At 40.5% G+C, this 72,089-nt stretch overlaps 3 protein-coding genes across 11 annotated transcripts; 1 reads left to right on the top strand and 2 right to left on the bottom strand.

Moving 5' to 3' along the window:
- The first annotated feature begins 17,469 nt into the window (after positions 1–17,469).
- LOC127103195 (uncharacterized mitochondrial protein AtMg00810-like) lies at positions 17,470–18,069 on the top strand. Its single transcript, XM_051040469.1, has one exon. It carries the CDS (start codon positions 17,470–17,472, stop codon positions 18,067–18,069), a length of 600 nt encoding a protein of 199 aa, XP_050896426.1.
- Positions 18,070–19,900: 1,831 nt separating this feature from the next.
- On the bottom strand, positions 19,901–52,269 carry LOC127101969 (disease resistance protein Roq1). Of its 4 annotated transcripts, none has more exons than XR_007794703.1 (6): positions 51,628–52,269; positions 50,447–51,545; positions 50,058–50,342; positions 48,465–49,932; positions 47,755–48,354; positions 19,901–20,570 (listed from the first exon to the last, which is right to left on the bottom strand). XR_007794703.1 is itself a non-coding variant. In XM_051039390.1 (4 exons), the coding sequence occupies exons 1-4, from the start codon at positions 52,185–52,187 to the stop codon at positions 48,652–48,654; spliced, it is 3,225 nt and encodes a 1,074-aa protein (XP_050895347.1). In that variant the 5' UTR covers positions 52,188–52,269; the 3' UTR covers positions 48,376–48,651. The 4 variants fall into 4 exon arrangements, 1 of the variants encoding a protein (XP_050895347.1); XR_007794702.1 differs by lacking the exon at positions 19,901–20,570 and adding an exon at positions 46,669–47,338; XR_007794701.1 differs by lacking the exon at positions 19,901–20,570 and adding an exon at positions 46,669–47,338 and having other exon boundaries at positions 47,499–48,354.
- Positions 21,585–25,678, bottom strand: LOC127101970 (disease resistance protein RUN1). Of its 6 annotated transcripts, XM_051039397.1 has the most exons (6): positions 25,572–25,677; positions 25,250–25,353; positions 24,819–25,163; positions 23,595–24,693; positions 23,233–23,490; positions 21,585–23,106 (listed from the first exon to the last, which is right to left on the bottom strand). In XM_051039397.1, exons 2-6 carry the CDS (start codon positions 25,255–25,257, stop codon positions 21,760–21,762), a joined length of 3,057 nt encoding a protein of 1,018 aa, XP_050895354.1. In that variant the 5' UTR covers positions 25,258–25,353; positions 25,572–25,677; the 3' UTR covers positions 21,585–21,759. The 6 variants fall into 6 exon arrangements, with proteins under 6 accessions (XP_050895354.1, XP_050895351.1, XP_050895350.1 ...); XM_051039394.1 differs by having other exon boundaries at positions 24,819–25,353; positions 25,572–25,678; XM_051039393.1 differs by having other exon boundaries at positions 24,819–25,361; positions 25,572–25,671.
- Positions 52,270–72,089: the final 19,820 nt, after the last annotated feature.

The raw sequence follows: 72,089 nt of genomic DNA on the forward strand, positions 1-72,089 counted from the left end.
TTTGCAGACTTTGCAAACCACAAGGCTAGTGGTTTTGTGCCTGCCGACCTAACTTCGAACCAAAAAAGGAAGTTCCTTTCGGATGCGAAGTATTATGTTTGGGATGACCCATACTTGTTTAAGTTGGGTAGCGATAACCTGTTAAGGAGATGCGTAACTGGTGATGAAGCCCAGAGCATCCTTTGGCATTGTCACAACTCGCCTTATGGCGGACATTATAATGGGGTAAGAATGGCCACTAAAATTCTTCAATCGGGATTTTATTGGCCAACTATTTTCAAAGACGCACACACCCATGCGCAAAGTTGTGACAGTTGTCAAAGAAGTGGTGGGATAGGTAAGAGAGATGAGATGCCTCTCCAAAATATCCAAGAAGTGGAAGTGTTCGATTGTTGGGGCATAGATTTCGTAGGACCTTTCCCACCATCTTATGGGAATGAGTACATGCTTGTTGCTGTTGATTATGTCTCTAAGTGGGTTGAGGCGATTGCCTCACCTCGGGCGGATGCCAAAACGGTGATAAAATTTTTAAAGAAAAACATATTTTCCCGTTTTGGAACCCCCCGAGTGTTGATAAGTGACGGAGGGTCACACTTTTGCAATGCACCTTTGGAAACTATTTTAAAACATTATGGTGTGTCGCATAGGGTGACAACTCCGTACCACCCTCAGGCTAACGGGCAAGCGGAGGTCTCTAATCGTGAGATTAAGAGAATCCTAGAAAAAACCGTATCTAATTCTAAAAAAGAGTGGTCCCAAAAATTGGACGAAGCTTTATGGGCCTACCGTACGGCCTTTAAAGCTCCAATTGGCCTAACTCCGTTTCAATTGGTATTTGGAAAAACTTGCCATTTGCCGGTTGAATTGGAGCACAAGGCCTTGTGGGCCCTAAAGTTTTTAAATTTTGAACATGAGTTGGCCGGTAACAAAAGGAAAGTACAACTACTTGAGTTGGTGGAGATGCGCAATGCCGCATACCACTCAAGTTGGTTGTACAAGGAAAAAGCCAAGAAGTATCACGACAAGAAGATCCGTAACAAAGAATTTGTGCCCGGACAATTGGTCCTATTGTTCAACTCCCGGTTGAAGTTGTTTCCCGGGAAGTTGAAATCAAAATGGTCCGGGCCATTTCGGGTGAAGGAAGTGAAAGAGTACGGGGCCATTGTCATTGAAGACATGGACAAGAAAGATAGTTGGACCGTGAATGGCCAACGATTGAAAGTGTATCTCGGCGGTCATGTGGATCGCGAGAGTTGTGCTCAGCCGCTCGATGCTCCTCTGTGAGCATCGCACCGTCGAGCTTAGCCGACGTTAAACAAGTGCTAGTTGGGAGGCACCCCAACTTTGTAAGTATTTACTGTTTTATGTTTTATGTTGTATTGAGTACACTGTGCTAAACCCATGCTGGATGACTTGCAACTGCTGCATTTGCCATTGCACTTGCTGTCATGCTCGCTTGCCGCTCGCTAGGCGAGGCAGTAGCGAGCAAGCTCGCTACCTGCTCGCTAGGCGAGGCAGTAGCGAGCAAGCTCGCTACCTGCTCGCTAGGCGAGGCAGCAGCGAGCGCTGCAGTACTGTTTACTATTTAAATCTCAGCAGGGCCATTTTGCCCCCAAACCTTCAAAAAAAATTTCTGAACGGCTCTGCTGAGGATTTTGTGCTAGGCTTCTCAAACTCTCTCATTTGCATCTTTATCACCAACACTCGCTCGTTTCGGTCGATTGCGAACTCATCTCACTTCACATTTCCAAATCCGTGTAACTAAGGTTTGCCCTACTCCATTTGTCTTTTTGTTAGAACTCTTAAATTCCAAATGTGTATGACAAATAGGATGAGTGTGGAATGGGAACATTGAGGTTGCATGTGGTATTTTGGAGTTTGCAATTTTAGAGAGATTTAGGTTTTCAAATTGGGGATTTAGTGTTACTTTAGGTTTTGCATGCAATTAGGCAATCCCCAATCGCATAGAACGATTAATTTTCATGAGAAATCATTAGGTTCTGATGTGGGAACCAATAGAGTATGGGTATTGGGGGAAAAATCTTTGAAAATGCAGAAAACCCCAAAACCCGTAAGGTTCGCTAGCACTCGCTAGGCGAACCTGGGGCGAGCGTTCGCTGCCACTTCGCTAGGCGAAGCAGCAGCGAGCAAGGCAGTATTTTAAACTTTGCTTTGTTAGCTAATCTGTTGTTTGGTGTGTGTTGTTTCTTTGTATATTTTGCAGATGGAGTCTAGATCTGGAGCTGGTAAGAAAAGAAAGGGAGCATCTACTTCCAGGACCGTGCCGATTCAATTCGATACCGACAAGTTTGTCGGTCCAAAACAGGCTGCATGGTACATAGCTTTGGAGAAGCGAAAAATACTTCCAGAGAAGCGCTTTCTGATCAACCCACAGGGCACTTACAGAACTTTCGCCGGGTTGATAGACGCCAAGAAGTGGGATAGGTTGATAAGTCCCTTAGAGCATTACGACATTGCGACAGTGCGGGAGTTTTATGCTAACGCACTGCCCGACGACGACGAGCCCTTTACTTGGGTCTCTAGAGTTGCCGGGCGTGCAATTCCATTTGACCGGGATGCTATCAACCGAGTCCTAGGGGAACCGCTCCAGCTGGGAGCTGACCAGAGAGACCAATACCACACCGACCTCAGGCTTCACAGAGATGTCCCTGCCATTACCGCCGACCTCCTTTTACCTGGGAAATCGGTTGAGCCGAACCCATCTGGGGTTCCAGTGCGGTATCACCGGGAGGACATGACTCCCATGGCTCAGCTGATACTGCTCTTGGTTTTGACCAACATCCAGCCCAAATCACACACCTCTACTGTGCCGATCCCAGTGGCACATTTGGTCCATTCCATCCTCACAAATGTTGAGATTGATGTGGCGAGGATAATCGCCAATGAGCTGAAGACTGTGGTTGAGAGCGGGCTTAAGTCAGGGGCTCGTGTTAATTGTCCCTTGGCTTTCCCGTGTTTGATTATGAGCTTATGTGTTCAGGCTAGGGTGAGACTTCCGTCTCGTGGGCAGGTTAGGATCCCGGCACCTATCGATGATAGGTATGTGGCTAAATATTGTAGGCCAAAGACTACCGGTGGCAGTGCAGCCTCAGGAAGTACTAGGGCTACTGATGGTCCTAGTGCTTCTACTCCCGGGCTTGATCCCTACCTACGAGCGGTGTGTGACTACAGTTTTGAGTGGATGGCAGCATCCCAGCGAGCTATGATTGATATGCACAACAGTTTGCAGAGGTTGGAACTGCAAGGTAATGACCCCTCCGGTGCTCGAGCATTGTTAGCGCGTGAGCAGTTTATGCTTAACGCTAATTGGCCTGTGGACAGGCCAGTCTATGGTGAGGGGGTGGACGCTGATGCTGATGATGATGATGTTGATGATGAGGCTACCGGTTCTGAGGCCGGTAGCGAAGAGGAGTCCTGAGCCCTTTGTGGGTTAAGTTTTTGTGTGTTTTCAGTTTTTATGTTATTTCTATTTGTATCTTCGGATTTTGTATTTTGACCATGGTGTTGTACTATTGGGGTGTTTTGTCCCCCACGAACAAATTTATATTTTCAGTTAATGTTATTTATTTTTGTTTTTAATTTTGTGTGTTTAATAAATTTTTGGTTGATTGAGTGGCAAATCCTTCTAGATTGGTTGCTCCTCAAGAAGTACCCAATGAAGGTGCATCCGAGCTTGGATGGCAATGATAAGAATAAACAAGTGAATGAAGCTAAGGTACATGGTTACCGTCGGCTAGAATTTTAGAATGCATTAGGAACTTTACTCTTTTTGGTAAATTGAATATTGTCTTTTTGCAACATAATTGAATGAATGCTTCATCTAGAACTTAAAACCACAAATTGTGAGGAAACCTCCATTGTACACTTAAATGCTGGATTCTAATAAGTTTTGTTGATTCATGTGATTCATTCTTTGTCTTTTATTATTGTGAAATTGTGGAAGCAATTAGAAATGATCAAGGCACTTGTTTTCTTTTGAGCACAACTACATCCAAAAACAACTTACCTGTGAGCAGAGAGAGTATTTGTTAACCCCTTTGAGCCTAAACAGTTGAATCTCGGCTTGAAATAAAGCGAGATCTCAAAAATCTTTTTTTTACAACCCGGAAAATCTTGATTATTGTTCTTTTGCCGTAAAAAGTTAAGAGCATTCACTTAGGGTGTGGAAGAAATAAGTTGGGGAGAACGAAAAAGAATTGGTAAGTACCACAACTCTTGAAAAAGAATAGAAAAACCGAGCAAGCATAGAAAAATATATGTATAGAAAATATAGAAAAGAAACATCTGTTTGTATATATGATGTGAAAGAAAAGAACAAAAATAAAAGAATGAAAATGAATGCTTGCTTGGAAGAAAAAAAAAATGGAGTTGTGGAATATGTGTTGTGAAGGTTACAAATAAGAAACAAATGAAACAAAGTCGAGTAGTGTGAATAATACTGTGAATGTCTCTTTTGCATCGGCACTTTCGTTTCAATGGCCTTAGAAATGACCCTTGTTTGTTAACCTAACCAAGCTTCAACCGAAAAGCCCTTAGTGATCTTTATGCTTCCACAGTACCATTTTTAATTGTTAGACATTGTATGAATCTATTTGATATCTTCATTATTTGTTAGTGAGTGAGATTAGTCCCGCGGTTGCAAACGCGCAAAATCTTCATTCCTTATTCGAAGAGGAGAGATAGGATGATTCATTCAGAATAGTATTGTTGTAGATAGATAAATATTTTGCATTGCTATTTAAGTTTTAGTTCTTATGTATTATTTTATTCGAACCGTTGGGAACTTGTATTTGCTGATCTCGCTTGTGTTTGAGCTGTTTATCCAACTTCGGAGAAACCGTTTCTTAAAGCAAATCCTCTTGTCCTTCAAGAGGCATACTTTGCTTGAGGACAAGCAAGAATCTAGTTGGGGAGAGTTGTTAGATGCCCAAAAGTGCTTATTTGAGCTATCATATGTGGGCACTTTTCACTCTTTTTCCTTGCTAAAATTGTCAAAACCACATTTGTTTTACATGGAATGCATTACATTGATAAACAAGCTTGGTGCCTTTGATTTGTGTGTTATTGTGCCGGAAAGACATGAACTAATTGAAAATGAAGACACAAAGAAATTGGCAAAGGAACCAAAGAATACAAGCATTTCATCTGCCTGCTCACTAGGCGAGGCTGTGGCGAAGCTTTGGTTCGCTAGGCGAGTTCCAGGCGAAAAGCTCCAGTAAATTAGCAAATTAATTCGCTAGGCGAGCTCAAGGCGAATGTGGTAGCGAGTTCATTCTGTTTTGGTGAAAAAACGCAGCCAGCACTCACTCGCTAGGCGAAGCTCTAGCGAGTCCCCAGCGAGCATTACAGTAGCAAAACCTCTCAACCTCGCTGGGGCGAAGGTTGAAGCGTGTCCTTCGCTAGGCGAAGGTACGTTCGCTAGGCGAACATCACAGTTCACCAAGACCCTGATTTCTCTGGGCGCAGGGGCCTTATGTGCCCATTTTAGACCCTCGCTAGGCGAGCTATTCTGCTCGCCTAGCGAACATGACAGACCAGCTGAGGTCTATAAGTAGCAGGTGCCACTTTTGAGCACCATACCTCATTTTTACCAACTTTTCCATTTCTGTACTTTTTCTAGATATTTTTGCAGCATTGTTTTGGGAGCTTTTATGCCCTAATTTCCATTTCTCTTCATCTAGCAACCATCTTCCACAAAAAGAAGGTGGATTCCCATCCAACTTCGATTATCCGACTTGGATGTTGATCAACCTTTTTTCCTTACTTGTCGACCAAGCTACCATGAAAATGAGTAGCTAAGTCATCCATTTGTCAAGGTTAGATGTAGGTGATTACTAGCTTTGTGTGTAAATGTAAGGATCCTCATATGTAAACTCTTTAACGGTAAATATATGATGAAAACTTTGTTTCTATTTAAAACTCTTTGTGTTGGTTTATGATCGAGAGATGTTTACCGACTCTTGACCTAGGTTTTCATCCAAACTTGTTTGTTAGCTAGAGATAGTAACGAATGATTTTGTTCACCATAAGGTTGAACCAAAAAGTTGTCATTTTGATAGATTGTGTTCGAGAGAAACAATGGATCAAAATGGCAAAACTCACAATATGTGTTCGAGAGAAACATTTTGAGAGGACTTTGTGAAATGATTTATCATCTAAAGGAGTTTATAAGATTGTTGACCGAGCAAATACATGCAAAGTGATCATTGAAACCTAACTTTGACAATATTTCTCATATTAATCAAAACATAACTTTTACCGCAATTAATTACTTTTTATGCAAGATAACTCGATTAAAATCAAAACCCTATTGTTACATTAAGTTAAGATTAAAACAACCATCGAACGGCGGCGATATCTTACAATCTCTGTGGATACGATAACAAAAACCCGACACGAAATATACATTTCAACAGTAAGACATACATAAAATGGACACATATGACAAACCCTAGCACAATTTAAAATCCACACATGCAAAAAATCTGGAAAAATCATGATAAAAAACTAGAGATCAAGATGAACATTTTGCAAAAATTCCCATGAAATTTGGATCAAAAATGAGTGTGCTATGATTTTTGTAAGATTGGTGTCAAAATGAAATAAATATTTGAAAAAAGAAATGATTTAATGCCATAAAATGAATTGGGAATTAAACAATGGAATGAATAGTGTCGGGGCCAAAACGCCCCGTATCACTAATCCTAGGTGGCAATGGGACCGAGTCAACACGCCTCCAGCCAATCGAAACGCTTACGTGGCAATGCGCTGGCCCACTGCATGAGCGTTCTCTTACAAACACATGCAGGATGCGAAAGGGAGCGTTCCAACAGATCAAACAGCAGCATCTGGGTAAAAAATTCCAGCCTTCATCTCGTTTATCAACTACAAACCCAGGCCGAGAACTTTCTTCTCCAAATTCAAAAACCAACACATCAATGCGTGCGTCTTCCATCACACATTCACAAACCAACAACAATTCATCGAGAAAACCGAAAGTAAATGCAAATCGAAGGAGAAACACATGAACATCAAAACTTTAAAAGCTTGTAACTAGCTCATTTTAGCATGAAAATTAATGGTTCGAAGCTCATTTTCACCGGCATTACAAGACCTACAACTATCATATAACCAATTCATGAATCAAGAGGGTCGAAATCTGACCTTTATGAAGAACAAATGTTGCATTTGTGGTTATTTATCCTTGTATAGTGCAAACAGAAATTCTACCATGCTCCAGGAGGTGTATGAAAGGTAAATCGTGGCTCAAACTCTCTTGATTGTGGGCAAATCCAAAGCCGCCATGAAAGGAGCTCAATGGAACAGTGGTCAAAATCCGCTTTACAATTGTGATATCATGCCTTCAAATGCTCCCAAGATGATGGTATGTGATGAAACAATCAACCAAGATTCGAGCTCTTTGAAAGTTTTCATCAAAAAGTTCAAAATGAAGAAAAAGTGTTTTTGAGAGCAAGTGAGATTTTTTCTGTTTTGGCAAGGTGTGCTAGGGCTTTTTCTCACAGAAAATGGGGTATATATATTCTGTTTAACCTTTGTAAGCTTGGTTAATGGAAGTATTAATTGGAAATTAGTTTAATGAAATGTTTTTGCCATTTGCTAAAAATTACTCAAGTTGCATGGGGGTGCATGGAGGTGCACGAATTTGGGCCTTGGACAACTTCTAAACATGATTTCTGAACTATTCCAAGTGGTAAAAATCATTGGAAATGTTTAAATTGAAAGTCCATTTTTCCACCTCACTTAATTAATTCAAGTCACTTTGAAAATGGCCATTTTGATTGGTAAGTTCTTGGTGAATTGTGATGACAAATTTGGAAAGAGGGCATCAAGTATGACTTGTAGCAAAAAACCCCACCCAATTTGGCCAAATGGTTTGGAAGATATGCCACTTTGAAGTTCAAACTTTTTTGAGAATGATTTGATCATAACTTGCCAACCATACATGGGAATTGAGTGTTCTTGGACTTTTTGGAAATGGGAGAACAAGATATTCAACTTTCATGTTGGACAAAATTTCATTTGAAGCTTGTATCATGATGTAATTTTGAGGATCAAGACTTTCCATTTTTGGCAAATTCCAATTACAGGTCAACTTTCTATTTTTGGAAATTTCTTGTTTGACTTTAAATTCTTCAATGATGATGCTTGACATGATATATGAGGCTTATATGGACATGAATGAGACCTCTCAAACCAATCTCCCACCTTGAAAACCATAGAATCAGGCACAGTTGACCATAGTTGACTTTCTAGGGTTTCTGGTGGACTGTGCATTGACTGACGACTTCAGAGCAACCAAACCTTGACCAAAACACTTCAAAAGGATCCCTAGGTCATGTAAACATGTTGGACCAACCCTAGGGCCTTGTCTCAAAAGAAAATGCACTGGCTTGCTTGATTGACTGATCTCCTGACCAGTTTGACCTAGTTTGTCTGGTGATCTTGCACTTGGGCAAAGGGACAATGCAATGCTATGCAGTGGACCATGTTAATGCTATGACCTAATATGATAATGTATGTACAAAAGGTAGGTGCAAATTTGAGGTGCTACACTATGACACTGCCAAAGAGATGTGGGATGCCGTAAAGGAAACCTACTCTAATGTCGACAATACATCTGCAATTTTTGAAATCAAGAGCATACTCCATGATTTGCATCAAGATGACCGCTCAGTCACAGAGTATTTTAATACTCTCAATCGTCACTGGCAGCAATTAGATGTATATGATGAAGTTGAATGGAGTTGCACGGAGGACAAAAAGAAGTACAAAGAATTGGTGGAGAAAGATAGAGTCTACAAATTTCTATTAGGTTTGAACACAGAACTTAATGAAGTTCGTGGGAGAATCCTTGGAACCAAACCTCTTCCAAAAATTCGAGAAGCATGGAAATACGAAGAGAGTAGAGCAGGAGAAAAGTGATGCTTGGAAAATCCAGTGCAGTCCCATCTATAGAAGGATCTGCAATGGAAGTAAGTGGAGATCAGCGTTCTTTCCAAAAGAAAACTCGATCTTGGTGTGACCACTGCAAGAAACCGGGTCATACCAAGGAGACATGTTGGATCATTCATGGAAAGCCATCAGAGCTAAAATGGACTAAAAACCGGGACAGCAGGGGGAACACAACTGAGGTAAATTCTCACTCATCACCATTCAACAAGGAGCAAATGGAAGCCTTACAAAAAAATGCTTCAACAAACAATTGGTACAACTACTGTGGCACAAAAAGGTAATCTTTTTCATGCTCTAAACACTAGCATGGGAAAACAAAATTCATGGATTATTGACTCAGGATCATCTGATCACATGACTGGAGATTTGACTGTCTTTGATAGCTATTCTCCATGTCAAAATAATTCGACTGTTCGAATTGCTGATGGTACCCTTTCTAAGGTCATGGGTAAAGGTTCAGTCATTATTTCACAAAATATACTCTTAGTTCAGTACTGTATGCGCCTAAACTTGATTGTAACTTGCTGTCCATCAGTAAACTTACAAAGGATTTGAAGTGTATCACTAAATTCTTTCCTAACCTGTGTGAATTTTAGATTTTGGAGTCGGGGAGGACGATTGGCAATGCTAAAGAATGTGATGGACTCTATATCCTTCAGGCTGAAGCATCTAAACCAGAATCCGAGGCAACCTCTTGCGTTGTAGTTTCTGCATGTAGTGAAAATTCTGCAATGCTGTGGCACTATAGACTAGGCCACCCAAATATTATGTACTTGAAAAAAATGCTTCCTAAAGTATTCAATAAAAATCAGAAGTTGTTTCAATGTGAAATTTGTCAATTGTCCAAACATACACGTAGCCCCCACCCACCTCAACCCTATAAACCTTCCCAACCTTTTTATGTTATTCATAGTGATGTATGGGGACCATCGCGAGTCAGAAATGTAACTGGATCAAGATGGTTTGTCACCTTTATTGATGACCACACATGGATCACTTGGGTCTATCTTATGAAAGACATCGGAAGTTGGTAGAATATTTGAATGTTTCCATACCATGGTGCAAACACAATTTCAAAGCAAGATTAGAGTGCTTAGGAGTGATAATGGTCGTGAGTACTATAATTCTGCACTAAGCTCATACTTTACGCAACATGGAATAATACACCAAACCTCGTGTGTGGATACACCTCAGCAAAACGGGGTTGCCGAGAGAAAGAATAGACACCTCCTAGAAGTAACCCGATCTCTCATGCTAGCTACAAATGTCCCTAACCACTTTTGGGGAGAAGATGTCCTCTCTGCAACCTATCTAATAAACAGAATGCCTTCCCGAATCCTTAACTTTCATACGCCTTACTCCACTCTCCAAACCTTATACCCAACCAATCGCATCCTTACATCTATTCCTTTGAAAATATTTGGATGCACAACCTTTGTCCATAATCTTGATCCCCAACGCAGTAAACTTGACCCGAAATCCATTAAATGCATATTCCTCGGCTACTCTCCTCACCAAAAGGGATACAAATGTTATTCACCTCAAAACAAAAAATTCTACCACACCATGGATGTAACTTTTTTTAGAATCAACCATATTATCCCAAAGTTGGCATTCAGGGGGAGAACATCTATCCAATTGAAGTGGTAGAATCCAAACTTTTGGAACTTGAGCTAACTGAACCCAAACTCACTGCAGAGGCATCAAAACCTACACCTGAACCAAATGAAAATGCAACAGAAACTGCAGAACCTACACATGGACCAGAAGAAACTACGTTAGAAAATGTAGAGGAAATTGCAGTAGAAACTACAGCCCCTACAACAGAAACTGCACCAGAAAACAACGTGAAAGTGTACTCCGGGAAGAGCAAGAAGGGAATAGAGTCCTGCACAGCTCCAAGGCAGAACCAAGAAACCTCCAAGACTCTACAAAATGACGTTCCCTCATGTAATACTGCTCCTAACTCTGTGAATGTTGATGACATTAATATTCCTATTGCTTTGAGAAAAAATGTAAGATCGTGTACTAAACATCCCATTGAAAGATTTGTATCTTATGGAAAATTGTCCCAGAGTTACAAGACGTTTGTAACAGCCCTTGACAATACACATATTCCAAGCAACATCCATGAGGCACTCCAAAATTCTGAATGGGCAGCAGCCGTAACTGAAGAGGTTTAGGCCTTAATTAAGAATGGCACTTGGGAGATCACAAGCCTACCATCAGGGAAGAAGCCGGTATGATGCAAATGGATATTCTCCATGAAGTATAATGCAGATGGGAGTGTAAATCGGTACAAAGCTCGACTTGTAGCAAAGGGATTTACTCAATCATATGGAGTAGACTATGAAGAGACTTTTGCACCGGTGGCCAAACTAAACTCAGTTAGAGTTATTCTCTCTTTGGCTGAAAATTTAGATTGGCCACTCCATCAACTAGATATCAAGAATGCCTTCTTAAATGGTGACTGTAAGACCCCAATTTTGGGCCCTAAGATCCCTCATGGCCCATATCATATCATATCATGGCCTCAAGGATCATTGCATGCTTTAGTCCCCTCCTAGTGGGTAGTTTGCCTTGTGGGTTGATTCTTGATCACCAAGCATACCTTGCATTTGTATATCTTTGCTTTTCATATGTTTACTAACCAAAAAGTACAAAAATATTGTCAGTTTAACCTTGTTGCTTGCAGTTGAAGCAATCATCAGCAATTAGGTCAAAGACAGTCAACAGTCAGTCAAAGCAATGGATGGTGGCCATTCTTGCAGAATTTGGGCACCATGATCAATAATCAAGAGTTCATACAACTTGGGACATCATTTGGATTCAAGTTCTCAAGGAATTAGGGTTTGGAATTCATCAGAAGTGCTTCAGTCATGCAAAACCCTAGAAAAGTCAAACTTGGTCAACTATGGATTTAATCAATGATTTGATGGATAGAATTGATTTGAAGGAGCTCATTCATGCTTGTACAAGTCTCATGTATCATGTCAAACCTCATCATGGAAGAATTTGAAGCAAAATCAGAAATTTCCCAAAATAGAAAGTGGACCTGTAATTTCAACTGCCAAAAATGGAAACTTCTTGATCCTCAACTTACATCATGATACAAGCTTCAAATGAATTTTTGCCCAACATGAAAGTTGAAGATCTTGTTCTCCCATTTTCAAAAAGTCCAAGAACTCTCAAATCCCATGTATGGTTGTCAAGATATGATCAATTCAATTTCAAAAATTTGTGAACTTCAAATGGCCATATCTCATGATTCCTTTGGCCAAATTTGGTGGGGTTTTTTCCTACAAACCACATTTAACTCCCTCTTTCCAAAAATATAAATTTCATGAACCAAAACCTTGCCAATCAAAATGGCATTTTTTGACTTGTTCCATTTAAAATCAAGTTTGACCAAGAGTTGACTTTTGGAATTAAACATTTTTGACACAATTGGCCAATTGGGATGTGTTTAATAGGTCATTTGCAGCCTGTCCAAAGGCCCAATTCGGGTACAACACCACACCTCCACTTCCACATGTGCAAAGTTAGCAAATGCAAATTGGCTTCATTTAAGCTAATCAAACTTAGCACTTCTTAAACCAAGCTTAAACAGACATATATAAGTGATTTTCTGGCAGAATAAACCCTAGAGTAGCAGCCATACACGCACAGAAAATCCCATGCTCTCCTTCTTGCATTTTTGCTCGAGTTGCAATTCTGCTCAAAATCTTCAAAGACCACGAGGAACCCTTGATTCTTTCTTCACCTGGACAACCTTTGGAGGCTTTTTCAAGCAGCAAATACCAACTGTAGTGGCAGCTCGAGTTCTGTTTCTCCAAGGACCCTTCCATGGCAAATCAAGATCTGGACTCTTCCAAGCAAGTTTGAGCTAACATACCTCAAGAATCCATCATTGCAAAGCATAAGGACGATCTGTTTGAGCTTGAAACACACCAAGAACCACTGATTCACAAATTTCTTCATAATCAAGTAAAATCTCGACTCTCTTCTTTCTCTTATCCATGCCATGTGTTAGATAGAGCTTGCTTAGCTGAGTCCACTGCAACTTGTTTCACTTGAAATGATTATGATATGGCTGAGAAATCTAGGTTTACATTTTTATGTTCAAACTTGTTTTTGTGGATTTCTCTTTTATGAGCTCGAATTGATGATGATGATTGTTACATTATGCTTGTGCTTGGTTTGCTGAAGCTATTGATATACTTGATTCAGTTTTCTGGGCACTTTTTCTCATTTTCGATTTTTACTGATGATGAACATAATGTTGTTGCGTTGCTGTTGTGATGAACCCTATTATTGTTTCCAGAAACCCCAGCTTCATGTATGCGTGTGTGTTGGTTATTTTTGTTGCATGATACCACCATTTCCATTGCCATGCTGTGTGAATGATTCTATTTGAAATTGTTTGTTTGATGATGAACATTGATGATGAACACATGATGCTGTTGAACAAAACCCTAGCCTGCCCAGAAACATGAAATTCGATTGGCTGTTGTTGTTGGTTTTCTGTGCGTGTTACTGTTCCATTCAAAAGTGACCAATGATAACATTTCCCGTGTCCATTCAAAACGGGGCGTTTTGATTAATGAAACGCTTATTTACCACATTGCCATTGGTCAACCGAGTTTGACCATCCTTCCATGCTATTTTGCTCATGTTATCACAAATTGTTACTCAACTTCCAAAATTCATTTCTCATTCAATTTAACTCCAAAATTCATGAAATTTTTTCCATCATTTGCACATGAATGTCTACTTTTTTATCATGATTTTTAATTATTTTTTGTGTGTCTGGATTTTAAATGGCATTAGACTTTTTAATATGTATGCTCATTTGACACCTTTTGCCAATCCTTTTGTGAAATGATCATGTTGCATCCATTTGAGTTGAAATTTTTTGTGGTTAATCTACACTCATTCACCTTTGTTTCCATGTAGAGTTTGTGCATTTATCATATGTGGTGTGTGAGATATGATTTTCTGAAGTAGGGTGTGACAATTTGTGTCACACCAATGTTATGCAAGTTCATGATTTTTGTTCACATGCTTCCTGGCCTTCAAATAATGTGAAATTTTGCATAAGCCATCTCTTATGTGTCTAGTTGATGTGTGAATTTTCCTGGAATTAATCATGCCATTTCCCATTTGTTTGTGATTTTTCTTCCCTGCCTAGTCAATTGTTGACTTTGTGTGACATATCTTGCCATTTCATTTGGGAAATCCTCATGCCTTATTGTATGATCATGAAATTTCACATGTGCATACTAGACATCTTGAGCTTTGCATTGGTGTTGATCCCATCCATTTCTCATCTGTTTTCATTTTGTTATGATTTTTTGAAGATGACACATGTTTTGTTGACTTCTTGGTGCATACTTGATGTTGTGTTGACTTCCTGATTTTATTTGACAATCTTCCCATGATCCAATTGAGCTGAAATTTCATATGCATGCTATGTTATGGATTTTGATTGAGTATGAATTATTTCATAATTTTTGGAATTGATTATGTTTGGGTTTGAGCTTGGTCTTGCTGTTGACCTTTTGTGTGCTCCCTCTTGCCATGTTTTGACTTCTTTGGTCTATAAAATGATGGTGATGCATGATATGAACTTGAAACCAATTGTGCTTGCTTCTCAAATGTTTGAACTTGACTTTGGTTGACTTTAATTTGCTGTTTTGACTTTTATCATTTATTTTTGACCCTAGGCTTGCCCTAGTGGTCTTTTGGACTTATGTTGAGTTCATTGTTTCAGGTTAAGCATCAATGCTTCAAAGAAACCATACAAATTTGATTGAGCTTGATTATACCATGTACTAACCTTTGTTTTGTAGGTGTGACTCATGTGACTTGAGTCTTGTGCTTGGCACATTGGTCCCTCTGATTTAACTGTTTGATTCATTTCCTTTTGATCTAAACTGTTGAACTGTTTACTGATTAGTTTGACTTTTTCAGGTACCCTTTAGTTGCTTTATTTGCTTGCTTTGCTATTTAGCAATTTGCTTTGAGGTAATCCCTCTCTCTTCATGTAGTCTGGAGACCCGGTCTGTTATTTGGCCGGGCAAACTGTCTGAAGTCCTCCTTAAGAGGCAATGCTTGTGTGTGTTTAAATTTTGTCCCAAGCAGGAAAAGTCCTTCAAGTAAGGCAATTGGTAGATCAAAGGGATAAGCAACCTATCCCCTACTATTCAGTGAGTCTTCTCCTTGCTCCCATTACATGGTTGTAGCATTGAGATCAAAACCCAAGATCAATAGAGTCAATAATGTGGAGAGAGTTCCTACTTTCTGAACTCCCACACTTTCTGATATTTAAATGCTCTCCCTGATCAGGGATAAGAGCAATGAGGCACACCCCTCATCTCCTTTCATCTGCTTCACCTTAGCCTCTCAATGGCAAGGTTAAGAGCAACTCTTTGACCCTATTCCAGTTGGCCTCAGTGCCTAACCCTCTTGTGTGAGCCTCCTTGTTTGGCTATAGAGTGTGCTGTTTGATTCATATTGATTGATTGCTTGATTGCTTCATATGCACATGTCTGCTTGTATGCTCTATGCATTTATCATCATTAATTGCTCATTAATGCATAATCATCTCATTTGTCTTTGTGACTTGTCATTGTTGTTTACCCATTGAGGACAATTGTAAGTCCATTTCTTTGGCCATTGCTCCTATGATATGGAAGTGAGTTGTAAGACCATCACCTTAGCCACTCATCTCATCTTTGCTTGATGCATTTGATTGTATGTGAGGAAGCAACTGTAAGTCCCTGCAAGTTGGCATTTGCTTTCCTATGATCACATGTTGCTTTGTTTGTTTGTATGTGAGGATGCAACTGTAAGTCCCTGTAAGTTGGCATTTGCTTTCCTGTGATCATGTGTTGCTTCTGTTCCTGTATGTGAGGATCCATTGTAAGTCCCTGTAACGTGGCATTGGTTTTCCTATGAGCATATGTGGAGTTAACCTAAGTCCAGATAGATTGGCAGTTGACTTCCATATTTCATCTTTGTTTTCTTTTGAGGAGATTAGTGTAAGTCCATTGAGTGGCTTCTGATATCCCGTTCTGTTTTAGGAGACTGGTGTAAATCCATCTATTGGTATCTGGTATCCGCCTTTTATTTCTTTGTTTGAGGAGATTAGTGTAAGACCATTGAGTGGCATCTGATATCCAGTTTTTATTTTAGGAGATTGGTATAAGCCCAGTGATTGGCATCCGATATCCGCTTTTGTTGATTTTCTTGTTTGTTTGTTATTATCCATTGCTTATTCCAAAGGACGCACTTGAATCATCTCTCATATGATTTCAAGAAGTGAACCTTCTAAGAAGTTTTACAATCCATCTCCATCCATTCATCCTCATTATGTCCTAAACCTTTTCACACTTTGATTTCAAACTTGACATAAGTATTGTGCAAACATCTTCATGTTTTTCTAACTAAAAACCTGGACTCAAGTCCTTGACTTTTTTTTCAAACTCATTTCATAATACTTCTTTGAATCAATCTTAATCATACTTTGACTTCACTTTCATAATCACAATCAATTAACTTCACACATTCACTTGTTTTGGCTTTGTCCATTGTTAATCTTTTCATGCATTAGCCATAGGTTTCAATTATCTTTGTGGTTGATGTAAATCTTGCCTATCCTTAGTGAGTCGACAGTAAGACTTCCGTACTGAAAACAGGGCTAACCCCTCTAGTACGTCGAAGCTATCCTCGCATGGTGGATGTTGTTTTTGGTCGAGTTTTCTCCCATTGATAATGAAAAGCCTCAGTGCTTGTGTCTAAAATTGAATCCACCAACTTTTGGAAATCTTTTAGCCGAACTACGGCGTTTTGATCCTTACCTTTGATGGAAGGTACGTAGGCAGCGGGTTCATCCGTTCGAACACAAAAATAATTAACCCAATAACACAAAAATAACTAACTTGTACTTTCTTTTCTCATCATCCCAATCATGTTTGCACAATACTTATGTCATAACAAATAACAATTTAATACAACAAGTGTGAAAAGGGCTCCCTAGGAGTACCTAGGACGTAGTGGGTGCCTAATACCTTCCCATTGCGTAATTTACCCCTTACCCAGACTCTCTGATCTTTTTATTAGTTTTCTACGTGTAAAACTTCTTAGGCTTTTGTTCGCTTTTTAGCCAGTCCTTTGGATAAATAAAAGTGCGGTGGCGACTCGAAATTTCATTGTATGCTTTGCTTATGGTTTAATAGATAAATCATATAGCGACGAATACACCGCTACAGTGACCTAGAAGAGGAAGTTTATATGCAGATTCCTCCTGGACTTGAATCATCCAGCACCGCAAATCTGGTGTGCAGGCTCTGAAAATCCCTTTATGGCCTCAAGCAGTCTCCAAGGGCGTGGTTTGATAGATTGACTCGAGTTGTAAAGAAAGACGGGTTCAACCAATGCCAATCAGATCACACTATGTTTGTTAAACACTCCATGGAAGGAAAGGTAGCTTTGTTTATTGTTTATGTTGATGATATCGTTATTACAGGAAATGATTATGATCAAATTGATCATTTAAAGGGACTTTTGGCAAAGGAATTTGAAGTTAAGGACTTGGGACAACTGAAGTATTTTTTAGGGATGGAAGTTGCTCGAACAAAGGATGGTATCTATGTATCACAAAGGAAATACACCCTTGACTTACTTCAAGAAACTGGAATGCTTGGGTGCAAGGCAGCTAATACACCAATAGAACAAATAAAAGGAAGAGAAGATGAAAGTCCACCAGCCGACAAAGATAGATATCAAAGTTTAGTTGGGAAACTAATCTACCTATCTCACACTAGGCCCGACATTGGGTTCGCTGTAAGCTTGGCTAGTCGCTACATGTCAAATCCAACTGAGTCTAACATGAAAATGACGAATAGAATCCTCCAATATCTCAAAGGCACACCAGGCCGAGGCCTCCACTTCAAGAGGAATTCAAACAGGGACATTGAAGTTTATACAGATTCAGATTGGGCAGGATGCTCCACAGACAGAAAATCGACTACAGGCTATTGTTCATTTGTGTGGGGGAACCTAGTAACTTGAAGAAGCAAGAAACAATCTGTAGTGGCGAGGAGTAGTGCAGAAGCAGAATTTAGAGTTATGACCCTAGGTATTTGTGAAGGAATGTGGCTTAAGAGCATGCTAGATGAAATCAAAATTCATGTGAACCATTCTGTGAGGTTACTATGTGATAACAAAGCTACTATAAGCATTGCAAAGAACCCAGTTCAACATGATAGAACAAAACATGTGGAAATTGACCGACACTTCATTAAAGAAAAAATTGATCAGAAAATTATAAATATTGATCATGTCCCATCATGCAAGCAAACTGCAGATATCTTAACCAAGGCTCTTTCAAGGAATACTTATGAAAATATCAAATCCAATCTGGGTATGATAGACATCTACCACCCAGATTGAGGGGGAGTGTTGAAGATTAGCACATATCAAATCATAATCATTTGATTATGATTTGTTAAGTTGTTACAAAACAGTGGTGTAAATAGATTTATTCTCTATTATTATTATTTCCTTATTTAGGTAGCAACAATTATAGGGAGTTATTTCTCTGTTTATTAACAAGTTAGTACAGCTGGTTGTATCCTATTTATACCTTACAATGTAATAGTTCCTATCACGATGAAATATACAATATATTTCTATATTTGCCAAAGGACCTCCACTCTTAGAATCGTCAAGGTATATGAGATTAGTTGGACGTTTGGTTTACTTAACTATCACTAGGTCTGAATTAACCTACTCAGTTTATATTCTAAGTCAATTCATGCAAACTCTACTCTAAGACCATTGGGATGCTGCTATACGAGTCTTACGATATCTCAAATCTTCTCCTGGTCAAGGTATCCTTCTTCCACAACATAATCATCTACAGTTTGTTGGCTACTGTGACTCAGATTGGGCATCGTGTCCTATTATCAGAAAGTCCATCTCAGGTTATCTAATGAAACTTGACAATGCTTCAATATCATGGAAAACAAAGAAACAAGCCACAGTATCTCAATCCTCAAGTGAGGCTGAATATCGTACAATGGCACATGCCACAAGTGAAATACTAAGCTTACGTAATTTGTTAGAGACTCTACAAGTTCCATGCATCAAACCCACGCTTCTGCATTGTGATAATCAAGCAGCTCTTCATTTAACTGCAAACCCGGTCTTCCATGAAAGAACAAAGCACATTGAAATTGACTGTCATTTTATCAGGGAACACATACACAGTCAGGTGCCATAAGCACAACTTAACTGTCCACCAAACAACAAAATACTGACAATTTTACTAAGTCCTTAGGCGTGAAAGTTTTTCAAGACCTCATGTTCAAGTTGGATGTTCATAATCCTCACCCTCCAACTTGAGGGGGAGTATTAGAGATAAATTTAATAGTTTGTTGTTAGTTTATTAGGGTTGATCCTATTTTCAAGCTCTGAGAGATAGATCATCAGCATATATATAAAGGTATGTTATGTAGTTTTCAAGTTAACTTTCTATTACTTTGATTTTCAAGAAATGAATAGAAGATTGTACGGTATCCGGAAACTAATTTGTGAGTGGAGGGGAAGTTGCCTGATTTGAATCTGCAAATCCAGAAAGTTTAATGTCAGACTTGGAAGTATAAAACAAACATTTACCTTGAGAATTTTTGAGGTACTGAAGAATGCAAATTGTAGCTTGATAGTGAACTTGCCTGGACGAGAAAAAATCAAAGTAGGAACATGTAGACCTCATCTTGAGGCTCTCCATGCAAACAAGTATTATTTGCATCTAATTTTTCAAGAATCCAACCTTTAATAGAGGCTAAAGCTATTAAAGTTCTAACAGTGGTTAAATTGACAACCAAAGAGAGCGAGATAGTATCAAAGTAAGTAACTCATTAGTGTACCTTTTGACAACAAGTCTGGTTTTATAACTTTCATAGAGCCATCAATTTTGACCAACAGGTAAATCTAAAATGGATCAGATGTTGATGTTATGATCAGCTTCTAATTCAGCTTTCATAGCATTGTTCCCACATTCAAATCTGTAAGCTTGGCTAAAAGTTTAGTTAAAAAATGGAAGAGATGGATAAATATAATTTTTTATATAGGGAATTACAATGATCATAAGTTAAAACCGAAAATAAAGGAAAAATCTACACTGGACTGAACTGCCTAATGATTTCAACCTTCAAATGAAAACCTTGTCGTAGTTCCATCGGATAACTTATTGTGCTAGCGATTGTGGCCGTGCCTCGTCTTCAATTGCCAAAAGAGTTGCAGGTCTGAGCTTATGACTTTCCTCTTTCTGCAACTCATCATTGCTAAATGAGCCAAATGGTTGTTGATCCTGTTTAAATATCCAACGATAGCCACAGTTCTTTTCCACCAGATGCAAGCCTTGGCCACTCATAACGGATCCCATTTTGCCCCTTGATGACCTTTGAGTGACAACAGAAATGAAAATCAAGTCAATGTTTCTTCTTTGTTATCCATTCTGTTGAGACTCTTCCTGACCTTCTTGTACATGTGTTGTCTAAACGTGTCTCCTAGGAATCACAATGAAAATTGGTTAAGAGTAATTGATAAAGGTGAAGCAAGTTTAATAAATTTAAAGAGCATACCAGATATATAGTATAGAAATATAAATTAAAGAAATACACTGCATTTGAGTAAGTACATATTCTGCAGTTGAGCATTTGTTCTCACCTTATTACCAACAAATAAAGTGAACTGTAATTTACTCTGACAGTTTTGAAGTTGGATGGAAGTGTAACCAAAATGCTGTTCCAATAGCTTATCATTTATTTAATCAGATGAATCATTGAGTATGCATCTAATCTTCAATTGCCTAAACTAAGGATATTTTTGTGATGCATCTGTTGTAAATATTCTTCCTCTTCACAATTAACTTATCATATTCCAAGGATGAAAATTTTCTATGTTGATAAGCATTTGTTTTTACTTGGTTACCCGCCAAAGAAGTGGACAGGAAAATAGTCTGACAGTTTTGAAATTTGATGAAAGTGTATGTGAATGTAGTTTCTACTACTTAGATTTATCTCATCAGGTGAATGAATGTAGTTGTGGTTGTGCCTCATCTTCAATTACGCTTGAGAGCTAACATATGAATGAATGTAGTTGTGGTTGTGTCTCATCTTCAATTGCGCTTGAGAGCTAACATACTACTGGAAGAGTTAACTCCCCTGTGATACTTTTATTTTGCACAACAATTGCATATAGATCATATTTCAATGTTAGGACTCAAATTATCCACAAGTATCATTGGGGAGATAATTCTTCCAGTAGACTGCAAGGAATAATTGCTGAGTTAACACAGTACCCATTATGACATTTCATATATAAATAATTGCTGAGTTAATTTTTATGAGGAATAATCCTTGTTCTAAATCAAACTCCACTTATATTGACTCCTGATGCATCATATTAACGTGTCTTCAAATATTTTCTGCTTTGTCAAAAATCATTTTCTAACTTGAGGGACTTGCATTACTGGAACGACTGTAAGTGATATCATGAGCAATATGACATATTATTATATGCAAAAATATGGATCCAAATACAAATACAGTGAAAACATTATTGGACAAAAGTACCTACGAAAATCGTATTATCCTTATGTGAACATTACACCTTAATCTAACAAGCTTCTATTAGCTTCAGACCCCCATTTTCCCACTTGCGGGTCTTCTTGTGACAAGGGAGATGAAAATCAAGTCAATGTTTCTTCTTGGTTATCCATTTGCTTGAGGTTCTCCCTGACCTTCTTGTCCATGTGTTGTTTCTTCTATATTTCAAATGAGTGTAGTTGTGGTTGTCATCTTCAAATTCTAAAAACTTGTGCTTATGCATCATTTTTGAGTTGAGCTCTTGTAGATCTTGTTTATATACCCAACGATACCCGCATTTCTTCACCTCCACATCCAAGCCTCCAACGCATTTAGTTTTAACATGGAAAGGAGCATACAAATCATCATAAGATGACTTCCAAGGGAAATAGATTAGCCAGATGTGATTTGATGTGACAGTAATAAGATTTCCATCTAAATTTACCGGAAGAAAGACAACGTTGTTTAATGCATACAGTTCCAACATGGCCCAAGATCTTGTCGTTGTTGGATAACAATGCGCTAAAGAAAATACAGCACAACATAAAAAGCCAACGATATTATGGCCCTTGTACCGCGTAACAGGAGATACGGGAATTGAACTACCAACGCTCTGATTGTTGAACAAACTTGGTATTTCACTTCCTGGATTGACAATACCAATGTAAAAGAAGGCAGGGTGTTCATTGTTCATTTGAATGAATTGTGTCATCCATGAGAATGTCATTCTACTGCATCTTTCCTTATCACTTATTTTAGGACAGTTGAAAATGAACAATCCTGCTCTCTTCCAATATCTGTTCTTTCGAAGATCCTGCTCGATAGTAGAAGGGAAAGGAAGCTCGGGCAAAGATTCCAACCGCTTGCAGTCCTCCAAGTTCAAATGTACAAGTTTGGAAAGCTCCCTAAGGCTAGGCAGTGTCACAAAATTGTTCCCCCCAAGATTTAACATTTCTAACCAACGTAAACATCCAATAGCCTCAGGGAGTTGGCTTAAACCACAACAGCTAATATCAACTTCACGTAAACAATATATGCTAAGCAAGGAAGGAAACATAACAGTGTTTGTTGTGGGAGTGGGAAGCAAGGAATGGTAAGGCTTTGGGGTCCATTTGCAGATGGAGGACATTGATTGGGAATGTGAAGCACTTTCACTTATATCCAAATGCCTTGTGTTGTTAAACTCTTTGAACCAACACCCAGAACACCCATGCATTTTTAGAACTATAAGAGACCTGAGACCAAATATGTTGTTGGGTATGCTTACTAAACTTCGGCAATATCTTAAATTCAAGTAAACAATCTTTTTTAGAAGCCCAATAGATGGATCCAACTGCACAAGTTGTATACATCCTTTTAGATTTAGCCGCTCGAGATTTGGGAACTCTCCAAAATCTGGTATCTTTATTAGATTCTCGGAGTACCTCAGATCCAAAATTCTCAATTTGGGCAGATTCTGTGGGAAAGATCAACAAAAGTCAAGGCATTATTTTCTTTTGTTTACAAATTTACCTTCAAAAGGTGGAAATAAATGAACTGTTTCAATTTTCTGAGAAAAAAATAATATGAGAATTTAAAATACCTTCTTGCCTTCCCAGAGTTGTTTGATGCTGCTACACTTCAATATCAACTCAACAAGTTGATTGGGCTGAAAACATGATGGCAAATACATGAAAGGATATCCACTCCACTCAATATATCTCAATTCGTTAGAAAGACAATTGAAGCTTCCCGATACATTTACATGATCAATGATGAGCAATCTAAGATTTGAAAAGTCTTCGAATATCACTGCATCCACATCTTCATAATTCAAAACTATGGCTTCAACATTCTTTTCCTAAAGCATAGCAGAAAATGAAGAAAAAAGAACTTAAATAATTTGCAATACAGTTAGTATTTCAAAATGGAAATAAGTTTTTCATATCCAAACAACTACTTTACCATATTTTCCAACATAACATCATAGAATTGTTTTTCAAACCACAGCCTTCTCCACTTTTTGGGCTCTTTGCTTGTGTATTCTGCAACAATATTTCTTCCTAGATCTTCCAACAAATTATGCATTAGAATCGTTTCATCTTCAATGCTTACAAGTGATTTATCAATGAGAACCCTTAGTCCAATATCAGCATGAAATTCACAACAATTTAAAACATTTTTAACATATTTCTCTGTATATGTGTTGAAAAAACAAGCAATATGAAGAAATATTTCTTTTTCTGTCTCCCTTAGGTCATCAAAACTTAATCGCAAGACATCCATGACATCTTTGTCTGGATTTTCTCTCAAACTAGCCAATGCACTTTTCCATTCAGATATATCTCGGCCAAACAAAAATGAACCCGATACTTTAATTGCTAGTGGTAGGCCATCGACATAATATAGTATGTCATTAACCAACCCTTCATAACTACTCAAAATGTGATCTAGTTTGAAAGCTTTTCGACACAATAATTGAAGAGAGTTAGTCCGATTCAAGAGAGGAACTTGGTAAACTGCATCCACCCCATACTGTTTCAATATATGCTCATCTCTAGAAATGATAATGATTCTACTACCGGCACCTAACCATTCACGATGCACAGCTATTTTTTCTAGTTGTTCTACTTGACCAACATTATCCAGAACCATAAGGGCCTTTTGACGGCATAGCCTGCGCCGTATGAGATTAGTCACGTTGTAATGATTGTGTATCTGATGATTCTCTTGGCTGAGAGTTTGATCTAGAATTTGCTTTTGTACACCGAGTGGACCATCATGTAGTCTATAAACTTTGCTTACATCATCAACAAAACAAGATGCACCAAATTGTCGAGAGACTCGATCATATAAAACAGTAGCAAGAGTTGTCTTCCCTATTCCTCCCATCCCGCAAATTCCTACCACACGCACATCATCAACCGAGTCCAAAAGTAAAAGCTTTTCTAGTTCTTGCATAGGAGAATCCATACCAACTATATCTTTTGAAACACATGAAGATTTGCAATCCAATATGTTAATTATCTTTAGAACAATCTTTTTAATCTCTGCGGACTGTGGCCTGAAAATTTAAACAAGTTGATAAGTGACACCAAATCATCACATAAGGAAACTAAACAAAAAACAAAAAAAAACAAGTTTTTTATTTTTATATGTATGTATGTGAGAGGAAGGAGGATTACTTACTTTTGACGAACATCCCAACCGGAGAGATTGGCAACCTGTGTTAAAGCTTCCCTCCATCTTTGCACCATCTGAGAGTCATGTTTAAATCTTTGTTCATGTTTGGAAAAGGCTTCCGCATAGCTTCCTTTTTGATGTCTAACATCAGAAGGATCAACATCATAGAAAATGGGCAAAATTCGTTTACCAAATAATTGACTTAATTGAAGGATCTTCTCTAATTCTCGCAAGCACCAAGTTGAAGAAGCATAGTTTATAGAGAAGACCACAACGAAAATCAGAGAGTTTTCGATTGAACGAAGGAGTTCGGGTCCTATGGATTCTCCCTCTTGAAGATTTTTGTCATCCCTGAATGCAACAATCCCTTTACTTTCAAAGGCAGTAAAAAGATGATCTGTGAAATTTAAGCGAGTATCTTGACCACTGAAACTCACAAACACATCAAAATTCTTCTTCAATGGCAGTGTTACCAGAGGCGAAGAGGAGGAATTGCTGCTGCTCGCCATATCCATCTGACTTACATTTTACAGAAAACTTCCTGCATCACTTGTATCATTGTAGTAAACATTATTTATAGATAAAAAATAATTTGCATATTGGAATGAACTCCATGTCATAGTGGTAAATACCTCCAATTTTTTGAGTGATGATCAAGGAAAAACCTTCTCACAAGTATTATTGAATAAGCTATATTTTAGAAGATGAAGATATATTGGAATATATAATAATCATAATCATTGTATAAAACAAGCATACCTTTTCACACGTACACGTTGAATTTTCATTCCTTGTTCTAATCTTTATGGCATCATCAAGCACCTGTGCGTAACAACTTTCTGTTTACTTAGTCTAAGCATCTCATATTTAAACTTTATAAATAAACAAGTTGTTGTTTGTATATATATATTTTTCCAACCAAAAGTCATAACCGGCACACATCAGTGATAGGATCAGAAAACGACTTCTAGACAGCCAACAAGAGTTTTTTTTGTTGTCTCAACTTCGATTAGATAAATGATTTTTGGAAGACCAAATTTAGACAACTTTCGCCATAATTTGTCAAGTGGTTAACACTGTTCAAATTGGTGGTTAATCATGTTCGGTCGATGGATGGTTAGTATATCAACTGTCAAAACTCATTAACTAACCATAATTTTCAAGTGTTCATTTCTACATAAATTTGAATTTTGAACATATGTAAATCGTGGTTCATCACATCTATATCCATGATTGATAAAGTTAAAGTGATGGTTAATGAGTTCCGACAATTGATATATTTAGTGACCATCTGATGAATGTTACTAACCGCTTAAACAACTTTCGTAAAAGTTGTCATATGGTGATGTTGTCCTCCACAAATAAACAACAGAATCAATTACATATTAAATGATTTTCTTCAATCATATTGAATTGTATTTCTGAAACTACAAAGGACCCTGATCACTGATCACCTTCATGCATTTCAATTCTACTTGGAATACATAGGAGGATACAATGGTTTAAATATCATTGGAAGTGAAGGAAAAAACAGCTAAAATTGAAACAGTTAAAACAGAAAATAGATGACAAACAAACTAACAAGTCAATTCTATTCCTAATACTCCCATCAAGATGGACAGTGAAGATTATCGAAGAAAATAGGTAAAAACTGTTATATTTTATTCCTCGGCTTCAACTGATTTGTATAGTGGAGATATAATTATTACACTTGATTCTCTCCTTAATGGAGAATAAAGAAAAATAAAAATAAAAGATAATAAAATAAAAGGAGAATTAAAGAAAACAATATGTCGCAACCTGAAAAATACAGTGCGCGAAAAAAAACAACCGGTGAGAGAAAATGACAGAAGAGTCGCCACCGTGCGTTATTCATCCCAAAGGAGGGAAAGGAAACGCTCGAAGTAAACCTGAAAAAGGAAAGGACAAGACGGGGTCTCGCAACCAAATCTTGGGTTCGGGAGTCGGTTATGCGAAGGGAAGGTATTAGCACCCCTACGCATCCGTAGTACTCTACGGGATCCACTTTTGTGGCTTTCGTCTAAAGGGTGTGGGTTTACCTAATGTGTTTATTTACTAAAAAGGTTAAGAAAATGACTCGCGCGGATGTCGCATCCACTGCATACGTATCTCATCTGAATATGAGAATCAGAGTCTTCGTAGCTCGGCTGACCTATGGGTTGGGAGATGTGTGCTCGCTAAGACATCGCGTCTTATGCCTACGTATCTCATCTGGAATGAGAATCAGAGCAAGCCGTAGTTCGGCTAACTACGGGGTTATGGATTGGGTTTTGGACGAACGACGTCACTACGCAATCTACCGGATGCTCGACCTTTGGAGACTTACTCGCCTGTAGTAGAAGGAGTAAACGTGTTGCTTTGGGTTTTAGGGTTTGGGATGCTCGAGGGCAAAAAGGCAGTCCTTGACGAAGGAACCGCGCTACCTGCAGGGATATGATTACAAAACACAAAACATGTATCTCAAAGTAAAATGCCACCAAGGGGCTCAAACATTGCCTCCTATCGAGGTCTTCCAGCTAAGAAAGCGATAAAGTACGAGAAAGGGAAAAAATTACCACACGGATAAAGATCCGAAGTTACAGCAATTAAAGGATTAGCAACCCTGAGATCTCTCCAGCTAGACCATCAAAGAGAATTAGTCAATACGAGTAATCAGAATAAACCTCCGCATGGTATCCCTGCAAGAGTATGGGAGTACTCACAAAAACTCGACAAAAAGGGGTTAGGCGAACAGGATGAAATCAAGAGAAAACAATGCCATGGCAACACAAGACAGGTTAGAACAAACAGAACAAAAAGAGCGAATGCTGTCATACTCGCGACTGCATCGCCTAGCGAAAGCTTAGCGAAGCTTCGCTGCGTGCTCGCCTAGCGAAGCGGCTAGCGAGCGCCTGCGGGTTTCGGGTTTTTCCTTGATAACAGTTCGATCTCTATGATCCGAAACCCTGTGATATCCATCTCATAAACGAAAATGATTAAAACATTCAAGATATTGTTACACATATTCATACACAAATGTAAACCCATGGGCAAAACCAGATGTTACCTCATATATTCACAATATTCAAATTCGAGGCGTAAAGTAGTAGGAACAAAGGCATACCTGATGAGAGAGACTGATTAGGATTGAATGGTGCGGCCGGATCTGCAAAGTAGCACTAGGGTTCGTGTGAGGCGGAGTGAACTTCTCAGAGCTGCCTGAAGGTTGCTGCAGAGTAGTTCCTAGGTCTCTTTCTCCAGTCTCTGGTCTTTTCTCTTCAGCCAGTGTTCAGGGTTTATTTCATTGACCACTCTGTATTTATAGACCAAATTTCGCAGCTTGTGGGCTTTGAATGAGGACAGCTCAGGCCCAAAACTTTTCTGATATTTCTGAAATGCGCGTCCTTCGCCTAGCGAGCATGACAGTGCTCTTCGCTAGGCGAAGCATCTGCTCGCCTAGCGAGCATGACAGCCCAGCGGCAGATTCTTGCTTCTTCAGAACGACGATTTGTACGGTGAATAGGCCCCATCCGGTCCTGTTGGTAGTACCTCAAGTCTTTTCCTTGTGTTGACCGATCATTTGAATAAATCCCATAAAGTGTCCTGGATGACGTCCGAGCTTCTTGGAGCTAATCCCGATTGACATGATGCAATGTGGTATGAAATTCTAAATGACCTAAAAAGTGAATGCATGAGTGAGGAAGGCAAATTTTGGGGTGTTACAGCTGCCCCTATTCAATCAACTGGAGACCCAGAAAGAAGATGGCAGTGGCTTTCGTACTTTCGAGGTATCAAGGGATTGAATACAATAAAAGCCCAAAAATTTGCACTGAAGTGAAGTGAAGTAACAATGCCTGTCAGAATCGGCAAAGAAGTGGCCTTGAAAGAAGAATCCGTCTGGTACGGTGAGAGTCAGTCTGAATACCGAAAAAAGAATGTTAACTTGGATACCAAAATAAATGGTAACACAGAAATAACCATGGCCTGAATGCCGCTCATCAGTCTGAATACTGGAAATGACTTCGATCTGAACATCGGGAGATATGAGATTATTAATATCGGTCTGAACACCGAGAGGTTGGCCTGAATGCCACAAGTTGCGTCGACCTGAACGTCGGAAACTTCTTCGATCTGAACATCGGAAAATTGGCCTGAACGCCACAAGTTGCATCGACCTGAACGTCGGAAACTTCTTCGATCTAAACATCGGAAAACTGGCCTGAACGCCACTTCAGTCTGGATACCGGAAAACTGGCCTGAACGCCACTTCGGTCTGGATACCGGAAAACTGGCCTGAACGCCACTTCGGTCTGGATGCCGGAACACTGGCCTGAATGCCATAAATTGCGTCGACCTGAACGTCGGAAACTTCTTCGATCTGAACATCGGAAAACTTGGCCTGAATGCCACTTCGATCTGAATATCGGAAAATTTGGCCTGAATGCCACTTCGGTCTGGATACCGGAAAACTGGCCTGAATGCCACTTCGATATGAATATCGGAAAACTTCATGCCTGTCAGCATTGCCAGAAATAGGGAATGATAATAGAGGCGGCGCATGGGCCAATGACACTTGCTGGGGATAACAAAGGTAAGTTATGAACAATCTTCAGTCCGAGTACTGGAAACAACTTCTAGCTTATCACTTGGGATACCGAGAATGTTTTATGCTTACATGCGTATGTTTGAATTTTTAGTGGTGTAATGCTCCATGAAAATGGAAATGCTACGCGATTTGGAGGGATGCAATGCAATATGATTCTACATGCATGGATGCGAGATGCTGGGTAGAATGCCAAGCTGAGGCAAGGGGATCTGCTGGGGAAATGATTACCATCCTCTGGGCTCTGGCCAGGCTGCTGGAGATACACACCACAATGAACTCTGTGGGGAGATGACTAGCCATACCGAGACTCTGATCGGGGAAAGAATGGCATTGGAAGCCTGCTGCTGAGGAAAGCTATAATGATTCTGGCAACCACGATTTGCGAGAGATGACTCAGCAAGGGGAGCAAACACTGATACGGTACCGAGGTTCTGCTTCAAGGAAAGAAACCATGGATCTGGCATTTGGGATTATCGATCTGGCATCGAACTCTAAGGAGCAACCACTTCTGCTGGGAAGACACAGTTTGGCCCTGTCAACTCCGCTGGGGATATACAATCTGGTACTGTCAACTCTACTGGGGAGTATATGTCCTGAAACAAACGCTTGGGGAAGTACAGTGGTGAGAACCTGCTGTGGATTGAAGAATCCAACGCTCTGATCAGCTGTGCAGGGATAAGATACCGAATTTGTCCGTTGGCGACTTCACTGGGGAAGATATTCACGATCATCTGCAGGGGATTTTAAGGAAATGCCCCGAGGGTATCTGTTCTGAATAGACGATCCAAAGCACTTAAAATTTACAGCAATTTTAAATGTTTATCAAGCATGTACCTGTAAAGCCCTTATGTGTCATGATGCAATGTTTATCAAAAATTCGGACGTCATTTTTGCAAACAAAACAGTAAAATGAAAATGAAAACAGAGATATACTGAATAACATGATTTTATTGACTGAATGGCCTCTGAATAGGCATTTACATTAGGAAGCAATCCCTGGAAAGAGGTAATCGCACAAAAGATAAAAACAGAAATTAATCTAATGGCAATATGAAATGGATTTCTATTGGGTTCCAATTCTGCTATGACTTGCTCGTCTTCAAGATCCTCCAGATGATCAGCTTTCTGAAAGAGTGATTGGACTGTTTCCTATCCTTCAAAAATTTCCAGTCATTGGCACGAGATGAGATTCAGAACTACTCAGAACGCAGTCATTCGCTTAATCCCTAACTTTTGCCTGGATCGCCCTTTTCGGGTTTTCAATCCACCGGGATACCCATTTTTGCCTAAGTTGCCTTTTCAGGTTTTCAACTTACCGGGTGTACAATCTCTTTTTTTTTTGTCCCTAATTTTTGCCCGAACCTTTTCATTTTCTTGGTTCGCCGAGATGCCCATTTTTTGCCTGGACTATTCTTTTTACTGTCCAGCAGGTCTATTTTATGCGAAGTATTTTTTAACTGCGTCTGAGTTCACAGGGGAAGTGAAGTTTTCACCATCCATAGTTGCAAGCATTAAGGCCCCACCATCAAAAACCTTGGTGACAATATACGGTCCATCATAGTTAGGAGTCCACTTGCCCCTGTGATCTGTCTGAGGAGGAAGGATCCTTTTCAAAACTAAATCTCCAACTTGGAAACAACGAGGACGCACTTTCTGATCAAAGGCTCTCTTCATCCGACTCTGATACAACTGCCCATGACAAATGGCTGCCATTCGCTTCTCTTCGATAAGACTCAACTCATTGAACCTTGTCCGAATCCATTCGGCTTCGTCTAACTTGACATCCAACAAAACTCTTAGAGAAGGAATCTCCACTTCAACAGGTAGGACAGCTTCCATACCATACACAAGGGAGTAAGGGGTTGCCCCTGTCGACGTACGTATTGAAGTACGGTACCCATGCAAGGCGAAGGGTAGCATCTCATGTCAATCTCTGTACGTGACGACCATCTTCTGCACAATCTTCTTTATGTTCTTATTTGCCGCCTCAACAGCGCCGTTCATCTTAGGGCGGTAAGGGGAAGAATTGTGATGCTGAATGTCGAAGTTCTGACACAACTCCTTCATCATTTTGTTATTGAGATTGGAACCATTATCAGTAATGATTCTCTCGGGAATCCCATAGCGACAAATGATTTCTTTCTTGATGAAACGGGCAACCACATGTCTGGTGACATTCGCGAACGACGCTGCCTCGACCCACTTGGTGAAATAGTCGATGGCAACAAGGATGAAGCGATGCCCATTGGAAGCAGTCGGCTCAATCTTTCCAATCATGTCAATGCCCCACATGGCAAACGGCCACGGCGAAGACATCACATTCAGAGGATTCGGCGGTACATGCACCTTATCAGCATAAATCTGGCATTTATGACACTTCCGAGCATACTTGAAACAATCTGATTCCATGGTCATCCAATAATAACCCGCCCTCAACAATTTCTTAGCCATTGCATGTCCGCCGGCATGAGTACCGAAGGAACCTTCATGAACTTCCTGCATTAACATGTCCGCCTCGTGTCTGTCCACGCATCTGAGCAAAACCATGTCGAAGTTCCTCTTATACAGCACATTGTCTTTGTTCAAGAAGAAACTGCCTGCCAATCTTCTCAAAGTCTTTCTGTCGTTGTTGGATACCCCTGCAGGGTACTCTTGATTCTTCACAAAGCACTTGATATCGTGATACCAGGGCTTGTCATCGACTACCAGTTCAGCAGCAAACACATACGCGGCCCTGTTAAGGCGCATCACATCGATCCTGGGAGCATGGTTCCAACGAATTACCTTGATCATGGAGGATAGAGTAGCAAGTGCGTCTGCCATCTGGTTCTCATCACGAGGTATATGATACAATTTTACTGTTGTGAAGAAAGTCAACAGTCTTCTCGTGTAGTCTCTGTAGGGGACCAGAGTGGGTTGGAGAGTATTCCAATCACCATTCACTTGATTGATCACCAGAGCTGAATCTCCGAAGATGTCCAGAGTCTTGATTCTCAGATCAATGGCTTGCTCAATACCCAAGATACAGGCCTCGTACTCAGCTTCATTATTTGTGCACTCAAAAGTCAAACGAGCGGTGAAAGGCATATGGGCACCTTTCGGAGTTGTAATGACAGCGCCAATTCCACTAACTCTAGCATTGACAGCCCCATCAAACAACAAAGTCCACTTTTCGTTTGGATCAGGTCCCTCCTCAACAACTGGCTCTTCACAGTCTTTCATCTTGAGGAACATGATGTCTTCATCAGGGAATTCAAACTTCATTGGCTCATAATCATCAATCGGTTGCTCGGCAAGGTAGTCTGACAGAATACTCCCTTTGATGGCCTTCTGTGACGTGTACTGAATATCATACTCTGTTAAAATCATTTGCCAACGAACGACCCTTCCGGTGAGAGCTGGCTTCTCGAATATGTATTTGACTGGATCCATCTTAGAAATCAACAAGGTAGTATGGTTCAACATATACTGCCTCAGTCGGCGAGCAGCCCAGGCCAAAGCACAGCAAGTTTTCTCAAGCTGCGAATATTTGATTTCACAGTCGGTAAACTTTTTGCTAAGGTAGTATATGGCATGCTCTTTTCGACCAGACTCGTCATGCTGTCCCAATACACACCCCATCGAGTTCTCGGTCACTGACAGGTACATTATCAGAGGTCTCCCAGGAACTGGAGGTATAAGGATTGGAGGTTTCTGTAGATACTCTTTTATCTTCTCGAAAGCCCTTTGACAATCTTCATTCCACCTGATAGCCTGATCTTTCCTCAGCAATTTGAAAATTGGCTCACACGTGGCTGTTAGGTGAGAGATGAACCTTGCAATGTAGTTCAACCTCCCTAAGAAACTACGGACTTGCTTCTCTGTTCTTGGCTCAGGCATTTCCTGTATTGCTTTCACTTTGTCAGGATCCACCTCAATCCCTTTTCCGCTAACAATAAAACCCAGCAATTTTCCCGATCTCACCCCGAAAGTACACTTGTTCGGATTAAGCCTCAGTTTGAATTTCCTTAACCGTTCAAACAATTTCTACAAATTCACCAAATGTTCTTCTTCTGTCTGAGATTTGGCAATCATATCGTCCACATAAACCTCGATTTCATGATGAATCATATCATGGAACAGAGTCACCATAGCTCGTTGATATGTTGCTCCGGCATTTTTCAGACCAAACGGCATCACCTTGTAGCAGAAGGTGCCCCATGGGGTTATGAAAGTTGTCTTTTCCATGTCCTCTGGTGCCATCTTGATTTGGTTATAGCCAGAAAAACCATCCATGAAGGAGAACACCGAGAACTGAGCTGTATTATCCACCAAAACGTCGATGTGAGGTAATGGGAAATCATCTTTAGGGCTAGCTCTGTTCAGATCCCGGTAGTCGACACACATCCGTACCTTTCCATCCTTCTTAGGTACTGGGACGATGTTTGCAACCCATGGCGGATAATTGGTGACTGCTAGAAATCCTGCATCCAACTGCTTTTGCACTTCTTCCTTTATCTTGACAGCCATCTCTGGTCTTGTTCTTCTGAGCTTCTGCTTGACCGGAGGACAACCTTCTTTGAGAGGCAAACGGTGTACCACGACGTCGGTGTCCAGCCCAGGCATGTCCTGATAAGACCAGGCGAAGATGTCAACGTATTCTTGCAGCAATTCAATCAGCCCTTTCTTCACATCATCTCTCAAAACAGCCCCTATCTTGATTTCTCTCTTGGCGTCCTCGGTGCCGAGATTAATCACTTCAACAGACTCTTGATGCGGTTGAATAACCCTTTCCTCTTGTTTTAATAACCTGGTAAGCTCTTCAGGGAGTTCACAGTCTTCATCACCCTCTTCTTCAGCTTGAAAGATTGGATTTTCAAAGTCGAAGCGAGCCATAGCAGAACCGTTATCAATAGGATCCGGTGACGTGCATCTGCATGAGTGATGGTATGTGCTTATGAGTGTGAACAAGAAGTGAAAACTAAACGAAACATTGCCATTTTTTTATTTTATTTTGAAAAACTGCAAAAATAGAAAGACAGTGAACGAAATATTTGAATGCAAAAAGACGTCCTTTATTTATGATAAAAAATGCAAGTGTCACATAGATGAGCCCTACAATGAGTCATTACGCCCTGGGCGGAACGTAAGACTTGGATATGCATGAATAAACAAAGAAAATTACTCTTCAAGAAGAGTGACTTGGATAATCTCTTCAGAAGACCAATTGTTGATGACTTCACCCGGGATCCTCGGACGCACCCAGTTGTCAATGTCACAATCACTATCCCCATCTTCTTCATTGTTGACCGCAGAGACTTGACCATACTGAATGATGCCAGCACTGGAGAAGGTGATCGGCCCCTGAGGTGTTGCAGAAGTCAAAACTGGCTGGTACCCAATCCCGAACTTATCTTCTTTCACTGGTAATTCCAACAGACGCCCCCAACCGGGAGCAACACCTGAATCCACCACGGCCCGTGCCTGCTTAAAGGATGAGATAGAGGCACCTGCTTTAACCTCTTCCATCGGAGCTGCATCCTTGACTTGAACTGACTCAAAGGCCTGACACAGAGTCTCATGAATTTCACCTTCTACTTCCACATACTTGAATGTAGACAAGTTACTGACCAGGATGTCCTCCTCACCACAGACGGTGATAATTCGTCCGTTGACCGGAAACTTAATCTTCTGATGTAGAGTTGAAGAGACTGCCCCAGCATTATGGATCCAAGGACGACCCAGCAGGCAACTGTAGGAAGGACTGATATCCATCACGTAGAAGACAGTGTTGAAGGTTTGCGATCCAATCAGAATTGGCAATTCTACCTCTCTGAACACCGATCTCTTAGAACCATTGAATGCTCTCACAATAAGATCTGAAGGTTTCAAGACCAAACCCTCTACTTCTAACTTCGACAGGGCTCTCTTGGGTAGCACATTGAGAGAGGAGCCTGTATCCACCAGAACATGTGATAGCACGGTGTCTCTGCATTCCATCGAGATGTGCAGAGCCTTGTTATGATTGCGTCCGGCTGGTGTCAAGTCAGAATCGGTAAAACCCAACCCGTTGCCTGCATGCACATTGACGACGATCCCTTCTAGTTGGTTTACCGAGATTTCTTGAGGTACATAAGCAGCATTAAGAACCTTCAGAAGTGCCTCCCTGTGCGCCTCCGAACACAACAGGAGTGAGAGAATGGATATCTTGGACGGAGTCTGAATCAACTGATCGACTACCTTGTAATCGCTTTTCTTTATGATTCTCAGAAGCTCGTCCACATCCTTTGCAAAAGTGGGCTCAGAACTTCCCTGGGGTGCAGAGGTATCCCCATTCACGGCTTGCTTGCCCTTGGCTTTCGCCACAGCATCAGCATTATCAGCTTGGGTAATCGGTGGTGAGAACAGTCTACCACTCCTGGTGAATCGCCCGATTCCACCAACATTGTCCACTGCGGGACCGTCAAATTCAGGCTTCTGACCTTCTTCTACTCTCAGTGGATGTTCCCCCCTATGATCGTGCGTATACACGCTCCCCCCATAATGCCACGGAATGGCCCTTTCACTGGTGAAAGGTAAAGGACCAGGGGTTGTGATGGTCATAGTAGAACGTCGCACTGGTGGCACGGGTTGCGCTTCCGGCACACTGATCTGATTAGTTGGATAGAAAATAGTGATAGTAGCAACATCACAGTCGTACTCGGAAATCTCATTCATTGAAATGCAAGCATCCGAAACATCGGGATCAAGTTCAATTACATCGGGATCATCCACATTGGAAAAAATAAATACATCATCATGGATTACAGAATCAGTAGGAACAACATCTGCGAAGTCATCAGTAGCATCTTCAAACCCTTCTTCCTCAACCCCTTCCACAAACTCTTGGACAGACAGATCTTCAACCTGGAGGATACCTTTGTCGAGCAAGGCCTGGATACCCTGCTGTAGCTTTAAACAACCTCTACTCTGAGTGGCACAATCCAAACAACCCTTCCCACAACCGGGGAAAACATCGGCCTTCAGCAAGCATCCTTTGATATCCAACAATGGAGTCTTCAACTTCAACACCTCCTTAATGGACTTGGCTTCTCCTTCCATCATATTAACGTTCGCACCACCATGCTGGGGCATGGGATTGTTAACGACATTCGGAGCCGGTGCAAGGTCGATGGCTTTTGAATCTATGAGGTCCTGAACTACGTGCTTAAAAGCTTTGCAGTTCTCAATGTCATGGCCAGGTGCCCCAGAGTGGAAGCTACACCTAGCGTTGGCGTCGTAACCCACCGGAAGTCTACCAACAGGAGGAGCCAGAGTGCGTAGTTGCACAAGTTGTAGTTGTTGAAGACTAGAAAGCAACTGGGCGTACGACATTGGAAGGGTGTCGAAACGCCGGTCCATCATCCTTTGCCTCTTTTGATAAGTGGGTCTGTTACCCGGTTGCTGTTGCTGTTGATACTGAGCTGGTTGACGTTGTGATTGTTGTTGTTGTAGTGGTGCTGCAGCTGGAATGGTCACAGCCGCAACATACGGTTGCTGATGATAGTTCTGAAAGTTACTCCTCCGGTTATCCCTGTTCTGATAAGAAGATATGGCACTTGCATCCCCTTCTCTCCTCTTCTGTCCCTGAATGAACGGCTTCTTCACCCCTGATGAGGACCCACCTCCACTCTGGCTCTTATAGGTCTTCAGGTAATTTTCCACCCTTTCTCCAGTAAAGACCACATCAGCAAAGTTGGAAGCATTGCAACCTACCAGACGCTCCAAGTACGGTGCGGGCAGAGTGTTCATGAACATGTTGGCCATTTCCTTTTCCAACATCGGAGGCTGAACGCGGGAAGCTGTATCCCTCCAGCGTTGAGCGTATTCCCTGAAGCACTCATTGCTTTTAAGAGACAGATTCTGAAGTTGAGTTCTGTCCAGAGCCATGTCTGCATTATACTGATACTGCTTCACGAAAGCCTCTGCCAAATCCCTCCAGCAACGGATGTGGGCTCTGTCCAGCCTCATATACCATTCCAAGGATGCCCCAGCTAGGCTATCCTGGAAGAAGTACATAAGTAGCTTCTCGTCATCAGAGTATGCGACCATTTTACGGAAATAGGCTTGCACGTGAGTTTTGGGGCAAGAGCTGCCATTGTATTTGTCAAATATCGGGACCTTGAATTTTGGTGGCACTCTCACACCTGGGACCAAGCCCAAGTCAGCAACATCTACTCCCAGAAGATTATGTCCTTCCACGGCTTTCAACCTTTCTTCCAATCTTTTAAACATGGGGTCCATGCCAAAGTCTTCCTGAAGCAAAGGGAACTGATCATCCTGACCATCTTGAATGGGTTGTTGATCTAGGTTGACATGTAGGATTGGGATAGGCCCCGGTCCATTGGGTCCATTAGCCTCTCCAGCTGGAGGATCAGCCAACGTCTCCGGTTGAGTAATAGGGGGATCCCTCTGCACCAACAATCTAAGCTCCTGCTGTCCTTGAGCCACCCCTTGAACCAAATCCATGAATTGATTCATGCGAATCTTCATCTCGGCGAGCTCTGCTTGTAGGCTCTCCATTGCTCTCTGTTGATTCCTTCGGGTACCGTATCGGTGAATGCCTGAGTCAGCTATCCTGCTAGTGGGACACCAAACAATATGAGAACACTGCAGCGGTACCTGTTATGCAAGATATGACAATGAATATGTAAATGCAATGACATGTTTATCAATTCCAAAGGTATTCTACCCCCTTGATTCCAGTCTCACATCAGGCGAATAGTGTAAGAAGACTGAGTTATGGATAAACCTCTGAGATCAAGATAACCAACATACAAATGAGTTCTAGGAAAGGGGCCTTATCCAAAAGTACATCAAAAGAGGATCCCCACAACAAGCCTGTGGATTATCACTACACAACAACAAAACAAAAAGTAAAGGGAGGAACATAAGCCAGGGATCAGCCTCCTGTATACAACCCATAAGGACTGCTCCTCACTTGATCCAGTAATGCCACCGTGTCGGGATGATCTGGAGATTCTGTCAAATGCCGGATAAGCAGATTCCTCTTGTGAATGATCCCATCCAGTTCGTTGATGTGCTCTCTGTAGTAATTCCCATCATCTTCTCCGAATACCTCTTCAAGTCTGGATTTCTTCAAACCTGCCAACACCTTGAGTTCTTCAATCTGTCCTCGAGCCTCACTGAGTTGATCTGTGATGTAGCCATTAGTAGAACGGGCGCACAGAAGCTCATTGTTCTTCCCCTTCAGCAAAGTCGTCAATTTCTCTATCTGACCAGTCAGTTCGGCTACTGTCTCCTCCTCCTTTGCCTTCCGAGAAGTTGAAAACGCATCTCATTGCTCCTGCCACCCAGCTAATTTACCATGAGCATCTACTAACTGCTGCTTGACTCGCCTCAACTCGGAACTGGATGACCTCAAGGCTTCGTCTGTCTTCCTGAAGAAGTCCATCTCCACAGCAAATTTCTTCTCTGCTTCCTTTTGCACCCTGACGGCTTCCCCCTTCTGATATTCTGCCTCCTGGAATTGATGCATACAGTCTTGCAACTTCTCACCTAACTCTGAGTTCTTGGTTTGAAGTCCCTCCATGGCACTCTTCAACTTGTCGTACTCCTCTCGGCTCACCATTGTTGACTGCTCAGGAGTAGGTGGACACAAAGGTTCTTCAATAGGGAACGACAGACCAAACTCTTCGACTCTTCCTTGAAGCCACTCTTCATATCGAGGGTAAGTTCTACAATCTCCTTTTCCAAGCACAGTTCTTCCTTTCTTGATCACCTTGAGCCAGGCCTCAGCTGCCTTACGGGATACCGTCAAATCAGGCGAAGAATGGAAAAACAGAGATTCCTCCACATCCTTTTCCAAAGGCGGAGTTCTTAAAGCATATCCAAACTGTCTAACTGCTAGAGAAGGATTATAGTTGATTCCTCCTCTTCTTTCTACCAACGGTACATTTGGGAAGTTCCCACAACTATGAATAATATCTGCCCGAAGCAAGCTCCGGTCGGACCACCAAGAAATATCTTCAGCTCTCAACCCCATCAATCTCTTCGACCAACTCAACGAGTCCTTGACATTAACGAACACTCCTGATTTGGGTAGGTGAGAACTGAACCACTTATAAAACAAAGGCACACAACAATTCAACAATCCTCCTTTTCTATTCTTATTTCTGTGGTGCACTGAATGAAAGAAATCTCCTAGCAAGGTCGGTACTGGATTTCTCAACACGAAGAGGCGTATTGCGTCCATGTCCACAAATTTGGCAACATTAGGGAACAAGACAATCCCATACACACAAAGATCCAACACAGCATTGAAACCCCTCTGGTTACCGTCTCCCAGTTTCTTCTTTGCTTCTCCCAATAAGAAACTCAGATGAAAACCACTAACTTCTCCCTTCTGACACATATTAGCCTTCCAGACTGATTCTTCCAAATATGTGGCTGAAGCAACCATGCTGAGATCGGGCAGAAACTCAGAACTGTAGAACAATAACTGTGACCTGATAGGAACTCTGAGAAAACTGGCAATCTCCTCCAGAGTAGGGACCAAAATATAATCCGGGAAAGTGAAACATCTCAATGGAGGGTCATAGAATTGTAGCAGTGTGAATAGGGCGTCATGTTGATCTTTGGAAAGAACTGTGACGAAACTTAGAATCAAACCGTAATCCTTTCGGAATCCTTCTAGAGAATCAGGATCCATTAACTGCATCAACTGTTGGATGGGCTCCAAACAGACCACCGGAAACTTGTAGGCGACCAGTCTCTTTCTGCCAATATCCATCTTCAGAAAAACGCCGACCGGAATCAAGAAGAAGATTTAAACCCCCCTTTGAAATGGATAAACATGTGTTAAATGATATGAATGCAAATGATGTGATGATGTGAATGCAATGCAGTGGCATGTCAATCAGGATTGCTGTATCTGCTTGAACATCTGTCTGGTTACACTGTCTGAAGAGAAAACCACTGAGGAAAATAATACAAGATCAAAGCTCTGCTCCAGAAAACCGGGTTGGTTGGAGGTTAAGGTTTCCTGAATTTAGCCCGCCCCTCACTGGTAGGTTCTAAGAACAGAAGTTCGTCAACTTCAGCCCTTCAGTCGCGAATAATACGTTTACCACTGAAGGTTTGGCATTATTACGGGATAAAAGACCTCCACTGACTCCCCTCAACAGGACATCCTAAAGCAAGTTCCCAGTCTCGGGGTCCTCGGGTTGATCAGCGAGAATGCGCCCACCAGAGCTAACATAATCACGTCTCGGAGGAGAGGCCTCGACTGAGTTCTCGGGAAATGGTCACCAGAGTCGACAATTTCTAAAGGAACATCATGTCGTTACGGAACATCCGTAGGACATAATATATCCAAGAGAAACCTCGTCTGGGTGTGGTTCTTCACGAACGACTTAACGTAGCAACATGCCACGCAAGCCTCATGATCATCCACTCTAAAACCTGTGTGTACACTCAAGCCTGGGTAATGGGCTTATCTCTCGTAGAACATCCCATCCCAACAAACAAACAACAGCACAACAGATACAGCAGATGAATACAAGCAAGTAAGTAAATAAATGTACAAAAGCATGAACACCCAATAAACAAGAAATCACACAAGCTAGGAGGGACTCGCTTAGGGAAGATGGACCAGCAAGAGGTCAACTTCTTATGTCCCCAGCAGAGTCGCCAGCTGTCGCAACCTGAAAAATACAGTGCGCGAAAAAAAACAACCGGCGAGAGAAAATGACAGAAGAGTCGCCACCGTGCGTTATTCATCCCAAAGGAGGGAAAGGAAACGCTCGAAGTAAACCTGAAAAAGGAAAGGACAAGACGGGGTCTCGCAACCAAATCTTGGGTTCGGGAGTCGGTTATGCGAAGGGAAGGTATTAACACCCCTACGCATCCGTAGTACTCTACGGGATCCACTTTTGTGGCTTTCGTCTAAAGGGTGTGGGTTTACCTAATGTGTTTATTTACTAAAAAGGTTAAGAAAATGACTCGCGCGGATGTCGCATCCACTGCATACGTATCTCATCTGAATATGAGAATCAGAGTCTTCGTAGCTCGGCTGACCTATGGGTTGGGGGATGTGTGCTCGCTAAGACATCGCGTCTTATGCCTACGTATCTCATCTGGAATGAGAATCAGAGCAAGCCGTAGTTCGGCTAACTACGGGGTTATGGATTGGGTTTTGGACGAACGACGTCACTACGCAATCTACCGGATGCTCGACCTTTGGAGACTTACTCGCCTGTAGTAGAAGGAGTAAACGTGTTGCTTTGGGTTTTAGGGTTTGGGATGCTCGAGGGCAAAAAGGCAGTCCTTGACGAAGGAACCGCGCTACCTGCAGGGATATGATTACAAAACACAAAACATGTATCTCAAAGTAAAATGCCACCAAGGGGCTCAAACATTGCCTCCTATCGAGGTCTTCCAGCTAAGAAAGCGATAAAGTACGAGAAAGGGAAAAAATTACCACACGGATAAAGATCCGAAGTTACAGCAATTAAAGGATTAGCAACCCTGAGATCTCTCCAGCTAGACCATCAAAGAGAATTAGTCAATACGAGTAATCAGAATAAACCTCCGCATGGTATCCCTGCAAGAGTATGGGAGTACTCACAAAAACTCGACAAAAAAGGGGTTAGGCGAACAGGATGAAATCAAGAGAAAACAATGCCATGGCAACACAAGACAGGTTAGAACAAACAGAACAAAAAGAGCGAATGCTGTCATACTCGCGACTGCATCGCCTAGCGAAAGCTTAGCGAAGCTTCGCTGCGTGCTCGCCTAGCGAAGCGGCTAGCGAGCGCCTGCGGGTTTCGGGTTTTTCCTTGATAACAGTTCGATCTCTATGATCCGAAACCCTGTGATATCCATCTCATAAACGAAAATGATTAAAACATTCAAGATATTGTTACACATATTCATACACAAATGTAAACCCATGGGCAAAACCAGATGTTACCTCATATATTCACAATATTCAAATTCGAGGCGTAAAGTAGTAGGAACAAAGGCATACCTGATGAGAGAGACTGATTAGGATTGAATGGTGCGGCCGGATCTGCAAAGTAGCACTAGGGTTCGTGTGAGGCGGAGTGAACTTCTCAGAGCTGCCTGAAGGTTGCTGCAGAGTAGTTCCTAGGTCTCTTTCTCCAGTCTCTGGTCTTTTCTCTTCAGCCAGTGTTCAGGGTTTATTTCATTGACCACTCTGTATTTATAGACCAAATTTCGCAGCTTGTGGGCTTTGAATGAGGACAGCTCAGGCCCAAAACTTTTCTGATATTTCTGAAATGCGCGTCCTTCGCCTAACGAAGGATTTGCTCGCCTAGCGAGCATGACAGTGCTCTTCGCTAGGCGAAGCATCTGCTCGCCTAGTGAGCATGACAGCCCAGCGGCAGATTCTTGCTTCTTCAGAACGACGATTTGTACGGTGAATAGGCCCCATCCGGTCCTGTTGGTAGTACCTCAAGTCTTTTCCTTGTGTTGACCGATCATTTGAATAAATCCCATAAAGTGTCCTGGATGACGTCCGAGCTTCTTGGAGCTAATCCCGATTGACATGATGCAATGTGGTATGAAATGCTAAATGACCTAAAAAGTGAATGCATGAGTGAGGAGGGCAAATTTTGGGGTGTTACACAATAAAACCGAAAATAAAATATTTTCCAACACCCTCCTCAAGTTGGTGCATAGATATCTATCATGCCCAAGTTGTCTATCAAATGCTCAAAGATAGGTCTTGTCAAACTTTTGGTCGGGATATCTGTAGTTTGCTGACTTGAAGTCACAAAAGGTAGACATATGATTTCAGCATCTAACTTCTCCTTTATGAAGTGTCGATCAATCTCAATATGCTTGGTTCTGTCATGTTGAACTACGTATGAGCTATGTTAATAACAACTTTACTGTCAGAGTACAATTTCAATCGAAGTTCAATTTTCATCTTAAGTTCTTCTATGACTCTGAGGATCCACAATCCTTCACAAATACCTTGAGACATAGCTCTAAATTCGGCTTCTGCATTACTCCTTGCTATAACTTCTTGTTTCTTGCTCCTCCATGTCACAAGATTACCCCAAACATAATATCCAAAGGTTGATCTTCTATTTGTGACTAAACCTGCCCAATCTGCATCGGTGAAGATAGACACATTTCTTTCACTAATCTTCTTAAAAAATAAGTCATTTTCAGGATTTCCCTTCAAATATCTCAGAATCCTATAGACTGCCTCAAGATGTTCCTCGAAAGGAGAATGCATAAACTGACTTAATACACTAACTGAGAAAGCAATATCAAGTCGGGTGTGTGACAAATAAATCAGTTTCCCAACCAATCTCTGATATCTTCTAGTATCAACAGGAACATTACCTTCTCCCCAAAGTTTAGCATTAGGATCCATAGGGGTATCTGCAGGAGGATATCTACTCATTATTATTTCTTTCAATAAGTCTAGAATGTATTTCTGCCGTGAACCCACAACACCATTCTTTGACCGAGCAACCTCCATATCTAAAAAATATCTCATGAATCTCAAGTCCTTGATTTTAAAGTCTACTGTCAATTTCTTTTTTACTCTTGTCATTTCCACTGTATCATCTCTAGTAAGGACAATCAGGACAACAACTTTCACATCGTGGGAGAACTTTATGAACAAGGTGTGGTCAGCCTGTCCTTGAATGTACCCTTGTTTCTTCATGGACTGAGTAAAATTTTCAAATCAAGCTCAAGGGGACTGTTTTGGTAGAAGAGTTTTTTCTTCAGAGGCTGACTTTCCTTCATACTTCACCCTTTAGAGGCTGATCACATAAGAATCCTCTTCTTGGCTTCTGAGGCTTCAGAGTCCGGGTCATCAGAGGTGGATTTTCTTCAGAGTCTGGATCTCCATTAGAGGCGGAATCTTCAGAAGTGTTCTTTAGAGTCAGAGTCTGATCTTCAAATTCAGATTCCTCAAGCATTTTTTCATTTGTTCTTAATGATATAATCCTGCAAACTTGAACAGATGTTGGAATACTCAATTGTTCTTTTAAATATGTTGTTATAATCAAAATCCAAAAGATATGGTATTAACCATTTTTATTCCAACAGTTTACATCATTCAAACTTTGATAGATTATTCCAACAGTTTACATCATTCAAACTTTGATAGAGATCTCATTTGATATTATACAATATGCTTTTTAGTCTCTAATAAACAAGTTGAACCCTTTAAAAAAGTACAAAAATTATTTCAAAGCTAACCTTTTATGTACATAATACATTTAAACATGTTAAAAAAATAAGAGCAGACATTACATCTTTGTTGTCGTGTTTCTTAAATGCATGACTTGATTGGTCTAGGAAGCAACAAATCTTTTCTTGTGGGAAAACAATCCTATTTTGTAAGATAATTAACAAAACTTGTGATGTCGGCACAAACTAGCTTAAAATGTTTCAGATGGTGCTCAGACTCATCCCACCGTTAGAAAATATTGTCTTCCACCATGGATCAATCATTGATTTTTGAATATCTAGCAAAACATGCAATTTGCATTTTACTCCAATATTTTTATCAATGTTAAAACTACATAACAAATTAACTAATAGTGGGGGGAAATTAAAATCATCCATCAAGGTAATGTCTCAATCGGTTACAATTACTTTAGAAATCAATCTCTCTAATGTGAACAACTGTCTAACCTTGTCAAGTGGCAAGTGGCTAGAGAAAATTGATTTGGTGTTCATGTTTCAAGTAAGAAAACCCTATAAAAGTTCAACTCCAACGATCTCAAATAGTGAGAGTCGGTACTTGTTTATTTTATATGTAGTAAGGATTAACACCAATGAAAACATATGTAGCATGTTCATATGTAGCTCAAATAGTGGGAGTCGGTACTTGTCAATATGTAGCTTGTGCTTTATATATTATCTCACACGGGCTTGATTGTCTATACTTCAACCTTTTAATGCTCATGTTATGAACCTCAATGTCATATTGTGTTTTGTCGTATCATTCATAAATTGTCTTTCCTTAAGGTTTAAAGACCAAAGATACCATGACCTTCTAATATCTTTGCTAAATATTTATTGTGAGATTAGTTGGACGTTTGATTTAATTAACTATCACTAGGTCTGAATTAACCTACTCAGTTTATATTCTAAGTCAATTCATGCAAACTCTACTCTAAGACCATTGGGATGCTGCTATACGAGTCTTACGATATCTCAAATCTTCTCCTGGTCAAGGTATCCTTCTTCCACAACATAATGATCTACAGTTTGTTGGCTACTGTGACTCAGATTGGGCATCGTGTCCTATTACCAGAAAGTTCATCTCAGGTTATCTAATGAAACTTGACAATGCTCCAATATCATGGAAAACAAAGAAACAAGCCACAGTCTCTCAATCCTCAAGTGAGGCTGAATATCGTACAATGGCACATGCCACAAGTGAAATACTAAGCCTACGTAATTTGTTAGAGACTCTACAAGTTCCATGCATCAAACCCACGCTTCTGCATTGTGATAATCAAGCAGCTCTTCATTTAACTGCAAACCCGGTCTTCCATGAAAGAACAAAGCACATTGAAATTGACTGTCATTTTATCAGGGAACACATACACAGTCAGGTGCCATAAGCACAACTTAATTGCCCACCAAACAACAAAATACTGACATTTTTACTAAGTCCTTAGGCGTGAAAGTTTTTCAAGACCTCATGTTCAAGTTGGATGTTCATAATCCTCACCCTCCAACTTGAGGGGGAGTATTAGAGATAAATTTAATAGTTTGTTGTTAGTTTATTAGGGTTGATCCTATTTTCAAGCTCTGAGATATAGATCATCAGCCTATATATAAAGGTATGTCATGTGTCATCAAAAACAATAAGAATACAACATAGTTTTCAAGTTAACTTTCTATTACTTTGATTTTCAAGAAATGAATAGAAGATTGTACAGTATCCGGAAACTAATCTGTGAGTGGAGGGGAAGTTGCCTGATTTGAATCTGCAAATCCAGAAAGTTTAATGTCAGACTTGGAAGTATAAAACAAACATTTACCTTGAGAATTTTTGAGGTACTGAAGAATGCAAATTGTATCTTGATAGTGAACTTGCCTGGACGAGAAAAAATCAAAGTAGGAACATGTAGACCTCATCTTGAGGCTCTCCATGCAAACAAGTATTATTTGCATCTAATTTTTCAAGAATCCAACCTTTAATAGAGGCTAAAGCTATTAAAGTTCTAACAGTGGTTAAATTGACAACCAAAGAGAGCGAGAGAGTATCAAAGTAAGTAACTCATTAGTGTACCTTTTGACAACAAGTCTGGTTTTATAACTTTCATAGAGCCATCAATTTTGACCAACAGGTAAATCTAAAATGGATCAGATGTTGATGTTATGATCAGCTTCTAATTCAGCTTTCATAGCATTGTTCCCACATTCAAATCTGTAAGCTTGGCTAAAAGTTTAGTTCAAAAATGGAAGAGATGGATAAATATAATTTTTTATATAGGGAATTACAATGATCATAAGTTAAAACCGAAAATAAAGGAAAAATCTACACTGGACTGAACTGCCTAATGATTCCAACCTTCAAATGAAAACCTTGTCGTAGTTCCATCGGATAACTTATTGTGCTAGCGATTGTGGCCGTGCCTCGTCTTCAATTGCCAAAAGAGTTGCAGGTCTGAGCTTATGACTTTCCTCTTTCTGCAACTCATCATTGCTAAATGAGCCAAATGGTTGTTGATCCTGTTTAAATATCCAACGATAGCCACAATTCTTTACCTCCAGATGCAAGCCTTGGCCACCCATAACGGATCCCATTTTGCCCCTTGATGACCTTTGAGTGACAACAGAAATGAAAATCAAGTCAATGTTTCTTCTTTGTTATCCATTCTGTTGAGACTCTTCCTGACCTTCTTGTACACGTGTTGTCTAAACGTGTCTCCTAGGAATCACAATGCAAATTGGTTAAGAGTAAATGATAAAGGTGAAGCAAGTTTAATAAATTTAAAGAGCATACCAGATATATAGTATAGAAATATAAATTAAAGAAATAAACTGCATTTGAGTAAGTACATATTCTGCAGTTGAGAATTTGTTCTCACCTTATTACCAACAAATAAAGTGAACTGTAATTTACTCTGACAGTTTTGAAGTTGGATGGAAGTGTAACCAAAATGCTGTTCCAATAGCTTATCATTTATTTAATCAGATGAATCATTGAGTATGCATCTAATCTTCAATTGCCTAAACTAAGGATATTTTTGTGATGCATCTGTTGTAAATATTCTTCCTCTTCACAATTAACTTATCATATTCCAAGGATGAAAATTTTCTATGTTGATAAGCATTTGTTTTTACCTGGTTACCCGCCAACGAAGTGGACAGGAAAATAGTCTGACAGTTTTGAAATTTGATGAAAGTGTATGTGAATGTAGTTTCTACTACTTAGATCTATCTCATCAGGTGAATGAATGTAGTTGTGGTTGTTCCTCATCTTCAATTACGCTTGAAAGCTAACATATGAATGAATGTAGTTGTGGTTGTGTCTCATCTTCAATTGCGCTTGAGAGATAACATACTACTGGAAGAGTTAACTCCCCTGTGATACTTTTATTTTGCACAACAATTGCATATAGATAATATTTCAATGTTAGGACTCAAATTATCCACAAGTATCATTGGGGAGATAATTCTTCCAGTAGACTGCAAGGAATGTTGCTTCTGGTAGCAGAAAGCACAAATAACACAGTACCCATTATGACATTTTATATATAAATAATTGCTGAGTTAATTTTTATGAGGAATAATCCTTGTTCAAAATCAAACTCCACTTATATTGACTCCTGATGCATCATATTAACGTGTCTTCAAATATTTTCTGCTTTGTCAAAAATCATTTTCTAACTTGAGGGACTTGCATTACTGGAACGACTGTAGGTGATATCATGAGCAATATGACTTGAATGAAACATGAAAAAGTAACCAAAAAGAAATGTCATATTATTATATGCAAAAATATGGATCCAAATACAAATACAGTGAAAACATTATTGGACAAAAGTACCTACCAAAATCGTATTATCCTTATGTAAACATTACCCCTTAATCTAACAAGCTTCTATTAGCTTCAGACCCCCATTTTCCCACTTGCGGGTCTTCTTGTGACAAGGGAGATGAAAATCAAGTCAATGTTTCTTCTTGGTTATCCATTTGCTTGAGGTTCTCCCTGACCTTCTTGTCCATGTGTTGTTTCTTCTATATTTCAAATGAGTGTAGTTGTGGTTGTACCTCATCTTCAAATTCTAAAAACTTGTGCTTATGCAGCATTTTTGAGTTGAGCTCTTGTAGATCTTGTTTATATACCCAACCATACCCGCATTTCTTCACCTCCACATCCAAGCCTCCATCGCATTTAGTTTTAACATGGAAAGGAGCATACAAATCATCATAAGATGACTTCCAAGGGAAATAGATTAGCCAGATGTAATTTGATGCGACAGTAATAAGATTTCCATCTAAATTTACCGGAAGAAAGACAATGTTGTTTAATGCATACAGTTCCAACAGGGCCCAAGATCTTGTCGTTGTTGGATAACAATGCGCTAAAGAAAATACTGCACAACATAAAAAGCCAACGATATTATTGCCCTTGTCCCTCGTAACAGGAGATACGGGAATTGAACTATCAACGCTCTGATTGTTGAACAAACTTGGTATTTCACTTCCTGGATTGACAATACCAATGTTAGAGAAGGCAGGGTGTTCATTGTTCATTTGAATGAATTGTGTCATCCATGAGAATGTCATTCTACTGCATCTTTCCTTATCACTTATTTTAGGACAGTTGAAAATGAACAATCCTGCTCTCTTCCAATATCTGTTCTTTCGAAGATCCTGCTCGATAGTAGAAGGGAAAGGAAGCTCGGGCAAAGATTCCAACCGCTTGCAGTCCTCCAAGTTCAAATGTACAAGTTTGGAAAGCTCCCTAAGGCTAGGCAGTGTCACAAAATTGTTCCCCCCAAGATTTAACATTTCTAACCAACGTAAACATCCAATAGCCTCAGGGAGTTGGCTTAAACCACAACAGCTAATATCAACTTCACGTAAACAATATATGCTAAGCAAGGAAGGAAACATAACAGTGTTTGTTGTGGGAGTGGGAAGCAAGGAATGGTAAGGCTTTGTGGTCCATTTGCAGATGGAGGACATTGATTGGGAATGTGAAGCACTTTCACTTACATCCAAATGCCTTGTGTTGTTAAACTCTTTGAACCAACTCCCAGAACACCCATGCATTTTTAGAACTATAAGAGACCTGAGACCAAATATGTTGTTGGGTATGCTTACTAAACTTCGGCAATATCTTAAATTCAAGTAAACAATCTTTTTTAGAAGCCCAATAGATGGATCCAACTGCACAAGTTGTATACATCCTTTTAGATTTAGCCGCTCGAGATTTGGGAACTCTCCAAAATCTGGTATCTTTATTAGATTATTGGAGTGACTCAGATCCAAAATTCTCAATTTGGGCAGATTCTGTGGGAAAGATCAACAAAAGTCAAGGCATTATTTTCTTTTGTTTACAAATTTACCTTCAAAAGGTGGAAATAAATGAACTGTTTCAATTTTCTGAGAAAAAATAATATGAGAATTTAAAATACCTTCTTGCCTTCCCAGAGTTGTTTAAGGCTGCTATACTTCAATATCAACTCAACAAGTTGATTGGGCTGAAAACTTGATGGCAAATACATGAAAGGATATCCACTCCACTCAATATATCTCAATTCGTTAGAAAGACAATTGAAGCTTCCCGATACATTTACATGATCAATGATGAGCAATCTAAGATTTGAAAAGTCTTTGAATATCACTGCATCCATATCTTCATCAACCTCACTATATTCTTCATATTCATGATCCAAAACTATGGCTTCAACATTCTTTTCCTAAAGCATAGCAGAAAATGAAGAAAAGAGAACTTAAGTAATTTGCAATACAGTTAGTATTTCAAAATGGAAATAAGTTTTTCATATCCAAACAACTACTTTACCATATTTTCCAACATAACATCATAGAATTGTTTCTCGAACCACAGCCTTCTCCACTTTCTGGGCTCTTTGCTTGTGTATTGTGCAACAATATTTCTTCCTAGCTCTTTCAACAAATTATGCATTAGAATCCTTTCATCTTCAATGCTTACAAGTGATTTATCAACGAGAACCCTTAGTCCAATATCAGCATGAAATTCACAACAATTTAAAACATTTTTAACATATTTCTCCGGATATGTGATGAAAAAACAAGCAATATGAAGAAATATTTCTTTTTCTGTCTCCCTTAGGTCATCAAAACTTAATCGCAAGACATCCATGACATCTTTTTCTGGACTTTCTCTCAATCTTGCCAATGCACTGCTCCATTCAGATACACCCCGACCATACAAAAATGAGCCCAATACTTTAATTGCTAGTGGAAGGCCATTGACATAATCCAGTATGTCATCAACCAACCTTTCATAAGTACTCAAAATGTGATCAAGTTTGAAAGCTTTTCGACACAATAATTGAAGAGAGTTAGTCTGATTCAAGAGAGGAACTTGGTAAACTGCATCCACCCCATACTGTTTCAATATATGTTCATCTCTAGAAATGATAATGATTCTACTACGGGCACCTAAGCATTCACGATACACAGCTATTTTTTCTAGTTGTTCGACTTGACCTACATTATCAAGAATGATAAGGGCCCTTTGGCGACATAGCCTGCGTCGTATCAGATTAGTTGCGTTGTAATGATTGCATATCTGATGGTGCTCTTGTCCGAGAGTTTGATCTAGAATTTGCTTTTGTGCACCGAGTGGACCATCATGTAGTCTATAAATTTTGCTTACATCATCAATAAAACAACATGCACCGAAAAGTTGAGAGATTCGATCATATAAAACAGTAGCAAGAGTTGTCTTCCCTATTCCACCCATCCCGCAAATTCCTATGACCCGAACATCATGAACCAAGTCCAAAAGTAAAAGCTTTTGTAATTCTTGGATAGGAGAATCCATACCAACTAAATCTTTTGAAACACATGAAGATCCGCAATCCAGTATATTAATTATCTTTTGAACAATCTCTTTAATGGAGGCAGATTGTGGCCTGAAAATTCATGGAATTAGAGCAGTGACAGAAAATCATACACATAGAGAAACCAAAAGAAAGTAGCATATGTGTGACTTACTTGTGACGCAGATCCCATCCAGAGAGATTTGCAACCTGTGTTAGAGCTTCCCTCCATTTTGACACCATCTGAGAGTCGTGTTGAAATCTGTGTTCATGTTTGGAAAAGGCTTCAGCATAGCTTCCTTTTTGATGTCTGACCTCAGAAGGATCAACATCATAGAAAACAGGAAGAACGTGTTTTCCAGACAGTTGAAGGAATTCACATATTTGATCCAATTCTTGCAAGCACCAGGTTGAGGAAGCATAGTTGGTTGAGAAGACGACAACGAAGATCTGAGAGTGTTGGATTGCATGAAGGAGTTCGGGTGCTATGGATTCACCTTTTGGAAGATTAGTGTCATCCCTAAATGCAAAAATGCCTTGTGTTTGAAAGGCGTGGAAAAGAAAATCGGTGAAATTGTTGCGAGTGTCTTCACCTCTGAAGCTCACAAACACATCATAGTTAGAATTTCTTGTGGGATATGTCAGCATAGCTGAAGTTGAGGAGCTTCTACTGCTGCTAGCCATATTTGAATAAGCTAAAATTGTGAATCTTACCGGAACGAAATATATTTGCATAAGCTTCTACAAAACAATCACACAGTGGGTTGGTTAAAACGCGTTGTGTTTACTGGCAAGTCAGATTTCAGACTCTACTTCTTTATTAAAACGTCTTGTGTTAATTGGAGATTCGCATTTCAGGCCCTACTTCTTTAAGAGAAATCTACCTAATACCAAAAGTATCTTCTTCAATTTTTTAATTAATTATTTCTTCCTTTTCTTTTTAAGTGTCATTTTTTTTTTACTTTTACGCATATCAAAAATATTAATCATTATTATTACTTTTTAAATAATAATTATCTTTTTACCTATAATATCCTTAATTATTTACTATATTCATTTTACTTTTTTTCTCTATGTAATAATTATATAGGGGTAATTTTGACAAAAATGTATCTAATACTAGCTTGAACTTTGCAAGTGACAATTAAAAAAAAACAAAAATTTATCAAGAAAGTAACACTTAAAAAGGAATGGAGGGAGTATATCTTTTAAAATTTTCTCCCAATCGCAAAAAATCTTGTATAAGTTTTTATGGAATTATTTGAAATAGACTATGCTTATCAGAATTTTTTACCAAAATACCCCATTTTTTAAAAAAAAAATCTCAAAATAATTCTGTTTTCAAAAAAAATTTGTCAAATTAACGCACTTTTAAGAGAGACGTCAATCTAATTGACGCCTCCTCTTCAACTTAGAGAGAATGTGCCAATTGGATTGGCTAGGGTTCTTGGGGTTGTCAATCCAATTGCCGCCCATCTGTAAAGCTTGAAGGGAGACGTCAATTGGATTGACACCTTTGTGTGTTTTATAATATTTTTTAAAAAAAGTCTACATGATACATAAATTCGAAATCGGATCAATTCATATTAATATTAACTCCCGTTTACACACAAAAAAAACTAACGTTGATGATCGGGATCACTTAACGGACCTCCAGTCCCACATCCCCTAGTGTCGCGTCACGCGAAAAAACCGGCGGGAAAACAAGAACAACAGAGCCGCCACCGTGCGTTATTTATCCCAAAAGAGGGAAAGGAAACGCTCAGAGTAAACCTAGGAAAGAACATGGTCTCGCGACCAAAGAGGATGGGTTCGGGAGTCGGTTATGCGAAGGGAAGGTATTAGCACCCCTACGCACCCGTAGTACTCTACGGGATCCACGCACAAAAGGAAGGAAAATTGGTTGCTAAACACTGCTCAAATACTCACACACACTGGCTGAAAGAAACGCAAGAAACTGACTGAAACTGACTCGGCAGGATACCGCATCCTGGGCCTACTTAGTCTATCAGGCATAGACATCAGAGTCGAAGTAGTTCGGACTGGGAAACGACACATGCTCGCTAGGATATCGCATCCTATGCATACGTATCTCCTTTGGACGAAGGAGAATCAGAGCATTCGTAGCTCGGCTGACACGCACACAAACAAACAAAACACACACAGGCGAACGTGGAGCCTGAATGCCAATCACTGGACTTACATCAGCATCCGAACCAAAACACACACAAGAGGCAAACGTGGAGCCTGAATGCCAATCACTGGACTTACATCAGCATCCGAACCAACAAACCCACACTGGAACCCAAATGCCACTCGATGGCCTTGCATCAGCTTCCAAGCACACAACAACACAACAAGTTAATAGGGAGTCGGGGACTCGAGCCTATAACTGTCAAGCACACACACAAAAGAAAAGAAAAGGCGCCCGGAGAGATCAGCTCAATCTCCTGCCTACATACTTCATCTGGTATGAAGATCAGGGCGATGTAGTTCCCCTACAGAGGGATAAAGGACTAGCCTAACCAGATAACAGAGGGAGACACAACACTAGGGAGACTACGACTCGAGCCTAGATGTTATCATGCAAAATCAACCCTAAGTTAAGGTTTCTAGCTAACTGGCACAGGGAGCCAACCTACCCTAAACATGACTTGCACAGGAAGCAAGCCACACACACACTTAACTTGCACAGGAAGCAAGCCAAGCAAAACCTAACTTGCACAGGAAGCAAGTCTAAACTAATCCTAACTTGCACAGGAAGCAAGTCAAACAATCCTAACTTGCACGGGAAGCAAGTCAAACAATCCTAACTTGCACAGGAAGCAAGTCAAACAATCCTAACTTGCACAGGAAGCAAGTCAAACAATCCTAACTTGCACGGGAAGCAAGTCAAACAATCCTAACTTGCACAGGAAGCAAGTCAAACAATCCTAACTTGCACAGGAAGCAAGTCAAACAATCCTAACTTGCACAGGAAGCAAGTCAAACAATCCTACAAGCACAGATAGCACACACTATACACAAGCAAGTGGCTCAAACAAGGGTTAGGTTTTAGTCGAGGGGTCATATCAACCTCAACAAACAAACCTCTGGAATGGGGTGAGTGTTGCTCTTAACCTTGCCATTGAGGGGCTAAGGTGAAGCAGATGAAAGGAGATGAGGGGTGTGCCTCATTGCTTCTATCCCTGACCTGGGAGAGCATTTGACAAGAATGTGTGGGTTCAGAAAGTGGGAACCCTTCTACACATTTAAAACTGACTCAACTGTACAATTGTACAAGATCTTGGGTTTGTATCTGCAATGCATCAACACAGTGGTGTGAGCAAAGCAGATGACACACTGAATAGTGGGGGATAGATTGCATATCCCTACCTTCCACCAATTGCCTCTTCACTTAGGAGGACTTTGACTCTATGCAAGGACAAAAGTAAACAGTCACAAACATTGCCTCTTAAGGAGGACTTCAGACAGTTGCCTGGCCAAGTAACAGGCCAGGTCTTCCAGACTACATGAAGATTAGAAGCATACCTCAATGCAAATTGCTTGTACAAGCAAAGCAAAGCAAAAAGTTCACAAGGAACTAAGCAACTAAAGTACCTGAAACAGTCAAGCAGATGTTAGTATGCAACTTCAAACAAAACAAACAGAAACAGACACCAACAGTCAACAGAAGCAGATGAATGTGCAAGGCACAAGGCTTAAGGCATGTGAGCCAAGCCACCTACAAAACAAACAAGTTAGACAATGATATTTAAGCAAGCTCAATCAAAAGAATTGGTCTCAATGGTCAATTGTTGCTTAACCTGAAAACACAAGCTCAAAGGTGAGTAACAGGACCACTAGGGCAAGCCTAGGGTCAAACGTGAATGAAAAAGTCAAAACAGCAAGCAATGCCCAATCAAAATCAAGTTCAAACATTTAAGAAACAAACCCAATTGGTTTCACATTCATAACAATCACCATCATCATTTCATGAACAATTTAGGTCAAGGTATGGCATTTAGAAGCTCATAGGAGTCAACAGCAAGACTTTACTCAAAAGCAATCTTAAACATTCCCAAAAATCACCAAATAAATCATGATCAATTACAACCCACAGCATGGTAAGCATGTCAAATTTCATCCCATTTGGACAAGTGGAAGGCAGTCAATGAAAATCAGAAAGTCAAAGCCATTTTGAACATGCTCAATGAAGTCAACCAAACATGCATCAACTTAGAAAAATCATAAGTCAAGAATGGTGTATGATAAATGAATGGGACTAAAACCATGGCAAAGATGAGGATGTCTAGTTATCACATGTCAAATTTCATGTCCATCTAATAAAGTATGAGAATTTCACAAATGAAATGGGAACAAGTGTCACCAAAAGTCAACATTTGACTAGGCAGGGGAGAAAATCTCAAACAATTAGGAAATGCCACAAATAATTCCTAGAAAATTCACATGTAAACTAGACATACAAGAGTAGGTTCATGCAAAATTTCAATCCCTTTTGAGGTCAAGAAGCATGGTAATGAAAATCATGAAGTTGGTCATCAATGGTGTGATACAAATTGTCACACCCTAATTCAAAAAATCATAACTCTCAAACCACAGATGATAAATTCACAAACTCTACACCAAAATCACCATGAGTGTGTCTAGTTTAAGCACAAAAAATTTGGGAGCCATTGGATACATTCTCATCATTTCACAATTGATTTGGCAAAGTGTACAAAAATTGGTCACATGTCACAGATCCTAGCAACATTTAAAAACCAATCATCCAAAAATTCTGGAAAAATAATGATAAAAAAGTAGAGATCATGATGAACACAACATAAAAAATCCCATTGAATTTGGATCAAAAATGAGCAAGTTATGATTTTTGCAAGATTGGTTATAAAAATGTGAAATTAAAATGGAATAAATGAAGCAAGAATGGCATTTTTGTAATTCCCTGATTCACTTAATTAAACACGGTCGTTTTGGCCATAAAATTGAAATGTTTCTATTGGTTGGAGGAAGAAAGGGCCATGCACGTGAAAATGAAGGAAATCTGGGGAATGCATTTTCTAGGGTTTCAAACCTTCATCCCTCTTTCAATCGAATTTTTAAAAGATGCTCAGAAATTGCAATTGGCTATACCATTGTGTTCATCAAACAACATACAACATGAATCCAACATTGGTTTTCATTAATTTGAACTACACAACAAGAAATCAATGGAAACATTTTCGAGCATCAAACTTCATCTCATCACATCTTCATGAATACACAACCATTTTCAAAAATAAAGGCATCACTAAACTCAGCATAAAAGGACCTATCCAAAGCATGTATCAATTTGACAAAATAGGGAGGTCGAATTCATACCAAAATTGAAGGGCAGTTGTGTTCTTGATGTTGTTTGATGTTACTGAAGTGCAACAGTTGCACCTTAGGGCCCTCCTGATGATGAATGGTGAAGGTCTTGTGACTTGTGGATGCTTTAAACTTGGATTGCCATGGATGAATGTCCTACACAATTAGTGTTTGCAAGATGCTGATGCAGATGGTTTAGGGTGATGGAAGTATGCTCATGATGTTGTCTTGATGATGAATTAACAAAAGCCAGGCTTGGTTATTTGGAGTTTTGTTGACTGTTTTTGGAAAATGGCCAAAAGTGATTTTTGAGAAAATTGTGAACCAAGGTTTTCTGCTATTGGATGGTTGCTAGCAGGGTTTGAAATCACAGTGCAAGGCTCAGGTTTGGTTCATTGTGAGCTTTGACAGTTTTTTTTTTGGTAAATGCAAGTGAGGTGAGTTTGAATGAATGAGTGAAATTGGTTTGTGATTGTTGGTTAGGTTGGCTGCTGGGTTATGTTGGCTTGTGACATGACAGCAAAAAATCAAAACCTGCTCTTTGATTGCTTTGTGGTAGGGCAGTGTTTGGTGCTTTTGTGTTTGGACAGAAAGACAGAAATGCAAGGCAAGGTAAGAGCATGGTTTTTTCAATTTGAGTGAAGTTCTTGGTTTGTTATGTGTTGGCTGCTACTGCTACTCCATGACAGAAAAATAAATGAAAAAATACTCTGCTGTTGGATGTGGCTTTTTGTGGTTTTGAGCTTTGACAGCTTTTTTGAAATGCAAGTGTGAAGTGTTTTGTGTGCAATCTTGGCTGCTGCTAGGTTTCATCTTTGACAGCACATGATGAATGGATGTATTGTGTTAAGCAAAGCAGCTTTTGTTCTTCTTGAGCTTGGGCAGAAAATGCAAAAGCAAGGTGAGTTAGGCTTTTGGTTTTGCTGGTTTTTGTTATGACAGGAAAATGATATTAAGATTTTGCTATCTTGTTTTGAACTGCCCTTGCCATTTTTGAGAAAGGAATGCCTCTATCCGAGGGAGTAAGGATTTTGGGTGGTTTTTTGTTGCAGTTGCTGCTACTGATGTCCTCATGACAGAAAAATATGATGATCAAGGCTGCTATGGTCATGGCACAAAGCATGGTTTGGAAGTATGGATGAAATGTACTTTTGCCCATTCTTAAGCAACTAGGACATGGCCTCTTGTTTTGCTGTTGGTTAGGCTGCTAATCAGGTCTCAAACTGACAGAAAATGATCAGTATAAACTCTGTTTGAAGGTACCAAGGCATGGTTCAAATGCAAGCATGGGGTAGCATGGTGAAAGTGTCCTTTTATCCAAATTTCAAGCAAGTTAAAGAATGGCTTCATGTACTGCATAATTGAGCTTGCAAACATGTTTTAAATGACATTTCTGAGCTGTTCCAATTGGCCAAATGTTAGAAAAATGTTTATATCAAAAAGTCAAACATTGGTCAAACTTGCATTTGAATGAGATAGGTCAAAAAATGCCATTTTGATTGGTGAAGTTTTGGCTCATGAAATTTATATTTTGGAAAGAGGGGATCAAATGTGACTTGTAGGAAAAAACCCCACCAAAATTGGCCAAACGGTTTGGGAGATATGGCCCTTTGAAGTTCAAGATTTTCTGAAATCGATTCGATCATAACTTGCCAACCACACATGGGAATTGAGAGTTCTTGGACTTTTTGGAAATGGGAGAACAAGATCTTCAACTTTCATGTTGGGCAAAAATTCATCTGAGGCTTGTATCATGATGTAATTTTGAGGATCAAGACTTTCCATTTTTAGTAAGTTTTAGTTACAGGCCCAGTTTCCATTTTTGGAAATTTTTGATCTGGCTTCAAATTCTTCCATGATGGTGTTTGACATGATGTATGAGGACTATTTGGCCATGAATGAGCTCTCACAAACCAATTCCAATCATCAAATCACTGATTAAATGGACAGTTGACCAACAATTGACTTTTAGGGTTTCTGCCTGACTTTGCATTGACTGATGACTTCCAAACCCTAATTCCTTGAGAACTTGACTTCAAATGATGTCCCAAGTTGTATGAACTCTTGATTATTGATCATGGTGCCCAAATTCCACAAGAATGGCCACCATCCACTGCTTTGACTGACTGTTGACTTTCTTTGACTTTTGACTGTCTGTGTATGAACTGATGACCTCTGAGCCTTCAACCCTTGACATGAACACTTCAAATGGACCTCCAAGTCATGTGAACTTGTTGGACAAACCCTAGGGCCTTGGCTCAATGAGAATTGTGCTTGCTTGCTTGACTGACTGATCTCCTGACCAGTTTGACCTAATTTCTTGATTGGCTTGCACTTGAGGCAAATGGGACAATGCAATGCTATGCAGTGGACCATGATATGCTATGACCTAATATGAAAATGTATGTACAATGATGGGTGCAAATTTGAGGTGCTACAGCTGCCCCTATTCAATCAGCTGGGAACCCGAATGGGTGAGAGCAACGGCTGTCAGACTTTCAGGGTAAACAGGGATTGAATACCAAGAACCGTAGAATTTGCACAATACAGGGATCCACCAATGGAAACGTCCACTGGGATTTGATTTTTATTACTGGGTATATATTTTTTTTGGTTTTGTTTTCAAAGGGTACGGCCACATCCAAACATCGCAACGACGATGAATGGGAACAACAATCACAACTAGATGCCAACGGACAACTAGGAAAAACTCGACGTTTATCGGGACCAACGGAGAGGTAACCAGACGTTATTGAATAACTGGGAGGGATACAACCATACGTCAACGGACGAAATGGGAAAAACTCAACGTTTACCAAGACCAACGGAGAGGTAACCAAACATTAATGAATGAATGGAAGGGATACAACCATACGTCAACGGACGAAATGGGAAAAACCCAACGTTTACCAAGACCAACGGAGAGGTAAATCCACGTGGGGACAGGTACAACTAGACGTCATAGGACGAATAGGAAAAACTCGACGTTTATCGACACCAACGGAGAGGAGGAATCTCTGGGGAGAGTGAACACAACCAAATCATCAACGGATGATCGGGAAAAACTCGACGTTTATCGACACCAACGGAGAGGAGGAAAACTTCTTCGGTCTGAATACCGGAAAATTGGCCTTGTGCCATGAGTACATCGACCTGATCGTCGGAAACTCCTTCGGTCTGAATACCGGAAAATTGGCCTTGTGCTATGAGTACATCGACCTGATCGTCGGAAACTCCTTCGGTCTGAATACCGGAAAATTGGCCTTGTGCCATGAGTACATCGACCTGATCGTCGGAAACTCCTTCGGTCTGAATACCGGAAAATTGGCCTTGTGCCATGAGTACATCGACCTGATCGTCGGAAACTCCTTCGGTCTGAATACCGGAAAATTGGCCTTGTGCCATGAGTACATCGACCTGATCGTCGGAAACTCCTTCGGTCTGAATACCGGAAAATTGGCCTTGTGCCATGAGTACATCGACCTGATCGTCGGAAACTCCTTCGGTCTGAATACCGGAAAAACATGAGACATATTATCTAAAGCCGTCAAAACGTAGATAATACACTCGCATGGAAGATTATCCATAACCGAGTTGTAGGTTGCTAAATGAATAATCGACCGAAAAGAAAGGCATCTGGGTACCAGACTAGGTATGCAAAAGATGACCAATCAAAAGAGGATAAAGTTGCTGACTCGGAGCAAATATCCAAAAGGAAGGGGAAGACCCACTGGGGACAATACTGCTTGATCAGGGCAAGTATCCAGAGGGGAAAGAATGTCAATATCACGAACCGGATACTAATAACTGAAAAGAGGGGATTACATCTACCGGTTAGTAGGCAGAAAACCACGGAAAAGTAACCAGTCATGCATAGGATGAATCACACAGGGTTAACTCCACCAAGGGGGTGAAAGTGGGATTTTACAACTACCAGCTAATAGGTAGAAAACCACAAAGATAGGACTTACAGCTACCGATTCGTAGGTAGAGGCCAACAAATTCCGCTGAGGATGAAATGAATGAGTGCCGGTTAGTGAGCAACTATTCATTTATGCCCCAGGGCAGCACAAGAGATAGTCAACAAGAAGCCAATTTAGGATCGATCCAAAAAGGCAGACTGAATCAAGACTCATCCTAATGAGGAAAGAACTCAATAGGGAAAACCCATCCCATTAGGGAGGGAAGGGAAGCAACCGTCATCCACGAGGATGTATCTCAGTGGGGAAATGGCAGGAAAAGATTGACACTTTCTGCTTAAGGGGTAGACTCTACATGGAGAGATCAGACACACCCATATCTGCTTAAGGAAAAAAGACCCAAGCTGGCAAGATGCTAACAATTGGGGAGTAACACTGCTGGGGATACCCACTCGACTGAGGAATCACTTGTTGGGAAAACACCAACCTCTCAACCATGCTGATGAACCCAATCCTGAAGCCGATCCAATGGCGCGATGCTAAACTCTTTCCAACAACCCGAGCTCGGCTGGTCACCACGGCCTAGGGCTAATGGATATGTTTGCAATGTTGATGCATGAGTTTTTTTTGTTTTACACAATGCCCCATGATCATGGAAATGCTATGCACTAATGATGCGATATGCTATGCTTATCTAAATGCTGAATGCATAAACACACGTCTCCTTTAGAGACAACACCGGGGAACTCCAGGAACTGTGCTGGGGATCCTATAACCATGTCAACTTCCATCCTGCCGGGGAAAGACAAACCTTGCTGGGGAAAAACCATCAACACAACCTCTGCTGGGAAGACAGCTTCAGACTTGGAAAACAGTCACAACTCCGTTGGGGATGCCGATATCAGTCTACTACAGAAACCCGTCCAATCCACTGGTAGGATGAACTCTGCTGGAGAAATAAATGCTACTCCATTAGGGACGACCCAACCAATCCATATGTAGGAGAATCACTGCTGGAGATGTATTTCATGAGACCCGCTCCACTCGGGGAACTTGCTGAGGAAAACCACACCATTCTGCTGAGGAGAACGATCCTAGTGGAGAGAACAATAACCGTAGCAGCAAGAGTAACAACTCTGTCGAGGATGATAGCACGTCATATCATACTGGAGATGAATTCCCACAAACCTGCTTGGGATAAGCACTCACGGCCATACTGGAGATGATAGCATCACAAAACCAATTGTTGGGGGACACACCAACGGTCTACAGATAAACTCCACTAGAGTGCTCCCGGGGAAAATAACTGCCAGGCGCTCAGCGGGGATTCTCAACTGGGGAAATCGGCAAGCACAGGCCTGCTGGGGAGAAGCAATCCTTAGATCTGCTGGAGAAAGAAGGTACTGTCTACAGGCATCTCTGCAGGGGAAATAACTCTGATAGCTTCAATACTGGCTTGGGCTGGGGACGTGACAACCTTCAGGCTTGTTGAGGAGACAACGATCTCGAATCTGCCAGGGAGATCACACTCTTAATCCTCTGGGGAGATACAGCCTGTTTGACGGGGGTGTCGGTCGACTCGTCGAACACTAGTATCCATCATCCACCCATAGTGTTGACTTTCCACTTTTAAAGACTCCCAGACTTCTCTGGACTTTTCTGCTCCATCATCTTGTATTCCTAACTCGTCCGTACTTCACGGAGACCGAACCCTCGGGCTCATACATACTTTCCAATCATCAGACTTTGAAGGGTCTTCTTGATTAACTTTTCAGGATCGTTGTCGTAATCCTTCACCGTCTTTTCACGGTTCATCTATCCCTTGCCCCTGATTTGGCTCTGCAGCAGAGATCGTTAGATAAAAAAAACGCGTCCCAGGTATGCCCTATGATAAGGCTCAAACATCACTCTACTGGGGATGCCCCACGATAGGGCTAATAGGGACTTGGAGGGAGAAATGTTGCACTACTGGGGACATGAAGATGAACATCTTCAAACAACACTGCGTCGGGCAACTTCACTGAGGAGAAACCATGAAAATGTTTTGCAGGACAAAGATACAGTCATGCTCGAGATACAAACAAATGTCTTGCCTGTTGGTAATCATACCACCCCCGGGAGAGCACTGTGGGTCTCCTAAGTATCTTTCCATCATTGTGAAGGTTCACTTTGTTTAAGAACAATTTTTTTTTGAAAAATTTGTTTATTTTGAAAACAATGATACTTTATCAATTAAAACATGCAAAACGTTTGTTGAGTTGAAACAAATAAGAATGCAAATAATTGGATAAAAGCTCAAATTGATGTGATGGAATGGTAGTCTGCAAAGGGCGAGACTTCATGGATCCGTACAAGTTTGAAATTGGTGATATATATTGGAGAGGGCTACATTGAACATAATGACCTTTCCTCTACCATTCTGAATTTTCGATGTATTCAGAGCTTCAGTCGACGACGAATCGAGAATCCCTGACGGATGATAGATATAGAGCACAGTCTTGTCAAGATGCAGTTACTTGCCAAATCCCTAATTTTTGCCTAGATTGCCCCAGTGTGAGGTGATCAATTTAGCGGGATGCAAATTCTCTTTTTTTTTCAATGTCTCTAACTTTTGCTTGGATCGCCCTTTCGGGTTTTCAATCCACCGAGACGCTCCTTTTTGCCTAAGTCGCCCTTTGGGGTGTTCGACTTAGCGAGCTTTTACTTTTTTCTTTTGTTTTAGGCGAAGTATTTCTTGACTGCATCAGGATTCACAGGACGAGTGAACTTCCATCCATTGTCGTAAGTATCGGAACACTGCCTGAAGAGGCTCTCTTGACAACATATGGACATTCATAGCTTGGGGGTTCACCTGCCCCTGGAATCGGGTACAAAAGACAAGACTTTCTTGAGCACAAGGTCACCTTCTCAGAACATACGAGGCTTGACCTTCTTATCAAATGCTTTCTTTATTCTCTGCTGATATAACTGACCATTACACATGGCAGTCAATCTCTTCTTTTCGATCGAATTCAGCATCAGTCAACTTGGGACTTTGAGGGTGCTATTTCTCTTTTGTTTTTTTTTCTTTTTCTTTTTCTTGATTTTGATTGATTTCTTTTTTTTTTTTTTGTGATTTTGCACCCTCCTCTTACTCTTTTTTCTCTTTTTTTTTTATAATGCCCCAGTTGGCTGTTCTGCTGATTCTCGAGATGCAGCTGAGTGATCTTCTTTTCTTGCTTAAGAAGTCGGGAAATCTCGTCAGGAATCCCTTCAACATCATCTTCGTCCACTGCGAATACAGGGAATTCAAAATTGGGAGATGACGTCCGATCATTATGTTCAACGGGTTTGAGAAACAACCTGCATAAAGATTTTGATATGAAAAGCTCTTTGAAAATCAAACAAGACAATCGTTATGCGGATGAAAAGATTGCTTTTATTCTTGTTTTTAAGGTTTTTTGTGATCACCAATTTCATGCAAAAAGGGAAAACAAATGGAAAAACAAATGTTTAACATGAATTATTTGAATGAAAATATCATTGCACAAAATGTTGCCATCAATGTCATCACTTCTCCTTTTGGCATGGGAGAAGGGTTTTTAAACAAAGTGATTACTACTCCGACTTATGAACAACTGTAGGAAAGCCCACAGTGACCCAATTGTGATAGATCCCACCGAGGATGACAACTGTCAGTATCCTTTGCATCAGCAGCTTCTGTTTTCTGAACAACCCTTCTGAAGAAAACAGTCGGCGCAGCCCAGGACTTGTTATCTTCAAGCTTGATTATCACGGGGACCCAAGTCTTCACAGTTCGGAATACCTGACTTCACGAGGTCTTGAACCTTCATCTTCAGCTGGAAACAACTATCCACATCATGACCAAGAGCACCCGAATGATACACACAATGTCGTTCAGGCCTATACCATCACCGAGGGTTGACGGGTATGGGTGGCGGGTCTCTGGGAGTAATCAAGTTCCGCTCTATCAACGAGGGATACAGCTCGGCGTAGGACATGGGGATTGGATCAAAAAGGATCTTCTTCCTCTCATTACTTGTATTGGCTTGATTACCATTGTGAGGCTGGGAAGCCTGCTGCTGAGGACGATGTTGTTGACGCTGATATTGCTGAATTGACCTTCTCTACTGTTGTTGAGGTTGAGTTGCTGGAATAGTCACACCAACAGCCTGACGATACTGTCCTCTGTTCACACTCCTCCGTCGGTGCACAGCATTTGTTTCAATCTCTCCCCTTTTGGGTGCCCTAGAGTATGTCTTCTTAGTACTCGAGGAACTTGAAGAGCCAGGATGGCGAACCGGAGCGCGGGTTGCTCTGACATTAACAGTCTCTGCAGCAAGAGGCTGCTCACTGATTTTGATCCCCTTCAATTCATCACCCACGGCATGATCATCGACGAGAATGGTGACAGCAACATCCTCATGAGCGGGTACATTCACTGGTGGAGCACGGTGGACTGGTGGAATCACGGCTTCCAGTCTCTGGGCTAAGGCACGCAGCTCCTCTTGCCCCTGAACAGCTCCTTGCATCATCGTCATAAACTGGGCCACGTTTGCCCTCATTTCAGCCAACTCTGTCTGAACTTGGTCCATAATCCTCTGATGATTGAGTCTGGTTGAGTAGCGGTGCGGTCGGCGGTCAGCAATCCTCTCTCAGTCAAGAACCGAAGTGAGAAGTCCCTCCAAACATGTCTGTAATGCAAGGATGCTATGTGCATGATATGCATGATATGGGTACTATTTTGTCATGAATGATCCTGATAAAGGATATGCGTATGCGAGTTAACTTTTTTTCTTTTTTTTTTTATGCATTATTTTTTTTTTTTGAAAATAAACATGCTATGATGCAAATGATGCAACATGACTGGTCAAGCTGTGCGTCTCAAGGCACAGGGTCAAAGCTTCGGCTTGAACTCGGAGTCACAATTCATCTGAAACCCAAAGTCAATCTGATCAACTGCCATCTGAACCCATATCTGGAGAACCGAGTCACCATAAATCCGACTTGTGGAGTTCCGAAATAAACGGAACTGGAGATTACATTACTATCATCACAGGAACATCCACTGAACGGATGACAGCCAGCTCCTCTGAACAGGTACTCTCAAATTCAACCCGGGGATCCGAAATAAACGGAACCCGCTGATAAACCACGGACAGAACTCCGGCGTCCCAGAAATAAATATCCATAATTCACAGTCACCATCTGTACCTGGAGTCACCAACTGTACCTGTAATAATGAACCCTTCCCCACTCACGGGTGTAATCTAGGCCAGGGTAAGGTCAAGAGAAACGCAGGATAAACAACCCTTTCAAGAATATCATCCTGTGCACACCCGATGTATGCACCGATAATACCCCATCAGAGTCTGAACTGCTCGTGATATCAATGTTCCGCTAAGTGGCGTACACCACCCGCTTCCCATGAATCACTCTATTCCTAGGTTTCCTAGATTTCACTCATGGCCTGGGTATTGGGCCTTTTACCTCGAGTAACTCCCACCCCAAACAGAGAAACATAGCACAGCCAGCAAATGAATATGAATGAATGCAAACATTAATGCAAACCATAAATGCAAACAATAAATGCACATATATACAATGAATGCAATAAATAACAGCACAAAGCAACCAAAACCCTAACCTAGAGAGCGCTAGGAGAGACTCGCTCAGGGAAGATGGACCAGCATAGGTCAACTTCTCTCGTATCCCCAGCAGAGTCGCCAGCTGTCGCGTCACGCGAAAAAACCGGCGGGAAAACAAGAACAACAGAGCCGCCACCGTGCGTTATTTATCCCAAAAGAGGGAAAGGAAACGCTCAGAGTAAACCTAGGAAAGAACATGGTCTCGCGACCAAAGAGGATGGGTTCGGGAGTCGGTTATGCGAAGGGAAGGTATTAGCACCCCTACGCATCCGTAGTACTCTACGGGATCCACGCACAAAAGGAAGGAAAATTGGTTGCTAAACACTGCTCAAATACTCACACACACTGGCTGAAAGAAACGCAAGAAACTGACTGAAACTGACTCGGCAGGATACCGCATCCTGGGCCTACTTAGTCTATCAGGCATAGACATCAGAGTCGAAGTAGTTCGGACTGGGAAACGACACATGCTCGCTAGGATATCGCATCCTATGCATACGTATCTCCTTTGGACGAAGGAGAATCAGAGCATTCGTAGCTCGGCTGACACGCACACAAACAAACAAAACACACACAGGCGAACGTGGAGCCTGAATGCCAATCACTGGACTTACATCAGCATCCGAACCAAAACACACACAAGAGGCAAACGTGGAGCCTGAATGCCAATCACTGGACTTACATCAGCATCCGAACCAACAAACCCACACTGGAACCCAAATGCCACTCGATGGCCTTGCATCAGCTTCCAAGCACACAACAACACAACAAGTTAATAGGGAGTCGGGGACTCGAGCCTATAACTGTCAAGCACACACACAAAAGAAAAGAAAAGGCGCCCGGAGAGATCAGCTCAATCTCCTGCCTACATACTTCATCTGGTATGAAGATCAGGGCGATGTAGTTCCCCTACAGAGGGATAAAGGACTAGCCTAACCAGATAACAGAGGGAGACACAACCCTAGGGAGACTACGACTCGAGCCTAGATGTTATCATGCAAAATCAACCCTAAGTTAAGGTTTCTAGCTAACTGGCACAGGGAGCCAACCTACCCTAAACATGACTTGCACAGGAAGCAAGCCACACACACACTTAACTTGCACAGGAAGCAAGCCAAGCAAAACCTAACTTGCACAGGAAGCAAGTCTAAACTAAACCTAACTTGCACAGGAAGCAAGTCAAACAATCCTAACTTGCACGGGAAGCAAGTCAAACAATCCTAACTTGCACAGGAAGCAAGTCAAACAATCCTAACTTGCACAGGAAGCAAGTCAAACAATCCTAACTTGCACGGGAAGCAAGTCAAACAATCCTAACTTGCACAGGAAGCAAGTCAAACAATCCTAACTTGCACAGGAAGCAAGTCAAACAATCCTAACTTGCACAGGAAGCAAGTCAAACAATCCTACAAGCACAGATAGCACACACTATACACAAGCAAGTGGCTCAAACAAGGGTTAGGTTTTAGTCGAGGGGTCATATCAACCTCAACAAACAAACCTCTGGAATGGGGTGAGTGTTGCTCTTAACCTTGCCATTGAGGGGCTAAGGTGAAGCAGATGAAAGGAGATGAGGGGTGTGCCTCATTGCTTCTATCCCTGACCTGGGAGAGCATTTGACAAGAATGTGTGGGTTCAGAAAGTGGGAACCCTTCTACACATTTAAAACTGACTCAACTGTACAATTGTACAAGATCTTGGGTTTGTATCTGCAATGCATCAACACAGTGGTGTGAGCAAAGCAGATGACACACTGAATAGTGGGGGATAGATTGCATATCCCTACCTTCCACCAATTGCCTCTTCACTTAGGAGGACTTTGACTCTATGCAAGGACAAAAGTAAACAGTCACAAACATTGCCTCTTAAGGAGGACTTCAGACAGTTGCCTGGCCAAGTAACAGGCCAGGTCTTCCAGACTACATGAAGATTAGAAGCATACCTCAATGAAAATTGCTTGTACAAGCAAAGCAAAGCAAAAAGTTCACAAGGAACTAAGCAACTAAAGTACCTGAAACAGTCAAGCAGATGTTAGTATGCAACTTCAAACAAAACAAACAGAAACAGACACCAACAGTCAACAGAAGCAGATGAATGTGCAAGGCACAAGGCTTAAGGCATGTGAGCCAAGCCACCTACAAAACAAACAAGTTAGACAATGATATTTAAGCAAGCTCAATCAAAAGAATTGGTCTCAATGGTCAATTGTTGCTTAACCTGAAAACACAAGCTCAAAGGTGAGTAACAGGACCACTAGGGCAAGCCTAGGGTCAAACGTGAATGAAAAAGTCAAAACAGCAAGCAATGCCCAATCAAAATCAAGTTCAAACATTTAAGAAACAAACCCAATTGGTTTCACATTCATAACAATCACCATCATCATTTCATGAACAATTTAGGTCAAGGTATGGCATTTAGAAGCTCATAGGAGTCAACAGCAAGACTTTACTCAAAAGCAATCTTAAACATTCCCAAAAATCACCAAATAAATCATGATCAATTACAACCCACAGCATGGTAAGCATGTCAAATTTCATCCCATTTGGACAAGTGGAAGGCAGTCAATGAAAATCAGAAAGTCAAAGCCATTTTGAACATGCTCAATGAAGTCAACCAAACATGCATCAACTTAGAAAAATCATAAGTCAAGAATGGTGTATGATAAATGAATGGGACTAAAACCATGGCAAAGATGAGGATGTCTAGTTATCACATGTCAAATTTCATGTCCATCTAATAAAGTATGAGAATTTCACAAATGAAATGGGAACAAGTGTCACCAAAAGTCAACATTTGACTAGGCAGGGGAGAAAATCTCAAACAATTAGGAAATGCCACAAATAATTCCTAGAAAATTCACATGTAAACTAGACATACAAGAGTAGGTTCATGCAAAATTTCAATCCCTTTTGAGGTCAAGAAGCATGGTAATGAAAATCATGAAGTTGGTCATCAATGGTGTGATACAAATTGTCACACCCTAATTCAAAAAATCATAACTCTCAAACCACAGATGATAAATTCACAAACTCTACACCAAAATCACCATGAGTGTGTCTAGTTTAAGCACAAAAAATTTGGGAGCCATTGGATACATTCTCATCATTTCACAATTGATTTGGCAAAGTGTACAAAAATTGGTCACATGTCACAGACCCTAGCAACATTTAAAAACCAATCATCCAAAAATTCTGGAAAAATAATGATAAAAAAGTAGAGATCATGATGAACACAACACAAAAAATCCCATTGAATTTGGATCAAAAATGAGCAAGTTATGATTTTTGCAAGATTGGTTATAAAAATGTGAAATTAAAATGGAATAAATGAAGCAAGAATGGCATTTTTGTAATTCCCTGATTCACTTAATTAAACACGGTCGTTTTGGCCATAAAATTGAAATGTTTCTATTGGTTGGAGGAAGAAAGGGCCATGCACGTGAAAATGAAGGAAATCTGGGGAATGCATTTTCTAGGGTTTCAAACCTTCATCCCTCTTTCAATCGAATTTTTAAAAGATGCTCAGAAATTGCAATTGGCTATACCATTGTGTTCATCAAACAACATACAACATGAATCCAACATTGGTTTTCATTAATTTGAACTACACAACAAGAAATCAATGGAAACATTTTCGAGCATCAAACTTCATCTCATCACATCTTCATGAATACACAACCATTTTCAAAAATAAAGGCATCACTAAACTCAGCATAAAAGGACCTATCCAAAGCATGTATCAATTTGACAAAATAGGGAGGTCGAATTCATACCAAAATTGAAGGGCAGTTGTGTTCTTGATGTTGTTTGATGTTACTGAAGTGCAACAGTTGCACCTTAGGGCCCTCCTGATGATGAATGGTGAAGGTCTTGTGACTTGTGGATGCTTTAAACTTGGATTGCCATGGATGAATGTCCTACACAATTAGTGTTTGCAAGATGCTGATGCAGATGGTTTAGGGTGATGGAAGTATGCTCATGATGTTGTCTTGATGATGAATTAACAAAAGCCAGGCTTGGTTATTTGGAGTTTTGTTGACTGTTTTTGGAAAATGGCCAAAAGTGATTTTTGAGAAAATTGTGAACCAAGGTTTTCTGCTATTGGATGGTTGCTAGCAGGGTTTGAAATCACAGTGCAAGGCTCAGGTTTGGTTCATTGTGAGCTTTGACAGTTTTTTTTTTTTGGTAAATGCAAGTGAGGTGAGTTTGAATGAATGAGTGAAATTGGTTTGTGATTGTTGGTTAGGTTGGCTGCTGGGTTATGTTGGCTTGTGACATGACAGCAAAAAATCAAAACCTGCTCTTTGATTGCTTTGTGGTAGGGCAGTGTTTGGTGCTTTTGTGTTTGGACAGAAAGACAGAAATGCAAGGCAAGGTAAGAGCATGGTTTTTTCAATTTGAGTGAAGTTCTTGGTTTGTTATGTGTTGGCTGCTACTGCTACTCCATGACAGAAAAATAAATGAAAAAATACTCTGCTGTTGGATGTGGCTTTTTGTGGTTTTGAGCTTTGACAGCTTTTTTGAAATGCAAGTGTGAAGTGTTTTGTGTGCAATCTTGGCTGCTGCTAGGTTTCATCTTTGACAGCACATGATGAATGGATGTATTGTGTTAAGCAAAGCAGCTTTTGTTCTTCTTGAGCTTGGTCAGAAAATGCAAAAGCAAGGTGAGTTAGGCTTTTGGTTTTGCTGGTTTTTGTTATGACAGGAAAATGATATTAAGATTTTGCTATCTTGTTTTGAACTGCCCTTGCCATTTTTGAGAAAGGAATGCCTCTATCCGAGGGAGTAAGGGTTTTGGGTGGTTTTTTGTTGCAGTTGCTGCTACTGATGTCCTCATGACAGAAAAATATGATGATCAAGGCTGCTATGGTCATGGCACAAAGCATGGTTTGGAAGTATGGATGAAATGTACTTTTGCCCATTCTTAAGCAACTAGGACATGGCCTCTTGTTTTGCTGTTGGTTAGGCTGCTAATCAGGTCTCAAACTGACAGAAAATGATCAGTATAAACTCTGTTTGAAGGTACCAAGGCATGGTTCAAATGCAAGCATGGGGTAGCATGGTGAAAGTGTCCTTTTATCCAAATTTCAAGCAAGTTAAAGAATGGCTTCATGTACTGCATAATTGAGCTTGCAAACATGTTTTAAATGACATTTCTGAGCTGTTCCAATTGGCCAAATGTTAGAAAAATGTTTATATCAAAAAGTCAAACATTGGTCAAACTTGCATTTGAATGAGATAGGTCAAAAAATGCCATTTTGATTGGTGAAGTTTTGGCTCATGAAATTTATATTTTTGGAAAGAGGGGATCAAATGTGACTTGTAGGAAAAAACCCCACCAAAATTGGCCAAACGGTTTGGGAGATATGGCCCTTTGAAGTTCAAGATTTTCTGAAATCGATTCGATCATAACTTGCCAACCACACATGGGAATTGAGAGTTCTTGGACTTTTTGGAAATGGGAGAACAAGATCTTCAACTTTCATGTTGGGCAAAAATTCATCTGAGGCTTGTATCATGATGTAATTTTGAGGATCAAGACTTTCCATTTTTAGTAAGTTTTAGTTACAGGCCCAGTTTCCATTTTTGGAAATTTTTGATCTGGCTTCAAATTCTTCCATGATGGTGTTTGACATGATGTATGAGGACTATTTGGCCATGAATGAGCTCTCACAAACCAATTCCAATCATCAAATCACTGATTAAATGGACAGTTGACCA

This window comes from Lathyrus oleraceus, chromosome 7 (assembly GCF_024323335.1).
Source record: "Lathyrus oleraceus cultivar Zhongwan6 chromosome 7, CAAS_Psat_ZW6_1.0, whole genome shotgun sequence".
NCBI lineage: Eukaryota > Viridiplantae > Streptophyta > Magnoliopsida > Fabales > Fabaceae > Lathyrus > Lathyrus oleraceus.

What these genes read in the sequence shown, in the direction of transcription:
- LOC127101970 (XM_051039394.1), bottom strand. Translation starts at nt 25,327, where the DNA reads ATGGATATGGCGAGCAGCAGCAATTCCTCCTCTTCGCCTCTGGTAACA. An exon ending in GGTTGGGATGTTCGTCAAAA is followed by an intron (nt 24,694 to 24,818) that starts GTAAGTAATCCT and finishes TTAAATTTTCAG; the next exon opens with GCCACAGTCCGCAGAGATTA. An exon ending in ATGTTATGTTGGAAAATATG is followed by an intron (nt 23,491 to 23,594) that starts GTAAAGTAGTTG and finishes GCTATGCTTTAG; the next exon opens with GAAAAGAATGTTGAAGCCAT.
- LOC127101969 (XM_051039390.1), bottom strand. Translation starts at nt 52,187, where the DNA reads ATGCAAATATATTTCGTTCCGGTAAGATTCACAATTTTAGCTTATTCA. An exon ending in GGATGGGATCTGCGTCACAA is followed by an intron (nt 51,546 to 51,627) that starts GTAAGTCACACA and finishes ATGAATTTTCAG; the next exon opens with GCCACAATCTGCCTCCATTA. An exon ending in ATGTTATGTTGGAAAATATG is followed by an intron (nt 50,343 to 50,446) that starts GTAAAGTAGTTG and finishes GCTATGCTTTAG; the next exon opens with GAAAAGAATGTTGAAGCCAT.
- LOC127103195 (XM_051040469.1), top strand. Translation starts at nt 17,470, where the DNA reads ATGGAAGGAAAGGTAGCTTTGTTTATTGTTTATGTTGATGATATCGTT.